General features: G+C 43.6%; 3 protein-coding genes across 3 annotated transcripts; all 3 read left to right on the top strand.

Annotated features, from left to right (window-relative positions):
* The first annotated feature begins 18,883 nt into the window (after window positions 1-18,883).
* On the top strand, window positions 18,884-30,209 carry LOC147717259 (keratin, type I cytoskeletal 12-like). The gene is made up of 8 exons (XM_086924206.1): window positions 18,884-19,296; window positions 20,226-20,308; window positions 23,014-23,170; window positions 26,003-26,161; window positions 26,572-26,697; window positions 27,240-27,457; window positions 27,702-27,751; window positions 29,578-30,209. The coding sequence occupies exons 1-8, from the start codon at window positions 18,952-18,954 to the stop codon at window positions 29,679-29,681; spliced, it is 1,242 nt and encodes a 413-aa protein (XP_086780332.1). The 5' UTR covers window positions 18,884-18,951; the 3' UTR covers window positions 29,682-30,209.
* A 6,376-nt stretch (window positions 30,210-36,585) lies between these two features.
* Window positions 36,586-47,712, top strand: LOC147717258 (keratin, type I cytoskeletal 12-like). Its single transcript, XM_086924205.1, has 8 exons — window positions 36,586-36,998; window positions 37,597-37,679; window positions 39,731-39,887; window positions 42,717-42,875; window positions 43,285-43,410; window positions 44,936-45,153; window positions 45,398-45,447; window positions 47,082-47,712. Exons 1-8 carry the CDS (start codon window positions 36,654-36,656, stop codon window positions 47,183-47,185), a joined length of 1,242 nt encoding a protein of 413 aa, XP_086780331.1. The 5' UTR covers window positions 36,586-36,653; the 3' UTR covers window positions 47,186-47,712.
* Window positions 47,713-59,344: 11,632 nt separating this feature from the next.
* On the top strand, window positions 59,345-69,907 carry LOC147717257 (keratin, type I cytoskeletal 12-like). The gene is made up of 8 exons (XM_086924203.1): window positions 59,345-59,757; window positions 60,358-60,440; window positions 62,571-62,727; window positions 65,678-65,836; window positions 66,247-66,372; window positions 66,868-67,085; window positions 67,330-67,379; window positions 69,278-69,907. Exons 1-8 carry the CDS (start codon window positions 59,413-59,415, stop codon window positions 69,379-69,381), a joined length of 1,242 nt encoding a protein of 413 aa, XP_086780329.1. The 5' UTR covers window positions 59,345-59,412; the 3' UTR covers window positions 69,382-69,907.
* The last annotated feature ends 2,182 nt before the right edge of the window (window positions 69,908-72,089 follow it).

Below are 72,089 nucleotides of genomic sequence, written 5' to 3'. Positions count from 1 at the left end.
AAAATGCCTCAGCAGTAAAGAGCGCGCAGGCCCAAGATCAGAGGTTATCCCAACAGGCTAGTTAGAACAGCGGCCAAACGTGCCTGGTATTGTCCAAGGGAGGCACTCCTTTGCCCCAAAGCTAAAGAATCCAACACCAGACTTGCTTGTGTAACAACATTCTCCCCAGTGTCCAATGAACTAAAAAAGAGCATACTCAAGCATTGGCCCACTCTAAGTGCTGGTACTCTACATTTTGACCGCCCACTTTTCGCATTCAAAAAAAGCTCCAACCTAAAAGATCATTTGGTCCGAGCAGCCCTTCCGAGCCCCCCCACCTTAACTACAATCAATTCCCTCTGGACGCAAACACCATTAGTAGGTCATGTGAAGTGTGGTGCATGTAACGTGTGTGAGTTCACCATGGAAGGTAAATCGTTTGTATTTGATAATATCACCATTCAATGCAAAAGCTTCACAAACTGCAATAGTAATGATGTTATTTACTTGATTCAATGCCCGTGTAAATTGATATACGTCGGACAAACACGACAGAAAGTTAAGACAAGAATCTGCCAACATCGCAGCCGGGTCCGCTGCAAGACGGCCAACGCCCCATTGGTGGACCACTTCATTGAGAAAGGGCACACAGACAATGATTTACAGTGGACTGTTCTTAAATCTGTAAAGTTACCACCACGTGGAGGTGATATAGGACTTCTATTGAACAGAGAAGAACTCAAAATGATCCTACTCTTGGACAGCATCCGCAGTGGCCTGAATCGAACTGAGGATTGGACCGCACTACTGTGAAGTAAAATTGGCCTTGATCCATGGAAAAATTATTGTCCTTTCCCCAAATAATGCCTGATAAAAATTCTGTAAAAATGCCCATGTCCTCTTTGTGAATAAGGTGGCTTATAATGCTTTCCCTCACAGCTGAACATATTGAATTGAACTGTGCTTCCTAAATATTGCAATGGCCATGTCAAATTGCCGTGTCTTCTTAAACCAAGGAAGAACTCTTGTTTCCTTACATGTAAAAGGGCCAATCGCTATAAGTATGAACAATAATTTGTTATTTCTTTTTTTTTTTTTTTTATAATATATAACTTTATTTCGATACAGTACGTATCATAAAAAGCAGTACAACATCAATAAAAACAGTACAGAATATACAATATAATACTTTAAGATTCGAAGAATAAAAGCAATAAAACAAGTGTGCAAATAAACTTTTTCCATATATACACCAGCTTGAAATTCAGTTTTACCAAGGGACACTTTACTGGAGCAGCAACAACCTTGAGGTTCTTAAGCGCCAAGCCCAACCTAAGAATTTCGTCATGCAACATGCAAAAAACGGGCGTGCATCTGAGCGCAATATACGTAGGGCTTCAACATGTGACCTTGTTCCCAAAGTCTTACACAGGGGCTTTAGCCATTTCGATCTTGGCGCTGCATAAATTTTACACTCAAACAGAAAGTGGGCGACAGATTCAACCTTTGTGACACAGAACGGGCAGTAAGGGAGCGTTTGGAGCGGGGGGTTCCAAGAGGAAGTGAACAATCCTAAAGGGAGCACACCCACCCTAAACTTAAAATACAGCGATCTGTCTCCAGACTTATGAATTTGGTCCAGATAGGGTTCCCTATAAGGTAACTCCTTAACTAGCAAGAACTGGACGACAGATTTACAGTGGTTGGGGTTGGACATTCGCTTATTATCTACCCAGAGCCAATACACCTTCTTAAGTAGCTGTTTGGGAGGTGCAGTTTTGTTGACCCAGGCATCTCCCAGACCCAGCTCATAGAGCAGGAGTTTGACTTCCCTCAACCAGGGTACCTTATTACAACCTGGAAGCGACAGAAGATCTCTTAGGGCATCAGCATAGCTACAGAGTTCAGGGACATTCCATATCCGAGACCAGAGTAGCAAGGGACGCAATTTTGCTTGCTCACAGATTGGACGTGTGTCTGTATCTAACAAGAGAGGGATTATAGGGGTACTGTGGGGTAGCCTCAACAGATCTTTATGAAAGTTGTTTTCGAGATGGGCCAGGGTATCAACTCTCTGCAAACCCCACAGTTCAGCCCCGTACAGGGCTGCGCTCACAACCCTTGCTCTATAGATGTCAATCAGTGCCCCAATTGGTTTTAGAGATGAGGCTCGCTGTTCTTTAAGCAAGGCTCCAGTAGCCCTTTTGTGAGTCAGAAATACCTTCTGGTGGTGTGCTTTCCAGGTCATGGTATCGCTGAGACGTATTCCTAAGTAGTCGAATTCTTTGACTCTTTCCAGAGGGATAGAGTCTAAGACAGGAGGAGTAACGGATTTCTTGGGGGAGTTGAGGACAAGGAATTTTGTCTTGCCTATGTTTATTGCAAGTCCCTTGGAGTCACAGAAGGATTTGAAGGAAGTGAGCAGTTTCTGGATGCCCGCTGGTGATTTGGATATCAGAAGGGTGTCATCCGCAAACAGGAGCGTGGGAACTTTTATGCCCGCCAGGGTAGGTGCATCTGCAGGATGTTGTAGCAGGTGCTCCACCACTCCGTTGACATAAAGAGAGAACAGAGTGGGGGCAAGCACGCATCCCTGGCGGACGCCCCTGTCTACTGGGATTCGAGATGCTTTTTCTCCCTGGACACCCCATCTGATCTGGGCGAAATTATCCTCATGGAATTTCCTGAGCAGGGACAGCAAGTAGGGAGGTAAGCCTAAACCATCGAGGACATTCCAAAGTAGTGCCCGTGGGACCAGGTCGAAGGCAGTACGCAAGTCAATAAAGACTAAATACAAACTGCCCCCTCCCAGCACCACTACTTTCCAGTATAGCATTAGGAGACGGAATGTCTGCTCGATGGTGCCTGTCCCTGATCTAAATCCTGCCTGAAAGTCAGACAGAATCTTTTCCTCATCGATCCACTGCAAAATCCTGCCCAGTACCACTTTTCCTGCCACCTTTTGGGTTGAATCCAGCAAACTGATGGGACGATAGTTGGCTGGATCATCCCTACTGCCTTTCTTAAAGATTGGCACTACTTCAGCGCCTCTCCAAGAGTCAGGAAAGGAGCCTCCCAGTAGAACCTCGTTTAAGAGTGTGGCAATTAATCTACCCCATACTGCTGGGTGGGACTTCAGCAGGTCACCAGGGATCCCGTCCGGGCCTGGAGCCTTGTTGGAAACAATACCTCCAATTGCCCTTTCGACCTCCTGGGTGGTAAAAGGGTCGACGTTGACTAGAGGAATAGTTGTTGGGCAGATCATGGAGCCTTGAGGAGGAGTTTCCCCCGGTGTAGCAGAGTATAATTTGGAAAAATGGGCAAACCAGACATCGCCGGGAATGTTGCAGGTTAACTGCTGATCAATGGGCTTGTTTCTTGCTCTCAAGAGATCCCAGAACCCCTTTGAGTCCTTCCTATTACTTGCCTCAGTTACCTCCCGCCAAAAGTGATTTTCATGAATCTCCTTCGCCTCAGTCACCGCTTTTTTATAAGATTTCCTTGCGGAACTGATAGTCGCTGGGTCCCTATTTTTTACTGCAGAGATGAGCTCCCTCTTCGCAGCTCTACATTTGGCAGAGTACCATTTATCTTTAGCCTTAGGGACACTATTAGCAGCAGTCCTGACCTTAGGTTGAGGGATAACAAACAGCTCGCTCAGCACTGCTATGGTCTCTGTAAATAAAGGTAGCACATTTAGGCTGGATGAGCATAAAACATCAAGCTGGGACTCCACCCCAGACAGAATGGCCCCAGCTTGCATCAGTCTACCCTCGTCTGCTCTGACTTTAGCCCACTTCAAGCGCCTGCTACAGTTTGTCGGTGCAACATTATGAGATGATTTCCAGATATGACGGGGCTTATCCTGGTTCTTTGTCTGCCACGGGGAAGTAAGGGTTAAGGAGAGGGGGTTATGGTCGCTGTCAGTAGACACAATAACCTCCATGTCTTTATGGAGAGGCCAAAGATTGTAATTCAGCATAATGAAATCAATTCTGGAGGTGTGGCCCGTCCTGTTGTAAGTATGGGCGCCTCCAGGATCCGATTTGGAACGACCATTCGTCGAGCGCAAATTGTGCTCCATGCAAAGTGCATTTATGTCTATCGCACTTTGCGTCCATTTTGGGATTGGATCGAGAGTCAATATCGGAATTCCTCTTTTTGTGTCCTCATCGAAAGAATCCAAAATGTCTTCCTTTGCCAATGGTTCGAAACAGCAGTTGAAATCGCCTGCAAGGAGAACATAGGAGTCAATTTTGCAAACAGCCAGATCGTTACTTAGGCTTGTCGATGGTAGGTTTGATGACCCATTCCTAGCGCCTCTCAGGTAAAGGTTAAAAACCTCTAGTGTCCTCCCCCCTTCGCAGTGGATTGATATTCTCTGTAGGTCAGAAGATTTAGTGGGCCTAGAACTTACTTTTAGGCCCAAAGCAATGCTGACCCATATTAAAAGGCCTCCCGACGGTCGGCCCTTGGATCCACTTTGCTGAAGAGCTGGAACAAAGTAGGTTGCAAAGCCTACCCTATGTTTGGTTCCTGAGTCCATGTTTCTTGCAGGATACAGATGTTATAAGGCTCAAGAAACGCATTCCATTCTGGATTATCAAGGTTGCGGACAAGCCCTGCCACATTCCAGCTTACAATCTTTAACAGTGGCGCCTCTATAGGAGAATGAACAGCAGAGTGGGCAGGTTCGAATGTGGAAAACACAGCCTCTGAAGGAAGACTATCTAGGGGCTCGTTTTGAAGGATGTTGGAGGTCGTAGTATCCTCCAACACATAGTTTAGCGCTGGCATGGCTTGGGTTGGAGGCATAGGTGGCGTATGTGAGGGAACCAACTGGACCTCCCTACCACCTGGGCAAAAGTCACCTGGAGTCAGATCGACTGGAACTACCTTGCTCGTAGTCATCGGCCCACCCTCCCGAAATGGGCTGCTTGATGTTCTGGCCAGGTCAGAAGGGAGGTCGATGACTACGGGATCCCTACCACCACAAGGAAAGTCAGGGGGGCCTTCAGCTTCCAGTGGTTGTTCATACCTCAGTGTATGGAGACCCAGGTCCCTGGGGAGTCAGTCTACTTCCTCAAGGCCTCCAAATCTGTTTGAAGTAGGGAAACCATTCCAGTTTGAGTAGGGATCCACTCGATTGTTAGGGCGGCTTCTCCTAGCTTGGTGGTTAACAAGTGACCAGTTGTTTAATTGGTTATATGTAGGGCGTGGAGGATAGAAAAAGGACAATGGCCTGGGGATGACAGAAGATCCTTCACTACAGGGCCACGAGCATATATGCTGCGCTGCGTGAGGATCGTCAAATGTTACAACTATACAATCCCCAGGGTTGCTCTTTCTCGTTGGACCCACCCATGGAGTTCTACGTACCATCAAGACTCTACTTCTATGGCCATTGGGAATTGGTCTATTGACATTAAGCCAATGCATTATTTTATTTTTCAAGGACCAATGATTCTCATATTGGTCGTTACTAATCTGGGGAACACCCGTCAGGACAACCACAAAATCATTAGCCTCCGGTGGGAGATCAATGTAGCCCCCTCTAAAGTTGCTCTTGACTGGGGGATCCTGAGTAGGCTGGTAGCCCTTGTCACCGGGATGAATTTTGGGGGTGACTCCAGGTTTGGGATTTGCAGGGTGGTGTGAAGGGGCGCGTTTAGAGGCCTTGGGATTTGTAACGGTTGAAATTTGATCCACAGGCACTGTCCTTGGTTTGGGGACCGGGCGAGTGGTAGGGATTATAGGGAGAGGTTGAGGGGCTTGTGGTGTTGATACTAAAGGTGCTATGTTAGTGCCAGGAACATCCTTATTCTCAAGACTTCTCAGGCCGAGAGTGGCAAGAGCAATAATGCTCTTTTCCATTTCGAGTAAATTATTTTCGATCCGTGAGAGTCTGAGGTCTAGAGGGGAGAGAAGTTTTTTTAAAGTTTCCCACACTAGATCAATGAATTCTCTATCGTTATTGGCCAACCCATCCACCCGCGGGCCCTCATCTTCAGAAATCAAGTTGGCCTGCTCAGTGGCTGGCTTGGTAATTAACCCAACCCCCCCCCCTCCATTACGGGCTGTACCACAGGGACCTGTGCACCTTGAGTGGTGCTGGCTACGCCATCTAGTCTTACCAAATCATGTGAGACCGCAATCTTCGCCTTCTTCCGCGAATAAGCGTAACGAGAACGATGTTTCCGTTTAGGTAAGATTGCGCCAGGGGCATTAAATGACACCGGAGATGGAAATTTAGCGCTAGCATTCTGAGTGCAAGAAGTGGCGGGTACACTCACTTCGTTTGGTTTGGGTAATTGGGCGGGGAGTGGAATGGGAGTCGGAGGGGGCGGGGTCGGATGGACCTCGACCTGTGTGACTACGCATCTGGGAATGGTAGTTCGCTCTGGGGTAATAGCTGCAGCTATGGAGCCTAGGGAAGATTTTTGGAAGTAGCAATAATTTCCGACAATCTTCTAGCAGCGCCCAACTCTAGGGATACCCGGGCTTGAAGCTTCGATATTTCCTGATCTATAGCGAAGTTGGTACGGGTAATGAAGTCATCCATGGGGCCACTAATCGGATGGCCACTTTTGGAGGCTTTGCTCCTAGTCATCCTGGAACTCATACCTTAAGGGAAAGGAGAAAGCTAGTAACGGTAGGAGTGGGAGGGAGAAGGGGTCGCAGTGGTTTGTAGTCCTGGATTGGGGCTTAAGATGCTATGCGGGGCGAAAGAGAATGGGCCAGTCCAGTCCGCTCAGTCCTCGAACGGCCTCAAACGGCCCGCTCTTTGCTCGGTCTTCGCCCCGGTGACCGCCCCGCGCGCGTCCCGCGATGCGCGTGAGCGGGTTCTCCTAAGTATGACAATGGGGCGTGGCACTGGGAGGGGGCGCGGCGCGGCGGGAAGAGGAACCAGCTGGTGATGACAGATGGGATGCTGGTCCTCGCAGTCCCGCTCGCCTGCGCCTCTCACCTCCGCTGCGGCCGGGCTTTGCAGATGACTTTCCCCCAATGGACGTTGGCTCCCAGCCACTCCTGTGGCGAGCAATGCAGCAAAACAAACTCCTCAGCTCCTCAACTCGAGCGGCACCCGCGAAGCGGGGGCCGCGAGGAGTAAAGAACTCTTCCAGGCAGGGGGGCGTGGCACTGGGAGGGGGCGCGGCGCGGCGGGAAGAGGAACCAGCTGGTGTTGACAGATGGGATGCTGGTCCTCGCAGTCCCGCTCGCCTGCGCCTCTCACCTCCGCTGCGGCCGGGCTTTGCAGATGACTTTCCCCCAATGGACGTTGGCTCCCAGCCACTCCTGTGGCGAGCAATGCAGCAAAACAAACTCCTCAGCTCCTCAACTCGAGCGGCTCCCGCGAAGCGGGGGCCGCGAGGAGTAAAGAACTCTTCCAGGCAGGGGGGCGTGGCACTGGGAGGGGGCGCGGCGCGGCGGGAAGAGGAACCAGCTGGTGATGACAGATGGGATGCTGGTCCTCGCAGTCCCGCTCGCCTGCGCCTCTCACCTCCGCTGCGGCCGGGCTTTGCAGATGACTTTCCCCCAATGGACGTTGGCTCCCAGCCACTCCTGTGGCGAGCAATGCAGCAAAACAAACTCCTCAGCTCCTCAACTCGAGCGGCTCCCGCGAAGCGGGGGCCGCGAGGAGTAAATAACTCTTCCAGGCAGGGGGGCGTGGCACTGGGAGGGGGCGCGGCGCGGCGGGAAGAGGAACCAGCTGGTGATGACAGATGGGATGCTGGTCCTCGCAGTCCCGCTCGGCTGCGCCTCTCACCTCCGCTGCGGCCGGGCTTTGCAGATGACTTTCCCCCAATGGACGTTGGCTCCCAGCCACTCCTGTGGCGAGCAATGCAGCAAAACAAACTCCTCAGCTCCTCAACTCGAGCGGCTCCCGCGAAGCGGGGGCCGCGAGGAGTAAAGAACTCTTCCAGGCAGGGGGGCGTGGCACTGGGAGGGGGCGCGGCGCGGCGGGAAGAGGAACCAGCTGGTGATGACAGATGGGATGCTGGTCCTCGCAGTCCCGCTCGCCTGCGCCTCTCACCTCCGCTGCGGCCGGGCTTTGCAGATGACTTTCCCCCAATGGACGTTGGCTCCCAGCCACTCCTGTGGCGAGCAATGCAGCAAAACAAACTCCTCAGCTCCTCAACTCGAGCGGCTCCCGCGAAGCGGGTGCCGCGAGGAGTAAAGAACTCTTCCAGGCAGGGGGGCGTGGCACTGGGAGGGGGCGCGGCGCGGCGGGAAGAGGAACCAGCTGGCGATGACAGATGGGATGCTGGTCCTCGCAGTCCCGCTCGCCTGCGCCTCTCACCTCCGCTGCGGCCGGGCTTTGCAGATGACTTTCCCCCAATGGACGTTGGCTCCCAGCCACTCCTGTGGCGAGCAATGCAGCAAAACAAACTCCTCAGCTCCTCAACTCGAGCGGCACCCGCGAAGCGGGGGCCGCGAGGAGTAAAGAACTCTTCCAGGCAGGGGGGCGTGGCACTGGGAGGGGGCGCGGCGCGGCGGGAAGAGGAACCAGCTGGTGATGACAGATGGGATGCTGGTCCTCGCAGTCCCGCTCGCCTGCGCCTCTCACCTCCGCTGCGGCCGGGCTTTGCAGATGACTTTCCCCCAATGGACGTTGGCTCCCAGCCACTCCTGTGGCGAGCAATGCAGCAAAACAAACTCCTCAGCTCCTCAACTCGAGCGGCATGGAAGTAATTAATTGTCTTAATAATTGAATATTGTAGAATTATCGAGGCACAATGCATGCACACGGTTATTGGCTGCTTGAAATCCCCGTTTATTCACTATTTGTTTGTGTTAATCGGCTTCGGAACTACCCCATTATCAATGGCCGCCTCCGCATACCATCTCCCAACACAATATGGCCGCCGCGCATGCTTAATTCACCCGGCTAGCCCGGCCCCACTTGTTCCATGGCGCGACTGTGCACCGGGACGGTTGAATGCGGTTCCATCGTGAACTTGAGGTAAGCGCCTAGCACCATCCAGGGACACTCCTCCCCGTGTATGACATATAGTCCCCTCAGCCTGTACCTAACCTGGCTTGCACTAATTTCTTCGTAGGAGCCCTATTAATCGGCATCCTGAGCAAGACCCTTTATTAGGTAAGCAGTCCATTGCATGCCCCCGCGCTCACAACGCGCTTGCTAGACGCCGATCGCGTCATGCCCTGGTTACATTCGAGTGCCCCGCAAATGGGATCACTAACCCTTCCTTTTTCCCCCCGGTTTTAGGCGAGCACTGTATCCCGTCATCGGATATTTAACCTGATGTATCCCTGACCCATCAAATGTCTCCCTTGGTTAAGACCCTTTACTAGGTAAGCAACTCATTTTAGGTATCAGCCGTGCTTATTATGAGCAATTTGTAGCCGGTTAAGTTCGCCCCCCTGTGATCCTTAACAGGCACGACTAATAGTCACGCAATCCCTTGTCTTTTAGACGAATACTGCCAATGTCAAACACTGCCCGCAATTATTCCTCCTACCCTTATCTCCAGTCGGAGCTATAATCTCCAGGTAATAGGTTGGTTCCTTGTACTGGCGTGATTGTTCCGGGTTATAGCTGACCCTTGATCTAACATCCTTAATCTATTGCTTCCAGATAAACCCCTTAATTCCATCGTCCATCCATCAACTTCACCCTGATACCCAACACTTGAGGTAATTGGACCCTCTGATTGCGTCTTACGGTTTTAATACGTCTTCCGGGTTCCCTCGGCACTACCTGACATGCATGTGCTGCGTGCTGGTTCACCACCGCAGCGCCTCGTTAATTTCACACTGTGATACTTCAGGAATGATCCTTTCACACCAATGATATTCTTCAACTGGCCAATTGGTCGGCATGCCACTGCGCTCACCATCGCGTCGAACTTGTGTGGCACTGGATGTGAGACACCGTCATCTGAATGATCTGTAGCACCTTAAGCTGGAATACCACTGAAATGACGATGGCATGAATTGCTCACTACCGCGTCGTACTTGTGTGGCACTGGTTGTGAGACACCGTCACCTGATTGATCATTAGCACCTTAAGTTGACATAAGGTTACCTTGAAACTGTTGAGTATTACAGCTGGTTAAATATATTGTTACTTGTTCCCTTCCTCCCTGTCAATACAGGCTTCTACATTCAGGCTAACATTGGAAGTCCTGATGATGATCCATTAATATAATTGGATCGAAACGCCGTAGACACAATATGTGGGTTAAACAATAAGTGTACTATTATGTGCCAAAAGTGTATGTTTCCCACATAATTGAAGCAAATGTACTCGAAATACTCTCTTTGCTCATGCCCTTTAAATGCCTGAAGTACCACTGTTATTGTATGTTTTGAATGTATGTGTAGCATCGAGGATGCAGGACTGTGTCCCACTGCTTTATTGTTTGTTCGTCTGATTAAGCATATCTTCAATACATTGAATAAAATTCTAAGTACGGCTGGACTTTCTCTTGTTATAGAGTTCATTGTGGCCTATAATTATTACGAAGATAGATTCCCTATTGTCAAGGACCATTTGTTCATAGTCATATTATACGCCTGAGCATATTTCGAAATGGAATATGGTCAGTAACACACAACACTCATATTGCCCCAGGTGTAAGCCATACGCAGAAGACGTAGTACATATGTTTGTCAAATGTCCTGAGATTAAAGCCTATTGGGATAGTGTATCTGAGCTGGTCACAGTGCATACTGGGATTCAAACCAATTGAGTAAAGATAGTCTAACTCCCAATCTGAGAGCATTCATGTTGATCATTGTCGTCAGTGCTCGCCTCTGTGTGGCCAGGACATGGATCGACTCTATACCCCCAAAGGTCAGAATTTTGGACTATTCTTTGTCAAATATACGAATGTGAATCTGCAATTGCCAAAGCACGGGGACCTTGCTCAATAATTAAAATGGGGAAGATTTGGTTTCAATGGCATTGGCCATAGCCAGATTTAAGCTGATCCATTTCGAACTAATTTATCAACTCTTTACTCTAGTGTATGTTATCTCTAGGTTACCTCTTCTCACTTTTTTTAAAAGCAGATTAGAGCAATCTTGTATGTACAAGTGTTTTTTCTAATTATTTTGACTCCTGGTGAAAATCCAATAAGAATTTTAAAAAATAAAAAAGATTTCTGAGTTTTGCCGTTTCTCTATGTCAACTGTGTTTAATAATGCTTTAATCACATGGCTGCTATAAAAATCAAGCAAAAAAGACAATACATAATCTGAAGTAGGGGTGCGTCAAATATTCTGGCACAACACCGCCACACGCCGCACGGCTTGCATATGTTAAGTTGGAGAGCATGAGTAAGAATTTGCATAGCCTAGTGTAATTTTCTGGCACTAGAATGCCTCCTGGTAAGATTTCCCAATGTAAGCGTTCGCAGCAGTTCACAACCATTTGGGTTGAGAAAGCTGCAGTTCGAGCAGAAAATCTACTTGTGCAGCAAAATAAAACAAGCATTTACAATGCAACGGTCTCGCCTTTGCAAAAGTTAGAGCTATTGGAATTGTAAATGACAACATTTTTATTTATGTGTTGGTTTTGAAAACAGACAAATACATGGCATTGTCATTCACAATGCCAATAGCTTAATCTCTTGCAAATGCGAGACCTATTGCATTTGCACCCCCACACACACACACCCACACACACAGAGCCAAACACCCCCACACAGCCACACACACACACACAACCACATGCGCACAGAGCCACACACACACAGAGCCACACACACACACACAGAGCCACACACACACACACACAGAGCCACACACACACACACAGAGTCACAGAGCCACACACACACAGAGCCACACACACACACACACACACCCAGCCACACACACACACACACACACACACAGAGCCACGCACACAGAGCCACACACACAGACAACAACACGCTGCTTTTAGGACCTAATTCAGGGCGCAAAATAGATTGTGGTATAGATAAGACTGAGAAATTAGCCTATATATGTTTACAATAGTTTTGAATCTAGTTACGACGTTTGCTCACTGCCCAGTGATTCTGTGCAAATTAGTTAATATCCCCGCGCCATAGGCAATATGGCAGTAGGCAATCTCCTTAACGCAGCAGGATGTGGCGAAATGAGCAGAGCTGCTGAGCAAGAAGCTGTTAGAGTCACGGTGTTCGCTCACCACCGGGTGATACTGCACTGGTGATTCTGCGGAGAAGATGCATTTTGCCTGCAGAGGAACACAGGCCTTGTCTGCATTTCCATTGCTCTTTCTCCTGCCTCAAGTTATGAGCTTCTCAGATCAGTCAGGCTTTAACAGTAGAATATTACAATCAACTTGATTCATTTTTGTGAGGTGTCTAATCATCACGGACCTGTGATCTGAGCGTCTTCCTTGTACCACATTAGAAAGCTGCGTGGGATTGAGGTGAGTGATGGCTTGTGGTGAGTATTAGCTGTGTGGCAGCGATGTGAGTTTTGATTGCATGGCAGTGAGGCGAGGGTGGCTGTGTGTAAGTGAGGTGCGTGGTGACTGTAAAATAAAGTGGGGTGAGTGGTGTCGGCGAGCCAGTGAGATGAGCGATGTGTGTGTGCAGATGTGGTGAGTGAAGCCTCTGTGGTGGTAAGATGAGTAAGGACTCTGGGGCGGTGGGGTGATTGAGGGCTGCATGGCAGGGATGCGAGTGGTGGCTCTGAATGAGTGAGCTTAGATAGCTGTGGGACAGTTTTTTTGATGCTGCAGTTTTATATTGCGCGAACTCGATATAGCGCTTTACAGGGGCACCAGTTGCATTACAGACGTACACATACATTTTTTTTTACGCGAGGGGAGATTATGTGTTAAGTGATTTGCCCAGAGTCACAGGATGCTTGAGACTCTGCCAGACTCGAACCATATTTCCCAGCTTCAAAGTCGGCCGCTCTAGTCGTTAAGCCACATCTTTAACCGGTGGCTACATGGCAGTGAGGAGAATAGTGACTGTGTCAGTGTGATGATTGGGGATTGAGTGGCTGTGATTTGAATGCAGCGGGGGTAGTGAGGTGAATGGTGGCTGTGTGTCAGTGAGATGATTGATGGTTGCGAGGCTGTGAGGTGAATCTTGCATCGGGGTAGTGAGGTGAATGGTGGCTGTATGTCAGATAGGTGAATGGTGGCTGTGTGTCAGTGAGGTGAGTGGTGAGTGAGTGGCTTTGAGGTGAGTGCTGCGGGGGCGGTGAAGTGATTGCTGCTCGCGTAGCAGAGAGGCGGCTGTGGGACAGTTAGTGGCGGCCGGGCAGTGCTCACCTGTGCACGGAGCTCCGCATCTGCTTCGCACTGGCTGCTGGGCCTTAGTATTCCGCATCCAGGGGTACAACATGCCGTGGGAACACTACGTGCCGGGGTCAGAGGTATAGCCAGAGGCCATGAAGTGGGAGGCCTCGAGCCCTGCTCTAGCTGTCAGCAATAGACTGCATCAAGACGCTGTTCTGACAATATAATTGCCATCCATGGGCCAAAGAGAGCGGTATTAGAGGGGCCTCTGCCAATACGATCATGAAAAATGCGAGGCATGGAGCTGCGGGCTGACACACATAGCACTGGGAACAAATCACCGGTTAGCCAGTGTCATCACAGACTTTATATGCAGTGATATAATTACAAAAAGGGGGAGGGGGCTCGGGGCGTCGACCGCAGGCTAAGTTTCACGGCGCTCGCAGCTCTTGACCAATAGAACAGCATCAGCTACGTCGGCATTAATAGCAATGGGCTTGCGTGGCGGGGGCAGCGGACTACAGTTCAAAATACCCGCAATGGTTCTGGCATCAAACTAATACACGTGAGCGCCTCGACATGCGGTAATGGGAAGCAAAGTCCCGTAGCAGCAGCGTTTCACCCACCAATCTCGAGGTAACCATACTCACTGTATCGAGGAGCTCCAACCACTGGACAGGGTCTTAAATAAATAGGCTCAGGCACGGCATGGTGACCGCATCCAGTGATATCACACTGCCGCTGTTGCAGACATTCGCCTTTAAAGCATGTCGGGATCTACGCCTCACGGAGTTCGCAGACGTCAGAGTGCGTAGAAGTTGAACAAGAAAAGCGAACACTCACCAATGCTCCCGATCGAACTTGCACACCCCAGCTCCATGAAAAAATGGCGGCCGCAAACATAGTGACAAAAAAAAAATAAGACAACACCCACAATGGCCCACTGCCGCATGACGTAAACAAAAGGGGCAGAGCTTAAAAAATACACCGGAACGCCCACGAATCTGCTCCCAGAATGAGTGACACATCGCTCTTCCAATGGCTAGCCTCCATTTAAGGAACTAGCCAATTGAAGAGAGAGGCCGGTCAAACCCCATACTCTTGAAAACAAAATTTCTCGAGCTGCGCGACACTGCTGCGCAGTGTACGCCAGTCGTGACCTAAACAGAGCCCTCTGGCGCATTGCGTAGTGCCATTTGCATGGATTTTACAGAGTAGAGCAAGCTTGCAGTGCAAACAGTCAACCCGAGCAGCACTACGTGCCGAATTTCGCTCGCTTACGGGAATCTCGCTGACTTTTTATGTAACTCCACAGATTTCCACGGAGTGAAAATCCACCCACCCCTAATCTGATGTCTCCGGTCCAACCATCGAATTTACGGTTAGTACTGTATGAAGCAAATTAGGGCAAATTTTATAGTTGTCAAAAATCTTTCTCATCCGTTTCAGTTAGACGTTCTGACACAGATTGGAACATATACTTCAGCACCAGCAGTAGCCACCAGTGAACGCCCTGATGATCAAGTCTTGCATTACCATAGTGTTTGAATGAGCACCTAGAGTGCTAACATTCAGAATTTATTGACAGAAATGTGGCATATAGGAATATCATCTTGATGGAATTAAAGCTGTAAAACTGAAAGCACTTCCTGTACAGCATACTGCAGCGAATAAGGAAACGAGGTAGTTTGATAACAAAAAAAGTCTCACAAGATGGTGCCAGAGATAAAAGAGCCCAAATGCAGCCCAAATATCACCTACATGTAGCCCAATGTGAGAAGTGTGCAAAACACGTAAGTAACTCGTGTAGCAAATAATCAAATGATCAATTGAATAAAAACATAAAAATATCAGTTAGTTAATAGAGCCTTTGTTGCTACTTGAGACCCCTGAAAATGTGTCCTTATTTAGGCTTTTTAGAGCACTAACCATAATTTCTATTGGAAAAAGACCACCCTCATTGTGTCCACTTTTAAAGGAACTACTTTAGGTTTTACAGTTTTGATTCCATCACGATTACTTAAGCCATGCCACACTTTTGTAATAAATACAGAATGTTAGCATTCTAGTTGTTCATTACAATACAGTGGGGAGAGGGGTCATGGGCAAGGTCTGTGGGCACGGGAGAAGGAGCTGGGGCAGAGGCAGCAGGATGACCAAATCCAGCATGCAGGAGTGGCAGTGGTGACACTATGGACCACAAAGGACAGACATGAGTGGCAAAACCAGAGGCCATGGAGGGCCAGGGGAATAGGGCAGGGACACGGACTCAGACAATGGAGGGCAGAAGAGAAGTGGTAAGGGCAGCAAACTGCATGGCAAGCAGCAGGGGTATTGGCAGCACAACAGACCACAAAGAGCATAAGGAAAGGAAGTGGCAGCACAATGGACCATGAAGGGCAAGCAGGAACAAGCAGCAGCACAAACATGGACAAGGGAGGGCAGGTGGAAGGAGCAGTAAGCTAACCAAGCAGAGAAGGCGAGAGGGGAAATGCCAGGTCAACAGCCCTTGGAGGGCAATAGGGAGGGGGTGGGGGCCTGCCAATAAACCATAAAGGCAGGAGGGATGAGTTAGTGGCATGGACTCAGACAAGGGAGGGACAAAAGCGGCATAGGCAGGTGCAACATGCTAACCATGCAGGACAGGTGTGAGGGAGAGTGGCAGCACAGTGGACCATGGAGGAAGGGGCAGTGGCAACACAATGGACAGTGAAGGTAGGAGGTGGGGTAGTGGCACAAATTCAGACAATGCAGGATGGGGGAGGGTTCACAGACAGCCAGCTGACCACACAGGGAATGCGGAAGGTGCATTATCAGCACAAAGGACCACACAGGACAGACAGGAAGGGCAGTGGCAGCGCAGCAGAATATGGAGGGCAGGAACTTAATGAAGGGCAACAGTGAGCAGGACAGGGTAGAAGCAGCAAGCTGACCAAGCAGGGCAGGTGGGAGAGGCAATGGAAGCACAACCCTTCATGGGTCGCCACAAGGGGGTAGTATGGGTACGCACATGGACAATAGAGGGAAGGTGGTGGGGTCAGGGACAGCAAGCTTGAACATGCAGGAAAGGTCGGAATGGCAGGGCAGCACAGTAGACCACACATGGCAGACGGGATGATCACTGGCAGAACAACAGATTGTGGTGGGCAAGAGATAGGGGGTAAAGGCATGCACAAAAGACCGTGGAGGGAAGAAGGGTAGGGCTAGGGGCTGGACCCAAATTACAGAGGGCAAGCTGCAAAACAGTCTAAACAGGGTGGGCAGCAGGGCTCTAGCAGCACAATGGACCAAGCTGGGCAGGCAACAGCACGATGGACCATGGAGGGCAAGTGGCAGGGGACAGGGGCATGGACTCGGAAAGTGGAAGCCAGGGTAGAGGGAGAAGTGAAATTGGCAACCAGGTGACAATGTAGGGCAGGCAGGAGGGGTAGTGGCATCACAATGGACCAAGCAGGGCTGGAAAAAGCAACAATGAGCAACAACAGCTGAATGGAAAATAGAGGGTGAGAGGGAGGGTGCGTGGGCATGCACATGGACATAAGAGGGCAGGGGGAAGCAGGGTAGGCACAGGGCAAGCTAAGCATCGAGGGAGGGAGAACAGTGGCAAGGGCACAGACTCAGACAAAGGAGGCAAGGGGGTGGAACAGCGGCATGGGCAATGGTCGCACATAGGACCATGCAGGAGGGAGGGAGCAAGGGCATGGGCTTGGAGAACAGAGGGCAGGAAGGGGGTGATTAGTAGCAGCAACCCCACCATCCAGGGCAGAATGGAAGTAGACGAACAATGGTCACAAATGGATGAAATGATTCTGCAGTTGCACAGACTTGACAATAGAGAGCAGAGGGGAGGGGCAGAGGCGCAAACTGACCTCAGAAGAATGGCCTGCCTGTGTGGGGGCAGACAACAGGCCCCGGAGGGAGGGAGAGGCAGACAACAGGCTCCGGAGGGAGGAGGGGGCAGACAACAGGCCCCGGAGGGAGGAGGGGGCAGACAACAGGCCCCGGAGGGAGGGAGGGGCAGACAACAGGCTCCGGAGGGAGGGAGGGGCAGACAACAGGCTCCGGAGGGAGGGAGGGGCAGACAACAGGCCCCGGAGGGAGGGAGGGGCAGGACCACACAGGGAACAACGGGCAGGAAGGAGGGGACAGGGCAGCATGCTGACCACGTTGGGGAGGTCGGCCGGGGCAATAAGCTGACCTGGCCTGATGGGGCATGCAGATAGTGAAATGAGGGCAGGCAGCTTGAGGGGAAAGGGCAGCAATCTTACCACGATAAGTCAGCCGAGAAGGCAAAGGTCAGCACAAGGGAACATGGAGAGGAGGAGGAAGGGGCAAGGTCATGCTCAGGGAAAAAGGAGGGAATTGAGGGGATATGAGCAGCATGACGACCATGGAGAGCAGGTGGGAGGGGCCAGAGGCATGCAGCTGGAAAGAGAGGGCAGGCAGGAGGAGGGGCTTGGGCAGCAAGATGAGCCCTGAGGCCAAGCAGGAGAAGCCATGGGCATGCAGATGAGGAGCAAGCAGGAGGGGAGCAGGGGCAGCGAGCTGACCATGAAGGGCTCTGTGTGTGAATGGCAAAAGGCAGCGCTTAATAGAGGTGTCGGCTGAATATGTTCGTTTGATGTTTTCTCCACCCCCAAAGAAATGTGTCCATCTGCAGAACCCTTCTGTTATGCCCAGGGCGTATTCCTTCAAGTTTCAACTAAAAAAAGGTGCTTACTCCTACTCACAGCGCAGTAAAAATGCATTATGAATATTCCTGTGAGAAACAGCCTAGTGCACACCATACAAGAGGAAACCTTCTGTATGTTTTCACCTTTTCAGTGAAATTACAATATTCCGTGGAAAACCGACTGGGAAGAAATTGAAAACCGTCCAAATCCACTTGCAAAGTGGGGGCACTATGATGAGGCAAACATGTATTTGGACTGTAGTTGAAACTTTACATTGCACTTTTTCAACTGGACAGACATAGAATTAAAGTGATTGTTAAAGACCTATGTGATCTTTCACACAAGTGACAAAGCGAATATCCAGGTTTCTTGACTTCAAGGTCAGCACCTTGGCTGCTAGGCACTATCTCCAGACTTGATTTTAAACCTCATCCCCTTTAATATCTGTGATTAAGGGGCCATTACGAGCTAGTCCTTATTTGCAAAAAAAGTTAGTCTGTACCACCATGTGGTATACATTTCATATTCTTCTATGTATTCACTCATTAATTACTCTTGCATAATGCTACAAGCCTCCTTTCAGAGCACCGACTTATCATCTGCCATTGCATCCAATTAGCAAGATTTCTAATGTACTTCCGGGATACTTCAGTTCTGTGTAGTCATCTTTTGTGGTGGCATGTGCCACAACCTGTACACTTCAAAGTGACTGCTGCAAAGGTTCTATTAATGTTCCTTGCATACAAATGAATCGATAAGAAGGGGCAGTGCTTTGAAGAAACCAGATGAAAAAATTACAACAATTAAAGTAAATGCTTAGAGTTGCCCCACCTGCTTTATCTTGATTCAGAATTAGATGAGAAATGGATATTAATTAATCACACCTATAATAATTAGAGGGAGAGTCTGACCTTCAAACAAAATTGTTGATATAGCAGTTTACTCTTCGAAAAGAAACACCCACTACGGTTTGTATTTAAAGGCTCACACATCCAGCCATTCACCAGCACCCACTACTTTCCCACTCAGTGCCACTTTGCAGGGTAGCAGTTCTTCTGGAGCATCATGTCTTACACCCAACATAGTGCTGGTTCCAGCCGGGCTTCAATGGTTGGTGGTGGCGCCAGCTTTGGTGGCTTCCAAGGCGGTTTTGGAGGTTTCCAAGGGGTCTTTAACAATGCAGTTATTGGGAGCCAACCCAGCAACGAGGGCCTCCTCTCTGCTGGGGAAAAGCAGACCATGCAAAACCTGAATGACCGTCTTGCTAGCTATCTGGAGAAAGTCAAACAACTGGAATGTGCCAACTTGGAGCTTGAGAACAAAATCAAGGATTGGTATGCACACCACCGTCCAGCAGTGGCTCATGACTACAGCAAATACTACACCATCATTGCAGAGTTTCAAAAAAAGGTAAGAACATTATAAATCATTAAAAACTGGGCCTACTGATGTACATGATGACATCATTCCTTGTTATTGCTGTAGTGAGTAATGCAGAAATTAATTGTTACTTTTTTAAGTGTTTGGAGTTGGGGATTTCGTCTCTCATAGTTTCGAGTAGGACTTTACACGGAGTACAGGACATTTTCTTCCCTTCATGTGTAAAGAAGGGCACTCTGTCTGTATTTGTCGTGTCGTGTATTTGTCGTGCCCTATTTATGGACCATCACCTTCCTTGAATGAAACTGTTACCAAAGAGCGCAAGGTGCTCCAATACCTTTGAGTCGAACTCGCACTATACAAAACTGCAAACTAATGCAGAAAAATGGTTTCCTGGAGTTATGAAACCACATGATGCTTCAACTGATATTGCATGGTGGTGCCCGAAATATTAAGTGACATAGGGAGCGCGGGAAAGGGATACTATGTGCATGCACCAGATTGAATTGTCGGAAACGTTTCATAAAACAATCTAAACGGATGTATGACGTTACAACGCATACTTTTACCATGCATACCCTTACAACGCGGTATTTACAACTCATACCATTACAACGCATAGCGCTTTGGGGTGCTGGATAGTGAATAGTTTACTTTACTATTCCAACTCCAGTCCCCGTGGACACTAGGGAAGGTGTTGGATAGTAAATTAAACTTATTCCCTATCCTAGAGTGCCCCCCAGCGCAATGCGTTGTAATGGTTTGCGTTGTAATGACTGCGTTGTACTGGTAGTGCGTGGTAAAAGATTTGTTGTAAAGGTTGTATACCATCTAAACGTGTCCAAATCTTTTTCTGCAGGATTAGTGACTTATTTTCAGAAGGACCGAATTGCCCTCTTGGAAATGACACTCCACCCGCTGCACCATGGTCTTCAATGTAAACTTTTATTGTCTTCCAGATCATTTGTGCATCTACTGACAATGCCAGGATCGTCCTGCACATCGACAATGCCAGACTAGCCGGTGAAGACTTCAAACTTAAGTAAGTTTGTCCATTTCTCCATCTGTGGCAAGTCCTTATCAGAGAGACAGAGCTATCCAAATTCCAACGTATTCTTGACTGTCCTCACCTTCTTTTCCTTCCCCGCTAATTCTTCTACATAGCCTTGTCTTCAGTAGACTAGATCACTGGAACAGCCTTCTGCTTAGGTGTTGCAATACTTGCTCGCACCCTTGGTAAGGGTATTACCATTGCCACATGGACTCTTCCTAGGCTTGCCAGGCACACCAGGACCACCACTTGCCAATATAAGGATAACTAAAGCACGAATCCTTCTCATAAATACCTCTTAGACCTTGAAATCTTAGGGCTTGGTTTAGACCCTCACAGATGAACCGCCTTCCAGACGGTGGCTGAGGACATCTCCTCCACCACCTTGACCTTGTGAGTCAGGGAGGATTTGGCCCTTGAGACAAGGCTCAATCATTGGACTCACCTGTGATGAATCTGAACATTCAAATGGCTGACGACCTCTCCATTTCCACTCTTTCCCTCACACCTTTGCCCAACAAAGGTCATTTACTCGGTGCTGTACTCAGTGACCACATATAACCTCACTCACCTTTCTCAATATATCCCCACCTAATCCATGCCTTCTATGTGAAGCCACGTATATTGAGAAAATTACCCATTCAAATACATTTCAAAACATTAAATATGGCAATTATGTTTACTTTGAACCCATATATTTTCTTTCTAATGAATAGACTTTAAATTACCTTTTCCTTTTTTCCTACTTGTGAAATAATCTTTCTTTAAGAGAGAAGTACAAGATTACGGTTCGCTCACTGAAACAACACAAAGATGGGTGACATGCTTGAAGTTTTCTCAGCAACTGAGATCAATTGAAAATATATACTGAGGACTCACATGAGGATAGTGTGGCTGGAATGCATTTCACTGACTTCTCTGGTTAGCTTAGCTGTGCTGCACAATCATATACCGTAGAGGGATCTTCTGAGCAGAAAACAGTTTACCTTTTGTTTAAGATCATCACAGCTCAATTACCTTGATTCTGTTCATAGAGGTCGTCTGTTTGTTTGCCAGATGAGTAGTATTCAGACCCTTAATCTTTTGGGATAACTTCTGGAACGTACCTGAGGGGCATATTATCAAGAACGACGTGAGAATTATCGGCGCTTTAGCGACAGGAACTGTTGCTAAAGTGGCGATTATGGGCTTGATAATATGCCCTTGAGAATTCCAATAGAAGCCCATGTTTTGGTGACAATATGGGCTTCTATTGGAATTCTCAAGGGCATATTATCAAGCCCATTATCGCTGATTTAGTGGCAGTTTTCTGCCGCTAAAGCGGCGATAAATACAAAGCCGTTTCTTGATAATATGCCCCTGAATACTCAAACTTTTCTCTCCACATTTTTAATTCAAGCAACCTAGGGGGTATAATATCAAGCAGGGCATTAAAATTATCGCCGTTTTGGCGGCAGAAAACTGCAGCTAAAGCGGCGATAATGGGCTTGATAATATGACCTGGAGAATTCCAATAGAAGCCCATGTTTGCACCAGAACATGGGCTTCTATGGGAATTCACAAGGGCATATTATCAAGCCCATTATCGCCAGTTTTCTGCTGCTAAAACAGCGATAATTTTTAACGCCCTGCTTGATAATATGCCCTAGTGCCCACCACAAACTCCATCCTTCTAGGCGCTATCACCAGGTGTTACCTAGTAAGAAATGCAATGCTAATGGTTTCATTGACCTTAGAATGATACAAGCACTATTTGTGTTTTATCAGTTTACAGACAAATATCAGAAGTGCAATAACCATGAGATCCATCGTAACCCTGTTCTTATTACCTTACTGTACCAATAGTCATATTTGACTCGGATGGTGGGAGGTTTGGTAGGCACTAATCTTGCATGCAAAGACCAAAACACAGAGTAGGCTATTTAAAGAGAAATTACATGAATGTCTTTCACAATATTGGACTAATACATATATTTTTTTAAACACACGGATTTAGTAGCACATTTGAAGTGACGTAGGGCTTCTGGCAATATGTTGTTGCAAACTTTAATTTACCTGCTTGGAGCCTCAGTTTTAGAACTTGGGGGCATATTACCAAGCAATAGCGATAATTATCGATATTGCTTGGTTAGAGACAAAAATTTACCGCTGAGCTGTGGCGATTTTTACCGCAAATAAACCTTGGTATTACCAAGGTTTATTGCAAATGCGATAAAAATCGCCGCAATGCATGAATATCGCTGAAAAGTCAGCGATATTCATGCATTACCGAGCTAATGCTCTTAGCCATGTTATCCACCTCCCATTGGATAACATGGCTAAGAACTGCTCAGGGCAGGTGTTAGCTTTTGGAGATATTCACGCTTAGCGCAAATATCTCCAAAAGTTGGTAATAGGAGATAGCGATGTTAGCAACTGTTTTCAGTCGCTAACATCTTGGCACGCCCACTTTGCATGTCATTAGTGATAAATATCACTGACATGCAAAGCGGGGCCCAAGATGGTCGCTATCTCCTACTAGCTGTCGCTAACTGGTGTTATCGACAGCTAGGTAATAGGGAGATGATTTTATCTCCGCTTTCTTGGCTTTTAAAGCCAAAAAAGCGGAGATAAACCCCCTTGATAATATGTTCCTTGATCTTTCAGATGTGGTTTTCCTTGGCTGTTATTCACGTCTAGTTACTTTTTTCCCCCAGGTTCGAGAATGAGCTGTCCCTGCGCCAGAGCGTGGAGACCGACACCAACGGGCTGCGCAAGGTGCTCACTGAGTTGGGTGTGGCCAGTTGTGACCTTGAGGGAGAGGTGGAACACCTGACGGAGGAGCTGGCTTGCCTCAAGAGGAACCACGAAGAAGTAAGCGCAATGTGGCATGACAGTGCTGGTACTGACATAGTTGGATTTCAAAAACCTGTATTACACGCCTTTAAAATGCGCTTTCTGATTCTTCAAAGTTTACCCTTTGTTGTGTGTCTTCTGTACAAATCTGTGACAAAAGCCTTTGTAATTGTGTTTTGAGCTATCTTTCTTTAAAGACTTGGTACACAATATGTTGAGGGAAACTGAATTGTGCTAACAGCTGAGAACATTTGTCACATTATTTTCTATCATTTTTCCTTGAAAGAGCCTAAATAGTTCCCATTTCTCACGCCAGGGATACCGTATACTAGGAGTTTTTGTGTCGGAAAGATATTTCTCAACACCTTGGCCGAAAATTTACTTAAGACCAATGCACCATCACACAGTTTATCATCTAAGCTTTGCATTGCACACCAGAAACACCTGAGCAGTGAACAGCATCCCATGTTTGCTCAGACTTTAGCTCTAAGAAGAACATATGTTGTGTTCCCCAGAAATGTAGCTTTGGCAGCAATGTTATTTTTTAGCCTGCTGCATTTCTGCCCAGGTTTCAGTTATGTTTTTTTTATGATTGGGGAGAGAGGATAACTTGAAACTGGAGGGTGGACTATCATTCACCGGAATAATTCAATCATTTTTCGAATCCTTGTGAACTTTTTCTAGAAATAATCAGATTGGCAAACAAGGAAAGTTTAAATACATTACATTGGAAAACATTAATGCATATGTTTCCGGTTTCAACAAAATGTGAACTCTCAGTATTGAGTGATTTGGGCACATGGAGAGAAAACAAATGGGATAGGAGTGCAAAGCAAGGGAGTTTGAAACTCATGAATTCAAATTCAGAGCAATGACTATTGAACCACTTCTTTTTGCTAGGGGACACATCGCTCTTCTTCTTAGACAATATATTTTTTCCGAAGGAAATGTATCTTTCTAATTGACAGCATCACCTACCATTTATTCTTTTTGGTGGTCAAAGTTGCCTTTTTTCTCCTAGACCCTAAATCTCCTGTGTTCTATCAGATCATAATTTCCTACTGATAAATGAAATTTCTATTTGACAGATATACCTTCCTATAAGAACATAGGGTCATATGTTTCAAGCACAAATGCGTTTGACAACGCAGAAATTCGCCGAATTTCGGCATTTGCAATCGCATTTTTGCTAAATGGTATGTATGAAGCAAATCTGTGTGCAAAATAAGGAATCGCAAAATTTGTGATTCCTTATTTTGCGATTGCATTTAAGGAAGCGCAAATTTTGCGATTCCTTAAATGCAATGTTAAAAGCATTAAAAAAGTGCAATTTCGCCTTAAGGAATCGTAAATTACCACATTCGCGATTTCTTTGAAAAAATTCACTTTTTTGTATTTTTTAAAGTGCCATTTGACGCACACACATGCCCTGAGGGCATGTATGTGTGCCACATGTGCACCCATGCTTATTTCAGGGGTGCAGCAGGGTGTCCTTTTGACACCCTTGCACCCTTGAAATTGCATTCTCAATTTGCGATTCGCTAATTGCTAATTGCAAATTGAGAATGTCTTCCCATTCATTCCTATGGGCCTCTAGCCCACAGGAATGAATGGGGAGGTATTCCTTAATTGTGAATTGCAATTTCAGATTCGCAATTAAGGAATTTGTAGGATTCACAAAATTTATTGCAAATCCTACATACATAGAATTTTGCGATTCGTAAAAAATCGCTATTTGAGAATCGCAAAATGACTTTTTGATACATATGGCCCATAGCCCTTCCAAGCCACATCTTCTCCGTAACAGTCCACCACCCGGCCTGTGCCAGGTCTTTTCATTCACAAACATACCGCTTTCTAATCGAGCATACATTTTCCCTCACACTATAGGACCTTCGCTCAGACCACAGCTTCATAAACTCTCTAGTCAATACCATTTTTTAAGCACTTTAAACAAGGTGGTGCTGTTACCAATGGATACCATTCTCCAATGTAATGATACTCAATTTGCATAACCTTAGAAGAGTGAAACACCGAGTTGCCGTTGTGAAGGATTTTGAACCGGTGACTTGCAGTTTACACCAGATCTCAGCAGCAATCAATTTGTCTGCTGAACCATCTGCCTGCAACTAGACTGCATCTCCTTACTAGCAGACCTCACAACCTTACTGCTGAAAACACATCGTCCAATTTCTAGACTGAAAAATTACTGAAATGGTGTCTATTACATCAGACACAGCAATTCATCTGCTGCGTCATAGTGTCCCAAATATGACCTAAGGGTAACCTCCAGTGTAGCACTTAAAAAAACTAAAAAGCAGTGCTATAATTTAAAGGTATATCTACTGAGATCCCCTTTGGAGAATACGATGCCGCTACAAAACAGTAACCATGTTCTGCTCTATAGCGGTATTTGATGTGTGGTGATCCACAACAGCCAACTAGGTTATGACTTGTTTTGTGAAAGTAATAATGGATGTTGATAAGTGATGGCTAGAGATAGCAGCTGCAGCCACTGACATACCCTTTGGCACCTCTTTCACTGCTCTTGCCTTCACTGATGTCAGGGATCAGAAGAGACTGAGATAAAAGTAAGTAAATATAGTTCAAATACCATAGTTCTGCCTGTAATGTGCAATCATTGCCCCTTTCCTCCCACCTAACAAGCCAATAGATGGTGCAAAAGGGACCAAGGGTGGGTTACTGGTCAAATTTTTGATGTTATTGTGGCATCTTCGCGAACTGACTTATTTAAAAGGCCTATAAAAAGAGCAGAGAAAGATACCCTTGTATTCTTGCCTATGGTTAGTAGTGGTTAATGCCCTTGACATGCTGTTACTCCCCCTGCAGGAACTGAAGGGACTACTGGGAACAGAAGGGCATCTCAGCGTAGAGATGAATGCTGTTCCAGGCATCAACCTACTGAAACTCCTCGGCGACATGCGAAGCCAGTACGAGGAAATGGCGGAAAAGAATCGCCGGGATGCCGAAGCAAAGTTCCTGGAAGCGGTGAGGAGGGGAGGAATGCTGTGTGGGCTGTGGGATTACAAGGATTGAAGTATGGAAAACCTAGATATTTTTCAAGACCCTAATGTACCATGAAATGCCCATACGGATGTCACCAAGTCAGTCCCACTCTAGGCTCTACGTAGCACGTGACTGACTCTACCCAGGGCTTACCAGCCACACAGAGTCCCTACAGATTAGTCCACTCTGATGCCTTAGGTTTGGGAGGATGTGTGCTTTTAATATGGATTTGTAAATTGTTGGTCTCTTTCTGTAATGGCACAGATAATCTAAAAATGCTGGAATGGAGTACATCCCAGAGCAACTATCAGTCGCTGAGACTACTTCAAGCAGTTTATCCATCACTTTTTGTGCAGTCTAAACATGTGAAAGTTGTTCATGCTGTCTCCTAGAGCATTGCAATCAAGCAAGAGATCTCCGCTGGGGCTGAGGAGGTGCAGACAAGCAAAAAAGAAGTCTACGACTTAAAACGCTGCCTCCAGGCCATGGAAATTGACCTGCAAGCAGCTCTGACGATGGTAAGTTGTGACAATTATACAAGTTGTTTCTCAAGAGACATCCCTGTTGGCAAATATTTCAAAGCATTATTGGTTCAGAAATTCATTGGGGAAGGTTTTGATGAACCTAAGAACATTATGAAATCATCACTTGTATAGCACATAGGATTCCCTCCTTAGTCTGAAGGCACTTGCATAACTGCCAAGTTTCTTAGGTCCTCGCTTGGGTCCCTCTACAGTTCTTTATTTTCCAGAACTCGTAAAGCTAGTTTTATAATGGGATAAAATATACCAACAAGTCCCAGAATGCAAATAAAAAATCTGAACTGGAGAAGCTAGTCACATATGAACCCTGACATCTTGGCTGAGCTGCACCTATCAATATTAGTCAGAAGTCTATACCTGAATTTCATACCTAAATGTACTTGACTGCAGTATATTATTCTGGATGTGGGGGAAGGGATGAAGGCTACCGCCATTTTGCTTCACTTTTGGCCCATTGCCATCTAGAACACATTCCATCAGGTTGTTTCAGGTGTACATCTTGTCTTTTTTACACACAGAAAAAATCCCTTGAAGCCAACTTGGCAGAAACAGAAGGGACCTACTGCGCCCAGCTGGCACACCTTCAAGAGAGGATCAGTCAACTAGAGGAGGAACTTGAAGGAATCAAGGAAGAGATGGAGAACAACATGGCAGAGTACGAGCAGCTCCTGGACATCAAGAGCCGGCTGGAGAGGGAGATTGAGACCTACCGGTGCCTGCTAGAGGGTCAGGGCAGGTAAGACGATGGCAAATCCTGAACACCTACACTTTAGCAATATTTAGGTTCCAGGCAAAGTTCTTCACCTGGGGTACCATTGCAGTGAAGAGAGGAGCCCTAACTCGCTCAAACAAGAGATTTAGGAAACCCCTAGGCAACATCTTGCTGGAATCCTGTCATGTCTATACAGCAAAACATGCTTATAGATTGATTATAGGAGAGAACATTCTCAGTTAACTTTATGTATGTTGTTTCCTTTTAGTGGCCATGGAGACCAAAAGGCCAAGAGTTATGGCTCTCACTCATCCAGGGGTAAGTGTTCCACCTTTCTATTTGCTTTTTGAAAATGGCTGAATATCACAGTGTCTGGTTCTTGTGCTATATTCCCACCTCTGTGTTTGCGGTCCTGTCTAGTATAATAAAGTTTTCCACCAAAGGACTCCTATGAAAGATAGTTCCAAAGTGGGTCCTGTAGTTTTTGAAATCCCATCTGATAGGGGAAGTATTTTCCCTTTATGGATTTTGACCTCCACTGCCCAACTTCTCTGTATGTATTAGTACGAAAAGAGGTGATACTGCTCAAGCAGGCCTAATTCAAGGAAGCAATTAAAAAAGTGAAGCTCTGCCCTTCACTTTTTTGAGGCATTAAAGGTTCCACAAAACAAAGCACTAGAATAATCTAGTCATTTTTTTCCCAATTTAATTTCTGGCACCTTTTCCCAACTTTAAAACCTAAAGTTAGCACATGGGAGTGGCCCTCTTGTTCCCTCTTTCCTTTTCTCTTTTAGTGTAGAACAACGATACATCCCTATTTCATGATGATGCCTTTGCATGTTATGTTATATTATGTTATTTGATGGGTATCTACAGAGCCCACGACTCACACGGGAGTGTATCCTGGCGCTGGTAAGCAAGTGCTGAGTAGGTTGTGTCTGTGCCACGTTTGGTGAAGAGACAGGTCTTTAGATTCTTGCAGAACTCAAGTACTTAGGAGAAGGCCAAACAAAGTAACAACGTAACATGCTTCTCTTCCACTAGAAACGTGCTCGTGAAAACAAGGAGGGAAAAAAGATCGGGATACTAAATTGATTGGATGATTCTGAGATCGTTTTGTGGGCTCCATAATGTACCATCAATTTTTTGGGTGATCTTCCTCTTGAGGAGTGAAAACATTTCTTTTACATAAACCATAAGTGATATGTAAGGCCAGAATTACATTATATTTCTACCTGATTAAAAGTAACTCCTTTACAAATGATAAATTCTTTTTTCATCAGAAATTATTGAATTAGTCTCCACCTCCAAATGTTTGAAGTGAAGCACTCATAGTTATGCGGAGTACTGGACTCAATATACCTGATACAGTGGGGGTCCCACTTTATTTCTCCTTCATCGATCATATATAAGGTACCTTCTCCCTCAAGCGTACACTCACACCTTTCTACCACTAAGTAGCTTCGCTGTGGGATCAAGGTGGAGACCTACCTACGACTCCTGGCTGAAGAACTGCAGGCACTGGAGGGGGCCTGGTGACTGGGTTATATGAAGACGGTCATCTAAGTCTAGGCATGTTTAAGCCAGAGAGGTCAGGATGGTCAGAATGTACCAATGACGGAGTGATCAAAGAGGGGTCATTTTAGGATTCTTACATGAGACGCATGCATCGCCATGAGAATGTTTACCTTAGTGCCTACTGATAATATTTGTATATTCATATCTTGACATGCCCCAAACAGAACGTTCAGCTTATGTACAATACCAACTATAAAATTCACAAGAAGCACAATCCCTATCAGGAGAACCTTTTCACGAGGCACTTGCAACAATCTTAAGGTTGAAAGGCAGGTGAAAGGCTGCCATTATAATTTGAACATTCCCACGCCGTGCATGCACCAACTGGAATATTTATGCTCCAGACCAGTTTTAGAAATCTATTTGCCTACCTGAGTAAAGTTTAATTTAGGTACAAAATATTGCATTGTAGATGACAAAATATATTTCCAGAGTCCTAAAATAGGTGCAGAACTCCATACGTGAGCCAACATGTCCACGACCTTCTCTGTCTTTATACACATCTTTTGTTCTCTCAAGATATCCTACCTGCATTCCATGGGTTTCCTCTTCATTTCTTGTTTCAGCCCCGGCGCCAGTTAGAAGCCGCGTTGTGAAGACCATCGTCCAGGATGTGATTGACGGCAGAGTAGTCTCACAAGAGGAGAAACAAAGTGAACAGAAAATATAGACAGAAGCTGGGCCTCTCCTTATGGAACCGCTGATCGACTGGGAAACCTACAACCGGATGCGATGCACAAACCCTTGCACTCTTCTGCTTTTTCTGGTGGGGTTTCAACTCTTCGAACATAACCGCAGAATCCTGTGGCCAAGTTAGCTCACTGAGCAACACAACAGCAGCCCTCGTGCATACAAGCAAATCAACCCAAAAGAAACGAGAGGACACCTAAGAAAACGGAAGGGCGCCCGTGATGTCATCACGTGCCTTATAAATAGTGAATAATCGGTTACCACCATTTTAAAACTTGGGTCAATGGAAAGCATTTTAAACGTAATATCGGTTGTGACTGTGCTTCTGAAGACTCCAAAAAGTGCCACCTCGGCGGGGGGCCGGCTGGGAAGTGGAGCTATTCACTGTGCCAAGGCTCTTACTTTGGGATTTATCTTTGTCTCTATGCCTCTCTTTACCAGAAAATATAAATTTCTGTTTCTGTGCCATTATTATTCAATAAACTATACTTTTGAATGCAAAATAAAAGGGTGTATTTTCTGGTCCCAAAAGGGTAGAAACCATTTCACCAATTTCGCTATTTATGTATTCAGAAATCATCATTTAATTTTATTTCCTGGAAGTTAGTTTGGTATCCAAAGTAGTACTGAATTCAGTGGGGGGACATTCGTTTCCCGAATTTATAGTTGAGGAGGCATTTGAAGAACATATGCTCAGAATAGGCGGACATATGACAGTGTAAGATATGTGTATATATATATATAACCAAACAAGCAGGAAATCACTGGGCAAGGTGGAATTGAGTGTTTATTTACCAGATCAGACGCATTTCGGCCAAGCCGGGCCTTGGTTACATGACCCTAAGTTGCAAACATAGTCTAGACTCAAATAAATACAATACATAATACAAAATACAGATAATGTTTCAGGGCCGTCATCCTAGAATGGTGTCACGGTGCCTCAGGCATGGTAACAAATAATTAAATATAACATAAATGTCCACGTGTACCTGAATACATGCAAGTATAAAAGGAATCAAGCCCAAGTGGGTATAATCAATGGCAGCATACAGGTTTAATAATTGGTAAGAGGGCCTACATGGGATTTTTTAAACAAAAAACTCTTCTAGAATCATACAATATAAATTTATGAAGCCCTAATTAATGGCTTATAGATCTTATAGAACTCGCCTTGAATGAATATAATTAATTTTGTTAATTTACTTGCTATAAGCCACTAATTAGGGATTCATACATTTATTTCTTTTTGATCCTAGAAGTTTTTTGTTAAAACAACTCGCTTGTAGGCACTCTTACCAATTATTAGCTTTGATTTACCCAAGCCTTCAAAGGTCTATTGGGTTGCCCAATTTTTTGTTAGCATACAAGTTTAAGCATTGCGTCCCAGGATGTGGCAAGGCAGCGGGAAGTTATGCCTCAGTAGGCCAAAGTTATCTTGCATGGGAGAACTTCATATCATGTCTGTGCCCCATCTTGGTAAAGTGTCCAGGTCCCAAAGCACCGCCTAGCAATGAAAGCACACTAGAAATTGGCATGTTCAGGGTAGAACTCTTCTCATAAAGCGCTGCATCAGAAAACTCCTACTTACTTGGCTAATGAGCTTGAACTATCTGGTGGGAATCGAGCCCTAAGAAGATCTCTACCATTAAAGCCACACAAGTTCAAAAAGAAGAGAACCTACAGCCGCAGATTTTCTGGTCTTGCTCCAAGAATATGGAATGCTCTCCCTCCCTATATCAGAACGAACCTTTCTACCGCTGCTTTTAAAACTGAAATCAAAGCTTTATTTCTCAATAGCCACCTGTACCCCTGCAAGCCATCAGTATTCTTTCACATCACTGACCCACTGATCTACCATGCAGTGTGCATCCGTTGCCACTACATTTAGCTCTATTGTTTTCTGCATTGGTGAATGTGATGTATTGGCCTCTTTATCAGCGAAACTTCTTAACCACAATGTACAGCGCTCTGATACCCTGTTGGGTCTTGTTTACGCCATATAACACCTTTCAAATAAATAAATAAACAAATCAATGTGGAATGGCAGAGGTACTAATGTTAATGTTAATGTGGGTGTACTTGTAAAACGCACTGCGACTCCATGGAGTATCCTGGCGCTGAAGACCGCTGGGGAACCCGTCCTGGTTTTCCCTGTGAGATGGTCCATTTCGGGGTATCTCCAAGGTGAAACCAGGCATCCCCGGCATCTGTGGGGGGCCGTTGTAGAGATGAGGCAAGCTTAATGCCCAGAGTTGCCGAGTGTGTTCCCTCGTTCGAGTCCGTTTTGACCCAGGACCACGACCCTGCCGCGTCAGGAATTGAACCCTGGTCCCGGGCCGTTCTCTGCTTACGGGTCTGCCGCCTCTAACCAGTGAGCCACACCACTCCAGACAACCTCAGTGGGTGGCATGGGGGTACCAAAGACATAAAAAAAAAAAGAAATAAGATACAATAATAAAATTTTGAGGAGGATAATCACACCCCAGTGGGAAGAATCATCATTGTGAAGGACGCACCATTCTAAGATGGCACCCATTAAACATTATCTCTATTGTGCGCCCAAGGACCGGCTGTGCCAAAACGAGTTGGATGCGGTGAATAAACAGAAAATTTCCCCTTGCCGCATATGAGCACTTCTCGTTTGGACATATGTACACACACCTAGAAGGCCAGATTTAAATATTTTAAGCGTAGATGTGTGTATTGCCACAAACAAAGTTTTATGCTTTCTGACATGCACAAAACTATTCTGCATAAATTTGCACACACACACACACCCACACACACGCACACACACACACACACACTGTCCTCGGCAAAGTGTGATGCTTTCCCACATTTTAATGAACATCTCTAGTGTTTCAAAACTGTTTGCAACGGAAAACGTAAATTCAAAGAAAGCAATTCTGCATGCATCTGCTATTATTAATTGAAAATGTCCTCGTAAGGAACACTTATAGAGAAAACATCTGCAAATAATTTTCTCAGGTCCTCATTTTCAAAACTCTGGATACAGTTTGGTTTGTTTTCAGACTCAAGCACCTGACATGATTTTTTTTTAAAAAGAGGCTGTGGTGTCATAAAATCTCTTTTTCCTCTCAGTCTTATTAAGTGCTGACATATTTTATTTAAAGGAGCTGTCGCCAAAATGTCTAGAGAAGTGAATCTGTCCAGCCAACTAACCTCCCCATGACTGGTGCGAAATTGAGTAGGACAATTGTCTTTTCAAAATTCCAGTTGAATCCATTTTGTTTTTTTCTCATTCATCTCTTGCCTACTGACCTGATATGGGGCTAGGTGAATCATATCCTGCTATACCTTCCAGTATAACTCCCTCCCTCTACATGTAAGCCTGGAAATATGCATAGTACATTTAGATACATTTGATCTCTCAGCTTTGTTATGAGAAAAAGTCACCCATTATTGCATAGTCTTCAAGGCTTTCCTTTGATACTAAAGTAGATCATAATAGATACAAGGCTATTACATTAAAAGTAAGTCGCACCTTAGTTCAGATGTGTATTGAAAATGCGAAAGAAAAATGAAATCTACCATCAAGAACTAACAAGGGCCTGTTTTAAATTCTTGCCTGTGAGTGATAGATGTAAACCTTTGAATAACATCATATATCTCCTTAGTTTAGCAATGGTTAGTACATCCTTGGAAGTAGTGTTCAACGGTTATACACAGGGCAGTCCTTTATCGGATTTCATGCCACAGAATAAATGCTTACACTTGGATGAGATAACAAATAACTCTCTGTAACCCTTAAGCGAAATTTTGTGGTCAGCAAACCTGTTGTCGGCGCCGGGAAACCCTTTTTGGGTAGCTGTGCGCCATACAAATGGAAAAAATAAATAAATAAATAAAATGAGATAGTGAGAAAAGTTGTGCACTGACTGTTCATGTGACAAGGCACAGTTGTAGTCTTGCACACAATTTTTCTGAATGATTGTACTACTGAATATCGACCCCCAAAATATTGTGGTTAAAGAATTTCAAGGAAAGTATATTGAGGGGCAAAATATTGAAAGCCAAATGCACATAGGGAAGTATAGATTTACTATTCTTAAATCCACGAATTTCAACAGACATTATAAACTCGTTTGAGATATGTAAATTGGGACTTCCGCGCCATGAAGATATCTGACAGTGGCACTGTTAAATACTACTTTTTCATTTCCCTTCAGTTGGCATGGTTTGCACAACTTCAAAACATATTCTCTGTATATGCTATAACATGAGAATTATAACCAAGGAAACAATGAAGCATCCCGTGAGATGTAGAGACACTTTGAGGTCGAGAAAGACTGTGCTATCATAAGCATTTTCAAAGTATTGTACTGGAGTGACTTGAAAGGAATCTGCATCTGGATAATTGTTTATCCTTATTCAGAACTGGATTGTCCATTCAGGCCCAGAGGCCAGTGACAAATGCAAACCTTTATGACTATTTTATGACTATGTCATCTTTACTGCTTGAGCCTGTTGAGTGAGTTGCACTGTGTACTTCAATAAACTGTATTTAATTGCTACCTACAAAAAAATCATCCAGCAAAAGCCTATCCTTTCTAGGGACAAGAGGAAGGCAGTGACGTTGTTAAAACAAGAGAAGATCCTAGGACCGAGGTGGCCTTGGATTGTACTCTATCCATTTGAAAGGTCTTAATCATAGACATTATCCTGAAAAAGATTGTGCCATAATAGCCATGTGGATGCAGTACAAAACCAAAACATATCCATAGGGGAGCTTAATAGTACATTACTGCCCATTATTAACACCATGCGCGCTAGCGGAATTCCGCTCGCACGCTGGGATTTGCGAAAACGCACTTTACGTGACGAGCTGGGCTCGTCATCAGCGTGGAAGGGGTTAAAAGGAAATGATTGTTTATCTGACTGCCAGTCAAACAGTGCATAATCTCTCCGCTATTTATCCAGCAGCAGACACTAGAGTACATATTCTCTGCTATTTAACAAGAGGCCAGCTATATATATGAAACTTCAGTGTTTACACAGCCACAGGCTAATATGTAGCTAATAAGTAGCAATTGCAATTGTAAATTGTATTTATATAGCACTTATTACCCCTGAAAAGGTGTTGAAGGACTTTGTGGGGAGTAGCACACTACTCTACAACCCGGGATTAATGTATATTAATAATATGTGCTATAATTTTTCCTTGTGCATTAGTTTTGTTAAGTTTGTGCTCTATCAGCCTGATTCATCATTCTCCCGTTTTGCGAGGCCCTAATAGCGATTCATAGCGAATCGCTATTAAGGACTCGCAAAACGGGATTCATGTAGAAATTGCATGAAGATATGCGATTCCTACATATTCCTTATTTGCGATTAGCAAATTGCTAATCGCAAATAAGGAATAACTCTGGGAAGAAATTGAAAACCGTCCAAATCCACTTGCAAAGTGGGGGCTCTATGATGAGGCAAACATGTATTTCTACTGTAGTTGAAACTTTATATTGCACTTTTTCAACTGGACAGACATAGAATTAAAGTGATTGTTAAAGACCTATGTGATCTTTCACACAAGTGACCAACAGCCTTATTCATGAAGGCTAAATCGGCTCGCAAAGGGCCGGATTCTGAGAATCCGGCCCTTTGCGAGTGCGATTTTTGCATTTGGGATTCAGCATCCCAAATGCAAAAATCACTAATTGCGATGTCGCAAATGTGCGAGAAATTACATTTAAGGAATCTCTATTAGAGATTCCTTAAATGCAATTCAGCATCCAATTTAAATTTGCGAAATCGCAATTTCTTGCCGCAATTTACCGCGAGGTCAGACCTCGCGGTAAATTGCGAAAACTCAGAAAAATGCATTTAAATGCATTTTTCTGAGTTGCATGTTACACACACACATGTCCTTTGGACATGTGTGTGTGCAACACCTGTGTGAAATTTCATTTGAGGGGTGCTACAGGGTGTCCTGTGGACACCCCTGGCACCCTTCAAATCGCAATCTTATTTGCGATTAGCTAATTGCTAATCGCAAATAAGGAATACTCCCCATTCATTCCTATGGGCCTTTTGGCCCATAGGAATGAATGGCGAGTTATTCCTTATTTGCGATTAGCAATTTGCTAATCGCAAATAAGGAATCAGTAGGAATCGCATTTTATTATGCGATTCCTACATGATTACCGTTTTGCGAGTCCTTAATAGCGAATCGCTATGATTCACTATTAGGGGCTCGCAAAACGGCCCCTTCATGAATAAGGCTGTAAGTGAATATCCAGGTTTCTTGACTTCAAGGTCAGCACCTTGGCTGCTAGGCACTATCTCCAGACTTGATTTTAAACCTCATCCCCTTTAATATCTGTGATTAAGAGGCCATTACGAGCTAGTCCTTATTTGCAAAAGAGTTAGTCTGTACCACCATGTGGTATACATTTCATATTCTCCTTCACTCATTAATTACTCTTGCATAATGCTACAAGCCTCCTTTCAGAGCACCGACTTATCATCTGCCATTGCACCCAATTAGCAAGATTTCTAATGTACTTCCGGGATACTTCAGTTCTGTGTAATCATCTTTTGCAGTGGCATGTGCCACAACCTGTACACTTCAAAGTGACTGCTGCAAAGGTTCTATTAATGTTCCTTGCATACAAATGAATCGATAAGAAGGGGCAGTGCTTTGAAGAAACCAGATGAAAAAATTACAACAATTAAAGTAAATGCTTAGAGTTGCCCCACCTGCTTTATCTTGATTCAGAATTAGATGAGAAATGGATATTAATTAATCACACCTATAATAATTAGAGGGAGAGTCTGACCTTCAAACAAAATTGTTGATATAGCAGTTTACTCTTGGAAAAGAAACACCCACTACGGTTTGTATTTAAAGGCTCACACATCCAGCCATTGCACCAGCACCCTCCACTCTCCCACTCAGTGCCACTTTGCAGGGTAGCAGTTCTTCTGGAGCATCATGTCTTACACCCAACATAGTGCTGGTTCCAGCCGGGCTTCAATGGTTGGTGGTGGCGCCAGCTTTGGTGGCTTCCAAGGCGGCTTTGGAGGTTTCCAAGGGGTCTTTAACAATGCAGTTATTGGGAGCCAACCCAGCAACGAGGGCCTCCTCTCTGCTGGGGAAAAGCAGACCATGCAAAACCTGAATGACCGTCTTGCTAGCTATCTGGAGAAAGTCAAACAACTGGAATGTGCCAACTTGGAGCTTGAGAACAAAATCAAGGATTGGTATGCACACCACCGTCCAGCAGTGGCTCATGACTACAGCAAATACTACACCATCATTGCAGAGTATCAAAAAAAGGTAAGAACATTATAAATCATTAAAAACTGGGCCTACTGATGTACATGATGACATCATTCCTTGTTATTGCTGTAGTGAGTAATGCAGAAATGAATTGTTACTTTTTAAGTGTTTGGAGTTGGGGATTTCGTCTCTCATAGTTTCGAATAGGGCTTTACACGGAGTACAGGACATTTTCTCCCTTGATGTATAAAGAAGGGCACTCTGTCTGTATTTATGGACCATCAGCTTCCTTGAATGAAACTGTTACCAAAGTGCGCAAGGCGCTCCAATACCTTTGAGTCGAACTCGCACTATACAAAACTGCAAACAAATGCAGAAAAATGGTTTCCTGGAGTTATGAAACCACGTGATGCTTCAACTGATACTGCATGGCGGTGCCTGAAATATTAAGTGACATAGGGAGCGCGGGAAATAGATACTATGTGCATGCACCAGATTGAATTGTCAGAAACGTTTCATAAAACAATCTAAACGTATCCAAATCTTTTTCTGTAGGATTAGTGACTTATTTTCTGAAGGACCGAATTGCCCTCTTGGAAAAGACACTCCACCCGCTGCACCATGGTCTTCAATGTAAACTTTTATTGTCTTCCAGATCATTTGTGCATCTACTGATAATGCCAGGATCGTCCTGCACATCGACAATGCCAGACTAGCCGGTGAAGACTTCAAACTTAAGTAAGTCTGTCCATTTCTCCATCTGTGGCAAGTCCTTATCAGAGAGACAGAGCTATCCAAATTCCAACGTATTCTTGACTGTCCTCACCTTCTTTTCCTTCCCCGCTAATTCTTCTACATAGCCTTGTCTTCAGTAGACTAGATCACTGGAACAGCCTTCTGCTTAGGTGTTGCAATACTTGCTCGTACCCTTGGTAAGGGTGTTACCATTGCCACATGGACTCTTCCTAGGCTTGCCAGGCACACCAGGACCACCACTTGCCAATATAAGGATAACTAAAGCACGAATCCTTCTCAAACCTTGAAATCTTAGGGCTTGGTTTAGACCCTCACAGATGAACCGCCTTCCAGACGGTGGCTGAGGACATCTCCTCCACCACCTTGACCTTGTGAGTCAGGGAGGATTTGGCCCTTGAGACAAGGCTCAATCATTGGACTCACCTGTGATGAATCTGAACATTCAAATGGCTGACGACCTCTCCATTTCCACTCTTTCCCTCACACCTTTGCCCAACAAAGGTCATTTACTCGGTGCTGTACTCAGTGACCACATATAACCTCACTCACCTTTCTCAATATATCCCCACCTAATCCATGCCTTCTATGTGAAGCCACGTATATTGAGAAAATTACCCATTCAAATACATTTCAAAACATTAAATATGGCAATTATGTTTACTTTGAACCCATATATTTTCTTTCTAATGAATAGACTTTAAATTACCTTTTCCTTTTTTCCTACTTGTGAAATAATCTTTCTTTAAGAGAGAAGTGCAAGATTAGGGTTCGCTCACTGAAACAACACAAAGATGGGTGACATGCTTGAAGTTTTCTCAGCAACTGAGATCAATTGAAAATATATACCGAGGACTCACATGAGGATTGTGTGGCTGGAACGCATTGCAGGGACTTCTCTGGATAGCTTAGCTGTGCTGCACCATCATATACCGTAGAGGGATCTTCTGAGCAGAAAACAGTTTACCTTTTGTTTAAGATTATCACAGCTCAATTACCTTGATTCTGTTCATTGAGGTCGTCTGTTTGTTTGCCAGATGAGTAGTAACAGACCATTAACCTTTTGGGATAACTTCTGGAACGTACCTGAGGGGCGTGAGAATTATCGGCGCTGTAGCGGCAGGAACTGCTGCTAAAGCGGCGATTATGTGCTTGATAATACAATCCTTGAGAATTTCAATAGAAGCCCATGTTCACACCAGAACATGGGCTTCTATGGGAATTCTTAAGGCCATATTATCAAGCCCCTTATCGCCGCTTTAGTGGCAGTTTTTTGCCGCTAAAGTGGCGATAAATTTAAAGCCGTAATATGCCCCTGAATACTCAAACTTCTCCCTCCACATTTTTAATTCAAGCAACCTAGGGGGTATAATATCAAGCAGGGCATTAAAATTATCGCAGTTTTGGCGGCAGAAAACTTGATAATATGACCTTGAGAATTCCAATAGAAGCCCATGTTCGCACCAGAACATGGGTTTCTATTGGAATTCACAAGGCCATGCTATCAAGCCCATCATCGCCGCTTTAGCGGCAGTTTTCTGCCGCTAAAACGACGATAATTTTTAACGCCCTGCTTGATAGTATGCCCTAGTACCCACCACAAACTCCATCCTTCTAGGCGCTATCACCAGGTGTTACCTAGTAAGAAATGCGATGCTAATGGCTTCATTGACCTTAGAATGATACAAGCCCTATTTGTCTTTTATCAGTTTACAGACAAATATCAGAAGTGCAATAACCATGACATCCATCGTAACCCTGTTCTTATTACCTTACTGTGCCGATAGTCATATTTGACTTGGATGGTGGGAGGTTTGTAATGCACTAATCTTGCATGCACAGACCAAAACAAACTGAAGGCTATATATTTTTTTAAACACACGGATTTAGTAGCACATTTGAAGTGACATTGTGCTTCTGGCAATGTGTTGTTGCAAACTTTAATTTACCTGCTTGGGGCCTCAGTTTTAGAACTTGATCTTTCAGATGTGGTTTTGCTTGGCTGTTATTCACGTCTAGTTACTTTTTTCCCCCAGGTTTGAGAATGAGCTGTCCCTGCGCCAGAGCGTGGAGACCGACACCAACGGGCTGCGCAAGGTGCTCACTGAGTTGGGTGTGGCCAGTTGTGACCTTGAGGGAGAGGTGGAACACCTGACGGAGGAGCTGGCTTGCCTCAAGAGGAACCACGAAGAAGTAAGCGCAATGTGGCATGACAGTGCTGGTACTGACATAGTTGGATTTCAAAAACTTGTGTTACACGCCTTCAAAATGAGCTTTCTGATTCTTCAAAGTTTACCCTTTGTTGTGTGTCTACTGTACAAATCTGTGACAAAAGCCTTTGTTATTGTGTTTTGAACTATCTTTCTTGAAAAACTTGGCACACAATATGTTGAGGGAAACTGAATTGTGCTAACAGCTGAGAACATTTGTCACATTATTTTCTATCATTTTTCCTTGAAAGAGCCTAAATAGTTCCCATTTCTCACGCCAGGGATACCGTATACTAGGAGTTTTTGTGTCGGAAAGATATTTCTCAACACCTTGGCCGACAATTTACCTAAGGCCAATGCACCATCAGACAGTTTATCATCTAAGCTTTGCATTGCACACCAGAAACACCTGAGCAGTGAACAGCATCCCATGTTTGCTCAGACTTTAGCTCTAAGAAGAACATAGTTGTGTTCCCCAGAAATGTAGCTTTAGCAGCAATGTTATTTGTTAGCCTGCTGAATTCCTGTCCAGGTTTCAGTTATGTTTTTTATATGATTGGGGAGAGAAGATAACTTGAAACTGAAGGGTGGCCTATTATTCACCGAAATAATTCAATCATTTTTAGAATCCTTGTGAACTTTTTCTAGAAATAATCAGATTGGCAAACAAGGAAAGTTTAAATGCATTACATTGGAAAACATTAATGCATATGTTTCCGGTTTCAACAAAATGTGAACTCTCAGTATTGAGTGATTTGGGCCCATGGAGAGAAAACAAATGGGATAGGAGTGCAAAGCAAGGGAGTTTGAAACTCATGAATTCAAATTCAGAGCAATGACTACTGAACCACTTCTTTTTGCTAGGGGACACATCGCTCTTCTTCTTAGACAATATACTCTTTCTGAAGGAAATGTATCTTTCTAATTGACAGCATCACCTACCATTTATTCTTTTTGGTGGTCAAAGTTGCCTTTTTTCTCCTAGACCCTAAATCTCCTGCGTTCTATCAGATCATAATTTCCTACTGATAAATGAAATTTCTATTTGACAGATATACCTTCCTATAAGAACATAGGGTCATATGTATCAAGCACAAATGCGTTCGCAAACTCGGCATTTGCGATCGCATTTTTACTAAATGGTATGTATGAAGCAAATCTGCGTACAAAATAAGGAATCGCAAAATTTGCGATTCCTTATTTTGCGATTGCATTTAAGGAATCGCAAATTTTGCGATTCCTTAAAAGCAATGTAAGAAGCACCAAAAAAGTGCAATTTCGCCTTAAGGAATCGTAAATTACCACCAACTTCAAGTTGGTGGTAATTTGCGATTTCTTTGAAAAATTCACTTTTTTTTCTTTTTCAAAGTGCCATGTGACGCATGTATGTGTGCTACATGTGCACCCATGCTTATTTCAGGGGTGCAACAGGGTGTCCTTTTGACACCCTTGCACCCTTGAAATTGCATTCTCAATTTGCAATTCGCTAATTGCTAATCGGAAATTGAGAATGTCTTCCTATTCATTCCTATGGCCTAGAGGCCCATAGGAATAAATGGGGAGGTATTCCTTAATTGTGAATCGCAATTTGAGATTCACAATTAAGGAATATGTAGGATTCACAAAATGTATTGCAAATCCTACATACATAGCATTCTGCGATTCTCAAATAGCGATTCGCAAAAAATCGCTATTTGAGAATCGCAAAATCACTTTTTGATACATATGACTTTTTGATACATATGACCCATTGCCCTTCCAAGCCACATCTTCTCCGTAACAGTCCACCACCCGGCCTGTGCCAGGTCTTTTCATTCACAAACATACAGCTTTCTAATCAAGCATACGTTTTCCCTCACACTATAGGACCTTCGCTCAGACCACAGCTTCATAAAATCTCTAGTTAATACCATTTTTAAAGCACTTTAAACAAGGTGGTGCTGTTACCAATGGATACCATTCTCCAATGTAATGATACTCAATTTGCATAACCTTAAAAGAGTGAAACACTGAGTTACCGCTGTGAAGGATTTTGAACCTGTAACTTGCAGGTTACACCAGATCTCAGCAGCAATCAATTTGTCTGCTGAACCATCTGCCTGCAACTAAACTGCATCTCCTTACTAGCAGACCTCACAACCTTACTGCTAAAAACACATCGTCCAATTTCTAGACTGAAAATTTACTGAAATTGTGTCTATTACATCAGACACATCAATTCATCTGCTGCGTCAAAGTGTCCCAAATATGACCTTAGGGTAACCTCCAGTGTAGCACTTAAAAAAACTAAAAAGCAGTGCTATAATTTAAAGGTATATCTACTGAGATCCCCTTTGGAGAATAAGATGCAGCTACAAAACAGTAACCATGTTGTGCTCTCTAGCGGTATTTGATGTGTGGTGATCCACAACAGCCAACTAGGTTATGACTTGTTTTGTGAAAGTAATAATGGATGTTGATAAGTGATGGCCAGAGATAGCAGCTGCAGCCACTGACATAACCTTTGGCACCTCTTTCACTGCTCTTGCCTTCACTGAAGTCAGGGATCAGAAGAGACTGAGATAAAAGTAAGTAAATATAGTTCAAATACCATAGTTCTGCCTGTAATGTGCAATCATTGACCCTTTCCTCCCACCTAACAAGCCAATAGATGGTACAAAAGGGACCAAGGGTGGGTTACTGGTCAAATCTTTGATGTTATTGGGGCATCTTCGCGAACTGACTTATAAAAGAGCAGAGAAAGATACCCTTGTATTCTTGCCTTTGGTTAGTAGTGGTTAATGCCCTTGACATGCTGTTACTCCCCCTGTAGGAACTGAAGGGACTACTGGGAACAGAAGGGCATCTCAGCGTAGAGATGAATGCTGTTCCAGGCATCAACCTACTGAAACTCCTCGGCGACATGCGAAGCCAGTACGAGGAGATGGCGGAAAAGAATCGCCGGGATGCCGAAGCAAAGTTCCTGGAAGCGGTGAGGAGGGGAGGAATGTTGTGTGTGCTGTGGGATTACAAGGATTGAAGTATGGAAAACCTAGATATTTTCCAACACCCTAATGTACCATGAAATGCCATACGGATGTCACCAAGTCAGTCCCACTCTAGGCTCTACGTAGCATGTGATTGACTCTACCCAGGGCTTACCAGCCACACAGAGTCCCTACAGATTAGTCCACTCTGATGCCTTAGGTTTGGGAGGATGTGTGCTTTTAATATGGATTTGTAAATTGTTGGTCTCTTTCTGTAATGGCACAGACAATCTAAAAATGCTGGAATGGAGTACATCCCAGAGCAACTATCAGTCGCTGAGACTACTCCAAGCAGTTTATCCATCACTTTTTGTGCAGTCTAAACATGTGAAAGTTGTTCATGCTGTCTCCTAGAGCATTGCAATCAAGCAAGAGATCTCCGCTGGGGCTGAGGAGGTGCAGACAAGCAAAAAGGAAGTCTACGACTTAAAACGCTCCCTCCAGGCCTTGGAAATTGACCTGCAAGCAGCTCTGACGATGGTAAGTTGTGTCAATTACACAAGTTATTTCTCAAGAGACGTCCCTGTTGGCAAATATTTCAAAGCATTATTGGTTCACAAATTCATTGTGGAAGGTTTTGATGAACCTATGAACACTATGAAATCATCACTTGTATAGCACATAGGAATTTCTCCTTAGTCTGAAGGCACTTGCATAACGCCAAGTTTCTTAGGTCCATGCTTGGGTCCCTCTACAGTTCCTTATTTTCCAGTATTCGTAAAACTAGTTTTATAATGGGATAAAATATACCAACAAGTCAAAGAATGCAAAGAAAAAATCTAAACTGGAGAAGCTAGTCACATATGAACCCTGGCATCTTGGCTGAGCTGCACCTATTAATATTAGTCAGAAGTCTATACCTGAATTGGCTTCAATTCTCATTTTGGCAATCGTAGAAAGAAGGAAATGTAAATTTGACTTTAGAATCAGGTGCTGACCATCCAGTCTGAATGTTACTCATAGTAGCTGACCATTGAGTCTTCCCATGAACAACTACACGCGACAATTTGATTTCTAATGCGTTCTTTAGAAATTATCTCTGCCACATTACTTGTGCATTGAAGTAACGTACATCTATAGATAATCATGGGCAATATGCATTGAATAATTGTACTTCATTTATTTACAATAAAGATACATTTCACAACTAAACCTACAAAGCTACACATTAAAATAAATGTAAGCCATGCAGCGAATCATACACATAATTAAAACGCAAATCCAACATTTAAAACTGGGAAAATGATTTCCTCAGTTATAGGAAACAAATAACAGTGTGAGAAAAGGCAGAACTTGAGAGTAAGTAGGCAGTCCGTACGGCCAATATTTCAGTCTCTACTTTATGTAGAGTAAATATATATGGTATGAATGAGAGGAACGGAGAGTTGGAGACTGTAAAACCAGTCTACGTTTCACAAGCCCAGACACACAGTTACCATTGGGTGGGAACCGGGAAGGAGACCTTGGAAGTGTTGAGGCCAGTTGCTAAGGTTAGAGAGTGGAGCTGACTCTGAGAAAACCAGGTGAGGGTTGCAGATGCTGTGGGATGGCTTTAACATAGGCACAGCTGCATGAGCAGCTTGGTGGGGTAGTAGTAAGTGCACTTTGTGCACACAATGAACTAGCGTGGAGACTATTCCAAGGCTGCATTCATAATGGGGATGAAAAGAAAGCATATAGTCATTGTTGCAGCATCTCCCCATAATAACGCCACCATGCAGCCTTAAAGGCTTCCTGGACCCGTCTTGAGCAGTAGGCAGTATGCTCTGAGATTGCTAACACCTGCTGTATGTACTTAGTTGGCAAATGTCTATTTTTATGATAAAAATCCAAGGAAGGCTTGGTAAAGTTTCATACCTAAATGTACTTGACTGCAGTATATTATTCTGGATGTGGGGGAAGGGATGAAGGCTACCGCCATTTTGCTTCACTCTTGGCCCATTGCCATCTAGAACACATTCCATCAGGTTGTTTCAGGTGTACATCTTGACTTTTTTACACACAGAAAAAATCCCTTGAAGCCAACTTGGCAGAAACAGAAGGGACCTACTGCGCCCAGCTGGCACACCTTCAAGAGAGGATCAGTCAACTAGAGGAGGAACTTGAAGGAATCAAGGAAGAGATGGAGAACAATATGGCAGAGTACGAGCAACTCCTGGACATCAAGAGCCGGCTGGAGAGGGAGATTGAGACCTACCGGTGCCTGCTAGAGGGTCAGGGCAGGTAAGACGATGGCAAATCCTGAACACCTACACTTTAGCAATATTTAGGTTCCAGGCAAAGTTCTTCACCTGGGTTACCATTGCAGTGAAGAGAGGAGCCCTAACTCGCTCAAACAAGAGATTTAGGAAACCCCTAGGCAACATCTTGCTGGAATCCTGTCATGTCTATGCAGCAAAACATGCTTATAGATTGATTATAGGAGAGAACATTCTCAGTTAACTTTATGTATGTTGTTTCCTTTTAGTGGCCATGGAGACCAAAAGGCCAAGAGTTATGGCTCTCACTCATCCAGGGGTAAGTGTTCCACCTTTCTATTTGCTTTTTGAAAATGGCTGAATATCACAGTGTCTGGTTCTTGTGCTATATCCCACCTCTGTGTTTGCGGTCCTGTCTAGTATAATAACGTTTTCCACCAAAGGACTCCTATGAAAGATAGTTCCAAAGTGGGTCATGTAGTTTTTGAAATCCCATCTGATAGGGGAAGTATTTTCCCTTTATGGATTTTGACCTCCACTGCCCAACTTCTCTGTATGTATTAGTACGAAAAGAGGTGACGCTGCTCAAGCAGGCCTAATTCAAGGAAGCAATTAAAAAAGTGAAGCTCTGCCCTTCACTTTTTTGAGGCATTAAAGGTTCCACCAAACAAAGCACTAGAATAATCTAGACATTTTTTTCCCAATGTAATTCCTGGCACCTTTTCCCAACTTTAAAACCTAAAGTTAGCACATGTGAGTGGCCCTCTTGTTCCCTCTTTCCTTTTCTCTTATAGTGAAGAACAACGATGCATCACTATTTCATGATGATGCCTTTGCATGTTATGTTATATTATGTTATTTGATGGGTATCTACAGAGCCCACGACTCACACGGGAGTGTATCCTGGCGCTGGTAAGCAAGTGCTGAGTAGGTTGTGTCTGTGCCACGTTTGGTGAAGAGACAAGTCTTTAGATTCTTGCAGAACTCAAGTACTTAGGAGAAGGCCAAACAAAGTAACAACGTAACATGCTTCTCTTTCACTAGAAACGTGCTCGTGAAAACAAGGAGGGAAAAAAGATCGGGATACTAAATTGATTGGATGATTCTGAGATCTTGTTTTGTGGGCTCCATAATGTACCATCAATGTTTGGGGTGAACTTCCTCTTGAGGAGTGAGTACTGGACTCAATATACCTGATACAGTGGGGGTCCCACTCTATTTCTCCTTCATCGATCATATATAAGGTAGCTTCTCCCTCAAGCATACACTCACTCCTTTCTACCACTAAGTTGCTTCGCTGTGGGATCAAGGTGGAGACCTACCTACGACTCCTGGCTGAAGGACTGCAGACACTGGAGAGGGCCTGGTGACTGGGTTATATAAAGACGGTCATCTAAGTCTAGGCATGTTTGAGCCAGAGAGGTCAGGATGGTCAGAGTGATCAAAGAGGGGACATTAGGATTCTTACATGAGACGCATGCATCGCGATTAGAATGTTTACCTTAGTGCCTACTGATAATATTTGTATATTCATATCTTGGCATGCCCCAAACAGAACGTTCAGCTTATGTACAATACCAACTATAAAATTCACAAGAAGCACAATCCTTATCAGGAGAACCTTTTCACGAGGCACTTGCAACAATCTTAAGATTGAAAGGCAGGTCAAAGGCTGCCTTTATCATTTGAACATTCCCACCCTGTGCATGCACCAACTGGAATATTTATGCTCTAGACCCGATTTAGAAAGCTATTTGCCTACCTGAGTTTAATTTAGGTACACAAATATTGCATTGTAGATGACAAAATATAATTCCAGAGTCCTAAAATAAGTGCAGGATTCCATTCTTGAGCCAACATGTCCACGGAATTCTCTGCCTTTATACACATATTTTGTTCTCTCAAGATATCCTACCTGCATTCCACTGGTTTCCTTTTCATTTCTTGTTTCAGCCCCGGCGCCAGTTAGAAGCCGCGTTGTGAAGACCATCGTCCAGGATGTGATTGACGGCAGAGTAGTCTCACAAGAGGAGAAACAAAGTGAACAGAAAATATAAACAGACGCTGGGACTCCCCTTATGGAACCGCTGATCGACCGGGAAACCTACAACCGGATGCGATGCACAAACCCTTGCACTCTTCTGCTTTTTCTGGTGGGTTTTCAACTCTTCGAACATAACCGCAGAATCCTGTGGCCAAGTTAGCTCACTGAGCAACACAACAGCAGCCCTCGTGCATACAAGCAAAAGAACCCAAAAGAAATGAGAGGACACCTAAGAAAACGGAAGAGCGCCCGTGATGTCATCACGTGCCTTATAAATAGTGAAGAATCGGTTACCAACATTTTTAAACTTGGGTCAATGGAAAGCATTTTAAACGTAATATCGGTTGGGACTTTGCTACTGAAGACTCCAAAAAGTGCCACCTCGGCGGGGGGCCGCTGGGAAGTGGAGCTATTCACTGTGCCAAGGCTCTTACTTTGGGTTTTATCTTGGTCTCTATGCCTCTCTTTACCAGAAAATATAAATTTCTGTTTCTGTGCCATTATTATTCAATAAACTATACTTTTGAATGCAAAATAAAAGGGTGTATTTTCTGGTCCCAAAAGGGTAGAAAACATTTCACCAATTTCGCTATTTATGTATTCAGAAATCATCATTTAATTTTATTTCCTGGAAGTTAGTTTGGTATCCAAAGTAGTACTGAATTCAGTGGGGGGACATTCGTTTCCCGAATTTCTAGTTGAGGAGGCATTTGAAGAACATATGCTCAGAATAGGCGGACATATGACAGTGTGTGTGTATAATATATGTATATATATATATATATATATATATATATATATATATATATATATATATATATATATATATATATACATATAATATATATATATATATATATATATATATACATATAACATATATATATATATATATATATATATATATATATATATATATATATATATATATATATATATATATATATATATATATATATATATTTATACTTAGGAGAGGAGCGCATTGGTTGTAGGGTCAAATCAACCAACCAAACAAGCAGGAAATCACTGGGCAAGGTGGAATTGAGTGTTTATTTACCACATCAGATGCATTTCGGCCTAGCCGGGCCTTGGTTACATGACCCCAAGTTGCAAACATAGTCTATACTCAAATAAATACTATACATAATACAAAATACAGATAATGTTTCAGGGCCGTCATCCTTGAATGGTGTCATGGTGCCTCAGGCATGGTAACAAATAATTAAATATAACATAAATGTCCACCTGTACCTGAATACATGCAAGTATGAAAGGAATCAACCCCAAGTGGGTATAATCAATGGCAGCATACAGGTTTAATAATTGGTAAGAGGGCCTACATGGGATTTTTTAAACAAAAAACTCTTCTAGAATCATACAATATAAATTTATGAAGCCCTAATTAATGGCTTATAGATAAACTCGCCTTGAATGAATATAATTAATTTTGTTAATTTACTTGCTATAAGCCACTAATTAGGGATTCATACATTTATTTTTTTTGATCCTAGAAGTTTTTTGCTAAAACAATTTGCTTGTAGGCACTCTTACCAATTATTAGCTTTGATTTACCCAAGCCTTCAAGGGTCTATTGGGTTGCCCAATTTTTTGTTAGCATACAAGTTTAAGCATTGCGTCCCAGGATGTGGCAAGGCAGCGGGAAGTTATGCCTCAGTAGGCCAAAGTTATCTTGCATGGGAGAACTTCATATCATGTCTGTGTCCCATCTTGGTAAAGTGTCCAGGTCCCAAAGCACTAAAGCAATGAAAGCACACTAGAAATTGGCATGTTCAGGGTAGAACTCTTCTCATAAAGCGCTGCATCAGAAAACTCCTACTTACTTGGCTAATGAGCTTGAACTATCTGGTGGGAATCGAGCCCTAAGAAGATCTCTACCATTAAAGCCACACAAGTTCAAAAAGATGAGAACCTACAGTCGCAGATTTTCTGGTCTTGCTCCAAGAATATGGAATGCTCTCCCTTCCTATATCAGAACGAACCTTTCTACCGCTGCTTTTAAAACTGAAATCAAAGCTTTATTTCTCAATAGCCACCTGTACCCCTGCAAGCTATCAGTATTCTTTCACATCACTGACCCACTGATCTACCATGCAGTGTACATCCGTTGCCACTACATTTAGCTCTATTGTTTTCTGCATTGGTGAATGTGATGTATTGGCCTCTTTATCAGGGAAACTCCTTAACCACAATGTACAGCGCTCTGATACCCTGTTGGGTCTTGTTTACGCCATATAACACCTTTCAAATAAATAAATAAACAAATCAATGTGGAATGGCAGAGGTACTACAACCTCAGTGGGTGGCATGGGGGTACCAAAGACATAAAAAATAAAGAAATAAGATACAATAATAACATTTTGAGGAGGATAATCACACCCCAGTGGGAAGAATCATCATTGTGAAGGACCGCCAAATACCCCATGGCACCATTCTAAGATGGCACCCATTAAACATTATCTCTATTGTGTGCCCAAGGACCGGCTGTGCCAAAACGAGTTAATGCAGTGAATAAACAGAAAATTTCCCCTTGCCCCATATGAGCACTTCTCGTTTGGACATATATACACACACCTAGAAGGCCAGATTTAAACATTTTAAGCGTAGATGTGTGTATTGCCACAAACAAAGTTTTATGCTTTCTGACATGCACAAAACAATTCTGCATACATTTGCACACACACATACACACGCACACACACACACACACACACACACACACACACTGTCCTCCGCAAAGTGTGATGCTTTCCCACATTTTAATGAACATCTCTAGTGTTTCAAAACTGTTTGCAACGGAAAACGTAAATTCAAAGAAAGCAGTTCGGCATGCATCTGCTATTATTAATTGAAAATGTCCTCGTAAGGAACACTTATAGATAAAAAATCTGCAAATAATTTTCTCAGGTCCTCATTTTCAAAACTCTGGATACAGTGTGGTCTGTTTTCAGACTCAAGCACCTGACATGATTTTTTTTAAAAAGAGTCTGTGGTGTCATAGAATCTCTTTTTCCTCTCAGTCTTATTAAGTGCTGACATATTTTATTTAAAGGAGCTGTCGCTAAAATGTCTAGAGAAGTGAATCTGTCCAGCTAACTAACCTCCCGAAGACTGGTGCGAAATTGAGTAGGACAATTGCCTTTTCCAAAATTCCAGCTGAATCCATTTTGTTTTTTTCTCATTCATCTCTTGCCTTCTGACCTGATATGGGGCTAGGTGAATCATATCCTACTATACCTTCTAGTATAACTCCCTCCCTCTACATGTAAGCCTGGAAATCATTATCTGCATAGTACATTTAGATACATTTGATCTCTCAGCTTTGTTATGAGAAAAAGACACGCCTTATTGCATAGTTTTCAAGGCTTTCTTTTGATACTAAAGTAGATCATAATAGATACAAGGCTATTACATTAAAAGTAAGTCGCACCTTAGTTCAGATGTGTATTGAAAATGCGAAAGAATAATTAAATCTACTATCAAGAACTAACAAGGGCCTGTTTTAAATTCTTGCCTGTGAGTGATAGATGTAAACTTTTGAATTTCATCATATATCTCCTTAGTTTAGCAATGGTTAGTACATCCTTGGAGGTAGTGTTCAACGGTTATACACAGGGCAGTCCTTTATCGGATTTCATGCCACAGAATAAATGGTTACACTTGGATGAGATAGTGAGAAAAGTTGTGCACTGACAGTTCATGTGACAAGGCACAGTTGTAGTCTTGCACACAATTTTTCTGAATGATTGTACTACTGAATATCGACCCCCAAAATATTGTGGTTAAAGAATTTCAAGAAAGTATATTGAGGGGCAAAATATTGAAAGCCAAATGCACATAGGGAAGTATAGATTTACTATTCTTAAATCCACGAATTTCAGCAGACATTATAAACTCGTTTGAGATATGTAAATTGGGACTACCGCGCCATGAAGATATCTGACAGTGGCACTGTTAAATACTAGTTTTTCATTTCCCTTCAGTTGGCATGGTTTGCACAACTTCAAAACATATTCTCTGTATATGCTATAACATGAAAATTATAACCAAGGAAACAATGAAGCATCCCGTGAGATGTAGAGACACTTTGAGGTCGAGAAAGTCTGTGCTATCATAAGCATTTTCTAAGTATTGTACTGGAGTGACTTGGAAGGAATCTGCATCTGGATAATTGTTTATCCTTATTAAGAACCGGATTGTCCATTCAGGCCCAGAGGCCAGTGACAAATGCATACTTTTATGGCTATTTTATGACTATGTCATCTTTACTGCTTGAGCCTGTTGAGTGAGTTGCACTGTGTACTTCAATAAACTGTATTTAATTGCTACCTACAAAAAAAATCATCCAGCAAAAGCCTATCCTTTCTAGGGACAAGAGGAAGGCAGTGACGTTGTTTAAACAAGAGAAGATCCTAGGACCGAGGTGACTGTAAAGTTGAAGCTACACAAATTGGATTGAAAGTGTAGTTTATTGAAGGAACACAGGAGCAAGGTAGGGAACAACCTACACAGGACTTCTTCATCAGCAACTACTATAGTTGCTAGGGAGGGGAAACTAGGATACAATAGAATACAGAAACATTCTGAAAAGAATTAAAGGGGCAACATAACAGTGACCTTGGATTGTACTCTATCCATTTGAAAGGTCTTAATCATAGACATTATCCTGAAAAAGATTATGCCATAATAGCCCTGTAGATGCAGTACAAAACCAAAACATATCCATAGGGGAGCTTAATAGTACATTACTGCCCATTATTAACACCATGCGCGCTAGCGGAATTCCGCTCGCACGCTGGGATTTGCGAAAACGCACTTTACGTGACGAGCTGGGCTCGTCATCAGCGTGCGAGGAGGCTACCCCATGACGAGCCCAGCTCGTCATCAGCGTGGAAGGGGTTAAAAGGAAATGATTGTTTATCCGACTGCCAGTCAAACAGTGCATAATCTCTCCGCTATTTATCCAGCAGCAGACACTAGAGTACATATTCTCTGCTATTTAACAAGAGGCCAGCTATATATCTGAAACTTCAGTGTTTACACAGCCACAGGCTAATATGTAGCTAATAAGTAGCAATTGCAATTGTAAATTGTATTTATATAGCACTTATTACCCCTGAAAAGGTGTTGAAGGACTTTGTGGGGAGTAGCACACTACTCTACAACCCAGGATTAATGTATATTAATAATATGTGCTATAATTTTTCCTTGTGCATTAGTTTTGTTAAGTTTGTGCTCTATCAGCCTGATTCATCATTCTCCCGTTTTGCGAGGCGCTAATAGCGATTCATAGCGAATCGCTATTAAGGACTCGCAAAACGGGATTCATGTAGAAATTGCATGAAGATATGCGATTCCTACATATTCCTTATTTGCGATTAGCAAATTGCTAATCGCAAATAAGGAATAACTCTGGGAAGAAATTAAAAACCGTCCAAATCCACTTGCAAAGTGGGGGCTCTATGATGAGGCAAACATGTATTTCTACTGTAGTTGAAACTTTATATTGCACTTTTTCAACTGGACAGACATAGAATTAAAGTGATTGTTAAAGACCTATATGATCTTTAACACAAGTGACAAAGCGAATATCCAGGTTTCTTGGCTTCAAGGTCAGCACCTTGGCTGCTAGGCACTATCATTTCATTTCATTTCATTTCAAAGTGCTTTATTTCGAGTATTACTCATAAAAGCAGACAAACATACATATAATAAAAAACAATTAAATTTACAACGTCATATTAGACTTGAGCACACACTTGATATTTAGAAAGACACAATACATGAAAGAATATCATAAGCAGGATAAATATGAAAAAGTGCCAAAAATAGTGATCATAAATAAGCAATTTTTAAAAAAGACAATATATCATAAAATTTCTAGCCGATGATACATTAAAATTGAATATGTTATAAAGGGTAAAAGATGAATACAAGTCTAGCAGTCTCTGACCAAATAATCATTTTTCCCAGAGAATAGACTAAAGCCTAGCAGTCTCTGAGTATATCATAACTTGTTACAGAGAATAGACGTGTACTAATAATCTTGTAAACAACAGATTGAGTTATTGCCCTCTAATCGTTCTCTGTCTTAAAACCCAAGCCCACCCCAGGTACTTCGCAATGGCAGTAATAATCCAATTAGCAGATGTAGTTCTTAAAATCCGCAGTGCTACCATGCTATTTCTTGTTCCTAGGCTCCTACACATTGGGGCCAACCAAACTCTCCTAGGAATAGAGTACCTTGAACATGAGAACAGAAAGTGACCAAGGGTCTCATTGCCTACCCCACAGGCAGGACAGGTAGTCACGCCCCCTGCTTTCCATTTAGATGTTAAGTTGGATAAAGGCAAGGAACCAACCCTCAATTGAAAAAGCAGTTTCCTGTCCATGGGCTTTAATATGTAATCCCAATACATTTCATAATTTGGGTACAGCTTGGTCTCTAAGTAGCTAGTGGTCATGGACCCACTGTTTAAACTAAGCATACTTTTATTAACAACATGTTCCCAGTAGATACTTTTTATAGTAGACTTAGAAGGGAATAGGGCCCCGGCTGGGTCAACCCAAAGAGCATTAAGTCCTATATCGAACAAGGCAGTCTTCAATGATTTAAACCATTTAATTTTGTTGTAGCAATCTCTAGTGACAACATCTTTAAACCCATTCGCATAGTGAGAGAGCTCTGGCGTGGTCCAAAGCCTACGCCAATATAAAATCGGGCGTAGTTTGGCCTTGTCAGAAATTGCTCTCCTGCCTAATTCATATCTTAGAGGCAATTGCGGGCTGCTCTGGGGGACGCCTATCAGATTCCTATAAAATTTATTTTCTGAGGTTTGGAGCTCCTGAAGGTTTTCATACCCCCATAGTTCCGCACCATACAGGGCAGACCCTATTACTTTTGCCTCATAGATTATCAGAGGTGGTTTGATGGGCTTAGTAAACGATTTCCTTTGCTCTTTAATGATTGTGCCAGCTATTTGCTTGTGTCTTAATATAGAAATATTAAGGTGAGACTGCCACCTGTTATCGTTGGAAATATGTATCCCTAGGTAGGTGAAGGATTTAACAACCTCCAGGGTACGACCACTCAACGAAATATTAGATTTAAAATTTCTGTGAGGGTTGAAGGCCATTAGTTTTGTCTTGGACCCATTTACCTCCAGTCCATGAGCTACACAGAAATCATCAAATATTGCTAGTGCTTTTTGCAACCCTGCTGGTGTTTTTGATAAAATTAAAGTATCGTCGGCGAACATTAAAATTGGAACTTTTTCACCTGCAAGGGAAGGAGCATCAACTGCCTGGGACTGCATGGAGGAAACCACACCGTTAATAAAAAGAGTGAACAGGGTAGGCGCCATTGAACAACCCTGCCTAACCCCACGCTCAACTGGAAATTCGACGGTGTCATTACCATACCCACCCCAGCGAAATTTGGCATAATTGCCCTCATGCAGCCGCATGATTAGGGACAACAATTCCCCGGAGACCCCAAGTGTCACAAGAACTTCCCACAGTTTTGACCTTGGTACCAGGTCGAAGGCAGCCCGCAGATCAACAAATGCTGCGTACAGGCTGCCTCCGCCTAGCACCACGGTCCTCCACTGAATCAGCTGGAGGCGGAAGACTTGGTCGACAGTGCTGGTTGCCCTGCGAAAGCCAGCCTGGAAGGGGGATAAGATGTTATTATCCTCAGCCCAATCAAGCAGCCTATTTACAATTACTCGACCGACTATCTTTTGGACAGTATCAATCAGACTGATCGGACGGTAATTACTAGGCAGAGCACGATCCCCTTTCTTGTATATTGGGATGATGACGGCACCCCTCCATGTCACAGGGATATCTGCACCTCTGGCGATGTGGTTGATTAGCAGATGGATGTATTTAGACCACCTTGCAGTGTCGTTTAAAAAAACGTCTGCAGGTACACCGTCGATGCCAGGAGCACGACCTTGATGGACAGATTTAAGTGCCATCATTATTTCATGCTGCGTAAAGGTGTCAGCTTCCATCGTTTCATGGGGTACACAAACGCTATCCGTAGCCAGGTTGCTCGATGCGTATTGTTCACTAAAAAATTTTACCCAAGCATCCTGGGGGACATTATTTGTGGAGGCATCTTCAATCCTGTCATGGCCCCATTTAACTATATGCCAAAATAACCTAGAGTTATTTTGGTCACTGGCACTCTGTAACATATTCCAATGAGCTTCATCCCAAACTTTTTTAGCCTTAATTATTGAAGATTTATATTGTACCCTAGCCATCCTAATGGCCTCCTTGTTTTTATCTTTAATCGCGGCCCATAAATGGGCCCTGGCCCCCTTGCAGTCTTGGTTATACCATTTGGCTGGCCTAAGTTTCCCTGGCTTTTTGTTATTAGTCGATTTTAAAAAATGGCGTTGTATTTCTTTGAAAAGGTCATTGTGGACCTGAGTTACTATGTTCTGGGTAGAAGGTAACCCGACCACACCCTCAAGGGCCACAATGGCCCTATCAGTTGCCATATTTATTTTTCCCAAAGCCAGCAGGTCAGATTTAACACTGGTCCACCTCAGCCTGCGCATATCATTAGTGGGTATAATCGAAGGCGGGAGGGGTTCAGCACAGGTATTTAAAACGGCATCGGGCTTCCACCAATTATGAAGGACACATAAAGGGTCGTGATCGCTCTCTAACCTTTCCAACACAGCCATATCAATGACCTTTGGCCATAGAGACATACTACATATTACGTGGTCAATACGGCTCTTGTTTCTTCCATTGTTAAAGGTCATGGCTGGTGTTCTGTCAGACTTTGTTCGGCCATTCAGGGCCCTTAACCCATGTTCAAAACACATAGCGTTTAGGCCAAGAATGTCCTCAGTCCAACGAGTTATTGGGACTGCATTGAGAGCGGGGATATCCCATAGGGTGTCTTCTTCCAATCCCAATTGTACATCGCCAGTGTCTAAAGGCTCAAAAGTGCGATTTAGGTCGCCGGCTATTAATATGTTATTCCCTGATGAATGAGTTTCTAATAGATTGTACAGAGACAAAAGGACCTCAGATTTTCTTGCATTTCCCCCCCTGGCATATACATTGTAGATATCCATGGAAGTAGATGAGCTACCCTTTAATCGAATGAGCTGAATGTCTTTTAGATGGAGCTCAATGTTTCTCACATCAACCATGAGAGCCTGGCGCACCCATATCGTAAGTCCCCCCATCGGTCGCCCTTTAGGACCCTTCGTAACTGGGATGTAGAAATTCAGATAACCAAGTGCAAATACAGGATCTACAGCCCAAGTTTCTTGGAAAATGCAGACATCATATTGGCTGACAAAACCAGACCATTCACCACAATCCATTTTAGAACAAAGGCCCGCAATATTCCAAGACAATAAATTCCCAGTTGTGTTTGCTGTTATAGAACGAGTGCAATAATCCAACCCTGATGACAACAAATCAACATTGCCAGTTTCATTAGGATTTGCAATAACTACACCAGCTCTAGATACAGTCGTGTCTATCACATCCTGTACAGATTGAGGACAACTCGAAACCACTGTATAGTTAGCAGCCATAGGAACTTGCAGCACGGTGGTAGGGGTGCATGGTAGTCAATCACAAGCGTCTAGGTTGGAGAGTGCAGCAAATCTATTTTCCACTCCTAGACCCCACTCAGCAAGATCAGAGTTCTTGCTGCCCCTCTTAGTTACAACGTTCCATTTTGTTCTAAGAGTGCTGCAATTAGGACCTCTGCCTTTTCTAGGATAAAAAAAATCTAAAGTCAGAGGAACAATAGGGGTAAATCTTTTCTGGGGCGGGTGGAGGTTTGGTAAAATGTTAGGCAGGACCTCGGGGTCAGTAAAGTTAAGTACAACGCAATCCCCCTTGAATTTTTTTGCCCTGTTCCCAATCCACTCGACCCTTCGTGCATTCACCAGTTCTTCCGCAAGTTGCTCCTTACCCCAGGGTGTTATGGCCATGTTGTTAGTTAGCCGTGACAATGATTTGTTGAGTAATGACGCAGTCGACTCAACGTCGCCGGGGGCTAATTTGGGTACATTAGCAAGAACGAGAACTAATGGTGAGGCTTCAACGACGAGCTCTGATGCTCCATTCGTGGTATTTAATTCCCCATAAGGTAAAGCAGATGAAACATCCCCGGGAGGCCTGTCAGATAAGTTTGTCAATAAGGGCAACGGGGGATTTTGTGTAACAACAGAAGACGCACCATCAGAGTGGGTAGATTTAATTTCTGACAACAGAGGCTGGACACATGTTGAAATGGCTTCTGGTAGTTTTCTCACCTCTCCCAAGGTTTTACCCAATAGACCTTCCAGTTTGCTAACCTCAGCAGTTAATTTGTCGATTTTACTGATTAAGGGTTTTACCATCCCTTTAATTTTTGTATCCATCAGACAACAAAATTTTTGCAATAAATCGTCGGAAAGAGTCACATAAGTTTCCCCAGTCAAGTCCTCCTCCTCATCGTCGGTAGATTTCCTTGGTGGCGACGCAACTTTGTTTTTAGATGACCTTAAGCCTCCTCTCTTTTGTATGGCTTTCCTTTTACCCCCTGAAACCCTAGGTGCGGGGATGGGGGGAGCGGTAGAAATAGCAGACTCGCTATTAACGGAAAGCATAGTTGGTGCATCTATGTCACTATTTTCTTCTCTATTAGCAACAATGCCGCTAGGCTGAATACAATTTGAATCCTGGAGGGAGGCATGTGCCCCACCGAGGAGGCTATTGTTTAACAAGGCAAATGAGTCCTCGTTCTCTATATCTACTAATGGTGATTGTAGTGGTGATTCCAGACCCAGTGAGGCCCTTCTATCAGTGTTGATTTTTGTCACAACCTGTACGAGATAGTTCTCCATTGTGTTAGAAGGTGTGGGTTGCTTTTTTGCAGGCATTTGGCAACAGAAATCCACTTGGGACTAAAACAAGTACTACAAATAGTAAGGTTACTAATTACCTGGAGCTTCGTGAGCCTTGACAGCCTTATGCGCTTATGGATGGAGTGAATAGAGCAAAGTCCCTGGCCCAACCCAACCGTGGCCAACCTCGGACGGCCTCAGACGGCCCGCCCTTTGTCCGGGCTTCGTCCGGGCGTCCCGCTCGCGTCCCGCGAAGCGGGTGTCAGCGCCGCTTTTGTGCGCCTCCTGGCGCCCTCGCGTCACTGTGAAGCGCGCCGCCGCGTAGGCTGCCGGGAATTGAAGTCCCGGAGCGGCGACGCGTGCAGTCTGTGCAAAGGATGACTCTCGGCGGTGGCGGCTTGTCTCCGGTGCCCCTGCAGCCTGGAAAGAAAGGTCCGGTCTGTGGCAGCGTCAGCAGGTAAGTGGATGGCTCCCCCTGCTCCGCCGGTGTCAGCGCCGCTCTTGTGCGCCTCCTGGCGCCCTCGCGTCACTGTGAAGCGCGCCGCCGCGTAGGCTGCCGGGAATTGAAGTCCCGGAGCGGCGACGCGTGCAGTCTGTGCAAAGGATGACTCTCGGCGGTGGCGGCTTGTCTCCGGTGCCCTTGCAGCCTGGAAAGAAAGGTCCGGTCTGTGGCAGCGTCAGCAGGTAAGTGGATGGCTCTATCTCCAAACTTGATTTCAAACCTCATCCCCTTTAATATCTGTGATTAAGAGGCCATTACGAGCGATTCCTTATTTGCAAAAGAGTTAGTCTGTACCACCATGTGGTATACATTTCATATTCTTCTATTTATTCACTCATTAATTACTCTTACACAATGCTACAAGCCTCATTTCAGAGCACCGACTTATCATCTGCCATTGCACCCAATTAGCAAGATTTCTAATGTACTTCCGGGATACTTCAGTTCTGTGTAATCATCTTTTGCAACCTGTACACTTCAAAGTGACTGCTGCAAAGGTTCTATTAATGTTCCTTGCATACAAATGAATCGATAAGAAGGGGCAGTGCTTTGAAGAAACCAGATGAAAAAATTACAACAATTAAAGTAAATGCTTAGAGTTGCCCCACCTGCTTTATCTTGATTCAGAATTAGATGAGAAATGGATATTAATTAATCACACCTATAATAATTAGAGGGAGAGTCTGACCTTCAAACAAAATTGTTGATATAGCAGTTTACTCTTGGAAAAGAAACACCCACTACGGTTTGTATTTAAAGGCTCACACATCCAGCCATTGCACCAGCACCCTCCACTCTCCCACTCAGTGCCTCTTTGCAGGGTAGCAGTTCTTCTGGAGCATCATGTCTTACACCCAACATAGTGCTGGTTCCAGCCGGGCTTCAATGGTTGGTGGTGGAGCCAGCTTTGGTGGCTTCCAAGGCGGTTTTGGAGGTTTCCAAGGGGTCTTTAACAATGCAGTTATTGGGAGCCAACCCAGCAACGAGGGCCTCCTCTCTGCTGGGGAAAAGCAGACCATGCAAAACCTGAATGACCGTCTTGCTAGCTATCTGGAGAAAGTCAAACAACTGGAATGTGCCAACTTGGAGCTTGAGAACAAAATCAAGGATTGGTATGCACACCACCGTCCAGCAGTGGCTCATGACTACAGCAAATACTACACCATCATTGCAGAGTTTCAAAAAAAGGTAAGAACATTATAAATCATTAAAAACTGGGCAAAATGATGTACATGATGACATCATTCCTTGTTATTGCTGTAGTGAGTAATGCAGACATTAATTGTTACTTTTTAAGTGTTTGGAGTTGGGGATTTCGTCTCTCATAGTTTCGAGTCGGACTTTACCGGGAGTACAGGACATGTTCTTCCCTTGATGTGTAAAGAAGGGCACTCTGTCTGTATTTATGGACCATCAGCTTCCTTGAATGAAACTGTTACCAAAGTGCGCATGACGCTCCAATACCTTTGAGTCGAACTCGCACTATACAAAACTGCAAACAGATGCAGAAAAATGGTTTCCTGGAGTTGTGAAACCACATGATGCTTCAACTGATACTGCATGGCGGTGCCTGAAATATTAAGTGGCATAGGGAGCGCGGGAAATGGATACTATGTGCATGCACCAGATTGAATTGTCAGAAACGGTTCATAAAACAATCTAAACGTATCCAAAATCTTTTTCTGCAGGATTAGTGACTTATTTTCTGAAGGACCGAATTGCCCTCTTGGAAATGACACTCCACCCGCTGCACCATGGTCTTCAATGTAAACTTTTATTGTCTTCCAGATCATTTGTGCATCTACTGATAATGCCAGGATCGTCCTGCACATCGACAATGCCAGACTAGCCGGTGAAGACTTCAAACTTAAGTAAGTCTGTCAATTTATCCATCTGTGGCAAGTCCTTATCAGAGAGACAGGGCTATCCAAATTCCAACGTATTCCTGACTGTCCTCACCTTCTTTTCCTTCCCTGCCAATTCTTCTACATAGCCTTGTCTTCAGTAGAATAGATCACTGGAACAGCCTTCTGCTTAGGTGTTGCAATACTTGCTCGCACCCTTGATAAGGGTATTACCATTGCCACGTGGACTCTTCCTAGGCTTGCCAGGCACACCAGGACCACCACTTGCCAATATAAGGATAACTCAAGCACTAATCCTTCTCATAAATACCTCTTAAACCTTGAAATCTTAGGGCTTGGTTTAGACCTTCACAGATGAGCCGCCTTCGAGACGGTGGCGGAGGACATCTCCTCCACCACCTTGACCTTGTGAGTCAGGGAGGATTTGGCTCTTGAGACAAGGCTCAATCATTGGACTCACCTCTGATGAATCTGAACATTGAAATGGCTGGCTACCTCTCCATTTCCACTCTTTCCCTCACACCTTTGCCCAACAAAGGTCATTTACTCGGTGCTGTACTCAGTGACCACTTATAACCTCACTCACCTTTCTCAATATATCACCACCTAATCCATGCCTTCTATGTGAAGCCACGTATGTTAAGAAATTACCCATTCAAATACATTTCAAAACATTAAATATGGCAATTATGTTTACTTTGAACCTATATATTTTCTTTCTAATGAATAGACTTTAAATTACCTTTTCCTTTTTTCCTACTTGTGAAATAATCTTTCCTTAAGAGATAAGTACAAGATTAGGGTTCGCTCACTGAAACAACACAAAGATGGGTGACATGCTTGAAGTTTTCTCAGCAACTGGGATCAATTGAAAATATATACCGAGGACTCACATGAGGATAGTGTGGCTGGAATGCATTGCAGGGACCTCTGGATAGCTTAGCTGTGCTGCACAATCATATACCGTAGAGGGATCTTCTGAGCAGAAAACAGTTATGTTTAAACCTTTTGTTTAAGATTATCACAGCTCAATTACCTTGATTCTGTTCATTGAGGTCGTCTGTTTGTTTGCCCGATGAGTAGTATTCAGACCCTTAACCTTTTGGGATAACTTCTGGAACGTACCTGAGGGGCGTGAGAATTATCAGCGCTGTAGCGGCAGGAACTGTTGCTAAAGCGGCGATTATGGGCTTGATAATATGCCCTTGAGAATTCCAATAGAAGCCCATGTTTTGGTGACAATATGGGCTTCTATTGGAATTCTCAAGGGCGTATTATCAAGCCCATTATCTTTGCTTTAGTGGCAGTTTTCTGCCGCTAAAGCGGCGATAAATTTAAAGCCGTTTCTTGATAATATGCCCCTGAATACTCACACTTTTCCCTCCACATTTTTAATTCAAGCAACCTAGGGGGTATAATATCAAGCAGGGCATTAAAATTATCGCCAATTTGGCGGCAGAAAACTGCTGCTAAAGCGGCGATAATGGGCTTGATAATATGCCCTGGAGAATTCCAATAGAAGCCCATGTTTGCACCAGAACATGGGTTTCTATTGGAATTCACAAGGCCATACTATCAAGCCCATCATCGCCGCTTTAGCGACAGCGATTATTTTTAACGCCCTGCTTGATAATATGCCCTAGTACCCACCACAAACTCCATCCTTCTAGGCGCTATCACCAGGTGTTACCTAGTAAGAAATGCAGTGCTAATGGTTTCATTGACCTTAGAATGATACAAGCACTATTTGTCTTTTATCAGTTTACAGACAAATATCAGAAGTGCAATAACCATGAGATCCATCGTAACCCTGTTCTTATTACCTTACTGTACCAATAGTCATATCTGACTTGGATGGTGGGAGGTTTGTAAGGCACTAATCTTGCATGCACAGACCAAAACACAGAGTAGGCTATTTAAAGAGAAATGACATGAATGTCTTTCACAATGTTGGAGTAATACATATATTTTTTTAAACACACGGATTTCGTAGCACATTTGAAGTGACGTAGGGCTTCTGGCAATATGTTGTTGCAAACTTTAATGTACCTGCTTGGAGCCTCAGTTTTAGAACTTGATCTTTCAGATGTGGTTTTCCTTGGCTGTTATTCACGTCTAGTTACTTTTGTTCCCCAGGTTTGAGAATGAGCTGGTCATGCGCCAGAGCGTGGAGACCGACACCAACGGGCTGCGCAAGGTGCTCACTGAGTTGGGTGTGGCCAGTTGTGACCTTGAGGGAGAGGTGGATCACCTGACGGAGGAGCTGGCTTGCCTCAAGAGGAACCACGAAGAAGTAAGAGCAGTGTGGCATGACAGTGCTGGTACCGACATAGTTGGATTTCAAAAACTTGTGTTACACGCCTTTAAAATGCGCTTTCGGATTCTTCAAAGTTTACCCTTTGTTGTGTGTCTACTGTACAAATCTGTGACAAAAGCCTTTGCTATTGTGTTTTGAACTATCTTTCTTTAAAGACTTGGTACACAATATGTTGAGGGAAACTGAATTGTGCTAACAGCTGAGAACATTTGTCACATTATTTTCTGCCATTTTTCCTTGAAAGAGCCTAAATAGTTCCCATTTCTCACGCCAGGGATAGCGTATACTAGGAGTTTTTGTGTCGGAAAGATATTTCTCAACACCTTGGCCGACAATGTACTTAAGGCCAATGCACCATCACACAGTTTATCATCTAAGCTTTGCATTGCACACCAGAAACACCTGAGCAGTGAACAGCATCCCATGTTTGCTCAGACTTTAGCTCTAAGAAGAACATATGTTGTGTTCCCCAGAAATGTAGCCTTAGCAGCAATGTTATTTTTTAGCCTGCTGCATTCCTGCCCAGGTTTCAGTTATGTATTTTTTTATGAATGGGGAGAGAGGATAACTTGAAACTGGAGGGTGGACTATCATTCACCGGAATAATTCAATCATTTTTAGAATCCTTGTGAACTTTTTCTAGAAATAATCAGATTGGCAAACAAGGAAAGTTTCAATACATTACATTGGAAAACATTAATGCATATGTTTCCGGTTTCAACAAAATGTGAACTCTCAGTATTGAGTGATTTGGGCACATGGAGAGAAAACAAATGGGATAGGAGTGCAAAGCAATGGAGTTTGAAACTCATGAATTCAAATTCAGAGCAATGACTACTGACCCACTTCTTTTTGCTTGGGGACACATCGCTCTTCTTCTTAGACAACATATTCTTTCCGAAGGAAATGTATCTTTCTAATTGACAGCATCACCTACCATTTATTCTTTTTGGTGGTCAAAGTTGCCTTTTTTCTCCTAGACCCTAAATCTCCTGTGTTCTATCAGATCATAATTTCCTACTGATAAATGAAATTTCTATTTGACAGATATACCTTCCTATAAGAACATAGGGTCATATGTATCAAGCACAAATGCGTTCGAAAACTCGGCATTTGCGATCGCATTTTTACTAAATGGTACGTATGAAGCAAATCTGCGTACAAAATAAGGAATCGCAAAATTTGCAATTCCTTATTTTGCGATTGCATTTAAGGAATCGCAAATTTTGCAATTCCTTAAATGCAATGTAAGAAGCACCCAAAAAGTGCAATTTCGACTTAAGGAATCGTAAATTACCACCAACTTCAAGTTGGTGGTAATTTGCGATTTCTTTGAAAAATTCACTTTTTTTCTTTTTCAAAGTGCCATGTGACGCACATACATGCCCTGAGGGCATGTTTGAGTGCCACATGTGCACCCATGCTTATTTCAGGGGTGCAGTAGGGTTTCCTTTTGACACCCTTGCACCCTTGAAATTGTATTCTCAATTTGCGATTCGCTAATTGCTAATTGCAAATTGAGAATGTCTTCCCATTCATTCCCATGGGCCTCTAGGCCCACAGGAATGAATGGGGAGGTATTCCTTAATTGTGAATCGCAATTTCAGATTCGCAATTAAGGAATTTGTAGGATTCACAAAATGTATTGCAAATCCTACATACATATCATTTTGCGAGTCGCAAAAAATTGCTATTTGAGAATCGCAAAATGACTTTTGATACATATTCACAATTAAGGAATTTATAGGATTCACAAAATTTATTGCAAATCCTACATACATAGCATTTTGCGATTCGCAAAAAATCGCTATTTGAGAATTGCAAAATGTCTTTTTGATACATATGGCCGATAGCCCTTCCAAGCCACACCTTCTCCGTAACAGTCCACCACCCGGCCTGTGCCAGGTCTTTTCATTCACAAACATACAGCTTTCTAATCGAGCATACGTTTTCCCTCACACTATAGGACCTTCTCTCAGACCACAGCTTCATAAACTCTCTAGTTAATACCATTTTTAAAGCACTTTAAACAAGGTGGTGCTGTTATCAATGGATACCGTTCTCCAATGTAATGATACTCAATTTGCATAACCTTAAAAGAGTGAAACACCGAGTTGCCGCTGTGAAGGATTTTGAACCCGTAACTTGCAGGTTACACCAGATCTCAGCAGCAATCAATTTGTCTGCTGAACCATCTGCCTGCAACTAGACTGCATCTCCTTACTAGCAGACCTCACGACCTTACTGCTAAAAACACATCGTCCAATTTCTAGACTGAAAATTTACTGAAATTCTGTCTATTACATCAGACACAGCAATTCATCTGCTGCGTCAAAGTGTCCCAAATATGACCTTAGGGTAACCTCCAGTGTAGCACTTAAAAAAACTAAAAAGCAGTGCTATAATTTAAAGGTATATCTACTGAGATCCCCTTTGGAGAATACGATGCCGCTACAAAACAGTAACCATGTTCTGCTCTATAGCGGTATTTGATGTGTGGTGATCCACAACAGCCAACTAGGTTATGACTTGTTTTGTGAAAGTAATAATGGATGTTGATAAGTGATGGCTAGAGATAGCAGCTGCAGCCACTGACATACCCTTTGGCACCTCTTTCACTGCTCTTGCCTTCACTGATGTCAGGGATCAGAAGAGACTGAGATAAAAGTAAGTAAATATAGTTCAAATACCATAGTTCTGCCTGTAATGTGCAATCATTGCCCCTTTCCTCCCACCTAACAACCCAATAGATGGTGCAAAAGGGACCAAGGGTGGGTTACTGGTCAAATTTTTGATGTTATTGTGGCATCTTCGCGAACTGACTTATTTAAAAGGCCTATAAAAAGAGCAGAGAAAGATACCCTTGTATTCTTGCCTATGGTTAGTAGTGGTTAATGCCCTTGACATGCTGTTACTCCCCCTGCAGGAACTGAAGGGACTACTGGGAACAGAAGGGCATCTCAGCGTAGAGATGAATGCTGTTCCAGGCATCAACCTACTGAAACTCCTCGGCGACATGCGAAGCCAGTACGAGGAAATGGCGGAAAAGAATCGCCGGGATGCCGAAGCAAAGTTCCTGGAAGCGGTGAGGAGGGGAGGAATGTTGTGTGGGCTGTGGGATTACAAGGATTGAAGTATGGAAAACCTAGATATTTTTCAAGACCCTAATGTACCATGAAATGCCCATACGGATGTCACCAAGTCAGTCCCACTCTAGGCTCTACGTAGCACGTGACTGACTCTACCCAGGGCTTACCAGCCACACAGAGTCCCTACAGATTAGTCCACTCTGATGCCTTAGGTTTGGTAAGATGTGTGCTTTTAATATGGATTTGTAAATTGTTGGTCTCTTTCTGTAATGGCACAGATAATCTAAAAATGCTGGAATGGAGTACATCCCAGAGCAACTATCAGTCGCTGAGACTACTTCAAGCAGTTTATCCATCACTTTTTGTGCAGTCTAAACATGTGAAAGTTGTTCATGCTGTCTCCTAGAGCATTGCAATCAAGCAAGAGATCTCCGCTGGGGCTGAGGAGGTGCAGACAAGCAAAAAAGAAGTCTACGACTTAAAACGCTGCCTCCAGGCCATGGAAATTGACCTGCAAGCAGCTCTGACGATGGTAAGTTGTGACAATTATACAAGTTGTTTCTCAAGAGACGTCCCTGTTGGCAAATATTTCAAAGCATTATTGGTTCAGAAATTCATTATAGCACATAGGATTCTCTCCTTAGTCTGAAGGCACTTGCATAACTGCCAAGTTTCTTAGGTCCATGCTTGGGTCCCTCTACAGTTCTTTATTTTCCAGAACTCGTAAAGCTAGTTTTATAATGGGATAAAATATACCAACAAGTCCCAGAATGCAAATAAAAAATCTGAACTGGAGAAGCTAGTCACATATGAACCCTGACATCTTGGCTGAGCTGCACCTATCAATATTAGTCAGAAGTCTATACCTGAATTTCATACCTAAATGTACTTGACTGCAGTATATTATTCTGGATGTGGGGGAAGGGATGAAGGCTACCGCAATTTTGCTTCACTCTTGGCCCATTGCCATCTAGAACACATTCCATCTAGTTGTTTCAGGTGTACATCTTGTCTTTTTTACACACAGAAAAAATCCCTTGAAGCCAACTTGGCAGAAACAGAAGGGACCTACTGCGCCCAGCTGGCACACCTTCAAGAGAGGATCAGTCAACTAGAGGAGGAACTTGAAGGAATCAAGGAAGAGATGGAGAACAACATGGCAGAGTACGAGCAGCTCCTGGACATCAAGAGCCGGCTGGAGAGGGAGATTGAGACCTACCGGTGCCTGCTAGAGGGTCAGGGCAGGTAAGACGATGGCAAATCCTGAACACCTACACTTTAGCAATATTTAGGTTCCAGGCAAAGTTCTTCACCTGGGGTACCATTGCAGTGAAGAGAGGAGCCCTAACTCGCTCAAACAAGAGATATAGGAAACCCCTAGGCAACATCTTGCTGGAATCCTGTCATGTCTATACAGCAAAACATGCTTATAGATTGATTACAGGAGAGAACATTCTCAGTTAACTTTATGTATGTTGTTTCCTTTTAGTGGCCATGGAGACCAAAAGGCCAAGAGTTATGGCTCTCACTCATCCAGGGGTAAGTGTTCCACCTTTCTATTTGCTTTTTGAAAATGGCTGAATATCACAGTGTCTGGTTCTTGTGCTATATTCCCACCTCTGTGTTTGCGGTCCTGTCTAGTATAATAAAGTTTTCCACCAAAGGACACCTATGAAACATAGTTCCAAAGTGGGTCCTGTAGTTTTTGAAATCCCATCTGATAGGGGAAGTATTTTCCCTTTATGGATTTTGACCTCCACTGCCCAACTTCTCTGTATGTATTAGTACGAAAAGAGGTGACGCTGCTCAAGCAGGCCTAATTCAAGGAAGCAATTAAAAAAGTGAAGCTCTGCCCTTCACTTTTTTGAGGCATTAAAGGTTCCACCAAACAAAGCACTAGAATAATCTAGACATTTTTTTCCCAATGTAATTCCTGGCACCTTTTCCCAACTTTAAAACCTAAAGTTAGCACATGTGAGTGGCCCTTTTGTTCCCTCTTTCCTTTTCTCTTAAAGTGAAGAACAACGATACATCACTATTTCATGATGATGCCTTTGCATGTTATGTTATATTATGTTATTTGATGGGTATTTACAGAGCCCACGACTCGCACCGGAGTGTATCCTGGCGCTGGTAAGCAAGTGCTGAGTAGGTTGTGTCTGTGCCACGTTTGGTGAAGAGACAAGTCTTTAGATTCTTGCAGAACTCAAGTACTTAGGAGAAGGCCAAACAAAGTAACAACGTAACATGCTTCTCTTCCACTAGAAACGTGCTCGTGAAAACAAGGAGGGAAAAAAGATCGGGATACTAAATTGGAGGATTCTGAGATTTTGTTTTGTGGGCTCCATAATGTACCATCAATTTTTTGGGTGATCTTCCTCTTGAGGAGTGAAAACATTTCTTTTGCATAAACCATAAGTGACATGTAAGGCCAGAATTACATTATATTTCTACCTGATTAAAAGTAACTCCTTTACTTTATTTATTTATTTATTTATTTTTAACATTTCTAAAGCGCTGCTTATACCCGTAGGCGTCTTGGCGCTGTAACAATGATAAATGCTTTTTTCATCAGAAATTATTGAATTAGTCTGAACCTACAAATGTTTGAAGTGAAGCACTCATAGTTATGCGGAGTACTGGACTCAATATACCTGATACAGTGGGGGTCCCACTCTATTTCTCCTTCATTGATCATATATAAGGTACCTTCTCCCTCAAGCGTACACTCACTCCTTTCTACCACTAAGTTGCTTCGCTGTGGGATCAAGGTGGAGACCTACCTACGACTCCTGGCTGAAGGACTGCAGACACTGGAGGCGGCCTGGTGACTGGGTTATATGAAGACAGTCATCTAAGTCTAGGCATGTTTGAGCCAGAGAGGTCAGGATGGTCAGGATGTACCAATGACGGATTGATCAAAGAGGGGACATTTTAGGATTCTTACATGAGACGCATGCATCGCGATTAGAATGTTTACCTTAGTGCCTACTGATAATATTTGTATATTCATATCTTGACATGCCCCAAACAGAATGTTTAGCTTATGTACAATACCAACTATAAAATTCACAAGAAGCACATTCCTTATCAGGAGAACCTTTTCACGAGGCACTTGCAACAATATTAAGATTGAAAGGCAGGTGAAAGGCTGCCATTATAATTTGAACATTCCCACGCAGTGCATGCACCAACTGGAATATTTATGCTCAAGACCCGTTTTAGAAATCTATTTGCCTACCTGAGTAAAGTTTAATTTAGGTACAAAAATATTGCATTGTAGATGACAAACTATATTTCCAGAGTCCTAAAATAGGTGCAGGATTCCATACTTGAGCCAACATGTCCACGTAATTCTCTGCCTTTATACACATCTTTTGTTATCTCAAGATATCCCACCTGCATTCCACTGGTTTCCTTTTCATTTCTTGTTTCAGCCCCGGCGCCAGTTAGAAGCCGCGTCGTGAAGACCATCGTCCAGGATGTGATTGACGGCAGAGTAGTCTCACAGGAGGAGAAACAAAGTGAACAGAAAATATAGACAGAAGCTGGGCCTCTCCTCATGGAACCGCTGATCGACCGGGAAACCTACAACCGGATGCGATGCACAAACCCTTGCACTCTTCTGCTTTTTCTGGTGGGTTTCAACTCTTCGAACATAACCGCAGAATCCTGTGGCCAAGTTAGCTCACTGAGCAACACAACAGCAGCCCTCGTGCATACAAGCAAATGAACCCAAAAGAAATGAGAGGACACCTAAGAAAACGGAAGAGCGCCCGTGATGTCATCACGTGCCTTATAAATAGTGAAGAATCGGTTACCAACATTTTTAAACTTGGGTCAATGGAAAGCATTTTAAACGTAATATCGGTTGGGACTTTGCTTCTGAAGACTCCAAAAAGTGCCACCTCGGCGGGGGGCCGCTGGGAAGTGGAGCTATTCACTGTGCCAAGGCTCTTACTTTGGGTTTTATCTTGGTCTCTATGCCTCTCTTTACCAGAAAATATAAATTTCTGTTTCTGTGCTATTATTATTCAATAAACTATACTTTTGAATACAAAATAAAAGGGTGTATTTTCTGGTCCCAAAAGGGTAGAAAACATGTCACCAATTACGCTATTTATGTATTCAGAAATCATCATTTAATTTTATTTCCTGGAAGTTAGTTTGGTATCCAAAGTAGTACTGAAGTCAGTGGGGGACATTCGTTTCCCGAATTTCTAGTTGAGGAGGCATTTGAAGAACATATGCTCAGAATAGGCGGACATATGACAGTGTGTGTGTATAATATATGTGTATATATATATATATATATATATATATATATATATATATATATATATATATATATATATACAATGTATATATATTTATACTTAGGAGAGGAGCGCATTGGTTGTAGGGTCAAATCAAATCAACCAACCAAACAAGCAGGAAATCACTGGGCAAGGTGGAATTGAGTGTTTATTTACCAGATCAGACGCATTTCGGCCTAGCCGGGCCTTGGTTACATAACCCTAAGTTGCAAACATAGTCTAGACTCAAATAAATACAATACATAATACAAAATACAGATAATGTTTCAGGGCCGTCATCCTAGAATGGTGTCACGGTGCCTCAGGCATTGTAACAAATAAATAAATATAACATAAATGTCCACGTGTACCTGAATACATGCAAGTATGAAAGGAATCAAGCCCAAGTGGATATAATCAATGGCAGCATACAGGTTTAATAATTGGTAAGAGGGCCTACATGGGATTTTTTAAACAAAAAACTCTTCTAGAATCATACAATATAAATTTATGAAGCCCTAATTAATGGCTTATAGATAAACTCGCCTTGAATGAATATAATTAATTTTGTTAATTTACTTGCTATAAGCCACTAATTAGGGATTCATACATTTATTTCTTTTTGATCCTAGAAGTTTTTTGTTAAAACAACTCGCTTGTAGGCACTCTTACCAATTATTAGCTTTGATTTACCCAAGCCTTCAAGGGTCTATTGGGTTGCCCAATTTTTTGTTAGCATACAAGTTTAAGCATTGTGTCCCAGGATGTGGCAAGGCAGCGGGAAGTTATGCCTCAGTAGGCCAAAGTTATCTTGCATGGGAGAACTTCATATCATGTCTGTGTCCCATCTTGGTAAAGTGTCCAGGTCCCAAAGCACTAAAGCAATGAAAGCACACTAGAAATTGGCATGTTCAGGGTAGAACTCTTCTCATAAAGCGCTGCATCAGAAAACTCCTACTTACTTGGCTAATGAGCTTGAACTATCTGGTGGGAATCGAGCCCTAAGAAGATCTCTACCATTAAAGCCACACAAGTTCAAAAAGATGAGAACCTACAGCCGCAGATTTTCTGGTCTTGCTCCAAGAATATGGAATGCTCTCCCTTCCTATATCAGAACGAACCTTTCTACCGCTGCTTTTAAAACTGAAATCAAAGCTTTATTTCTCAATAGCCACCTGTACCCCTGCAAGCTATCAGTATTCTTTCACATCACTGACCCACTGATCTGCCATGCAGTGTACATCCGTTGCCACTACATTTAGCTCTATTGTTTTCTGCATTGGTGAATGTGATGTATTGGCCTCTTTATCAGCGAACCTTCTTAACCACAATGTACAGCGCTCTGATACCCTGTTGGGTCTTGTTTACGCCATATAACACCTTTCAAATAAATAAATAAACAAATCAATGTGGAATGGCAGAGGTACTACAACCTCAGTGGGTGGCATGGGGGTACCAAAGACATAAAAAATAAAGAAATAAGATACAATAATAACATTTTGAGGAGGATAATCACACCCCAGTGGGAAGAATCATCATTGTGAAGGACCGCCAAATACCCCATGGCACCATTCTAAGATGGCACCCATTAAACATTATCTCTATTGTGTGCCCAAGGACCGGCTGTGCCAAAACGAGTTAATGCAGTGAATAAACAGAAAATGTCCCCTTGCCCCATATGAGCACTTCTCGTTTGGACATATATACACACACCTAGAAGGCCAGATTTAAACATTTTAAGCGTAGATGTGTGTATTGCCACAAACAAAGTTTTATGCTTTTCTGACATGCACAAAACAATTCTGCATAAATTTGCACACACACATACACACCCACACACACACACACACACACACACACACACTGTCCTCCGCAAAGTGTGATGCTTTCCCACATTTTAATGAACATCTCTAGTGTTTCAAAACTGTTTGCAACGGAAAACGTAAATTCAAAG

Source organism: Lissotriton vulgaris, chromosome 5, assembly GCF_964263255.1.
Source record: "Lissotriton vulgaris chromosome 5, aLisVul1.2, whole genome shotgun sequence".
Lineage (NCBI taxonomy): Eukaryota > Metazoa > Chordata > Amphibia > Caudata > Salamandridae > Lissotriton > Lissotriton vulgaris.
Note: the sequence above shows the minus strand (reverse complement) of the source record. Positions and strands in the feature narration are given on the sequence as shown.

Coding starts and splice junctions, on each gene's coding strand:
- LOC147717257 (XM_086924203.1), top strand. CDS start 59,413: ATGTCTTACACCCAACATAGTGCTGGTTCCAGCCGGGCTTCAATGGTT. Junction 59,758..60,357: donor TTGCAGAGTTTCAAAAAAAG/GTAAGAACATTA, acceptor ATTGTCTTCCAG/ATCATTTGTGCATCTACTGA. Junction 66,373..66,867: donor TGCAAGCAGCTCTGACGATG/GTAAGTTGTGAC, acceptor TTTTACACACAG/AAAAAATCCCTTGAAGCCAA.
- LOC147717258 (XM_086924205.1), top strand. CDS start 36,654: ATGTCTTACACCCAACATAGTGCTGGTTCCAGCCGGGCTTCAATGGTT. Junction 43,411..44,935: donor TGCAAGCAGCTCTGACGATG/GTAAGTTGTGTC, acceptor TTTTACACACAG/AAAAAATCCCTTGAAGCCAA. Junction 45,154..45,397: donor CTGCTAGAGGGTCAGGGCAG/GTAAGACGATGG, acceptor GTTTCCTTTTAG/TGGCCATGGAGACCAAAAGG.
- LOC147717259 (XM_086924206.1), top strand. CDS start 18,952: ATGTCTTACACCCAACATAGTGCTGGTTCCAGCCGGGCTTCAATGGTT. Junction 23,171..26,002: donor TCAAGAGGAACCACGAAGAA/GTAAGCGCAATG, acceptor CTCCCCCTGCAG/GAACTGAAGGGACTACTGGG. Junction 26,698..27,239: donor TGCAAGCAGCTCTGACGATG/GTAAGTTGTGAC, acceptor TTTTACACACAG/AAAAAATCCCTTGAAGCCAA.